This window comes from Trichechus manatus, unplaced genomic scaffold, assembly GCF_000243295.1.
Source record: "Trichechus manatus latirostris isolate Lorelei unplaced genomic scaffold, TriManLat1.0 scaffold00054, whole genome shotgun sequence".
NCBI classification, from domain to species: domain Eukaryota; kingdom Metazoa; phylum Chordata; class Mammalia; order Sirenia; family Trichechidae; genus Trichechus; species Trichechus manatus.
This window is the reverse complement of record NW_004443990.1, coordinates 16754781-16826302: the sequence shown is the minus strand read 5'-3', so window position 1 is coordinate 16826302 and position 71522 is coordinate 16754781. Positions and strand designations below refer to the sequence as shown.

The following is a 71522-nucleotide window of genomic DNA, read 5'->3' as shown; positions in this document are numbered from 1 at the left end:
CAGTTTGTGGTTTTAACAGTCTGTGTCTCCTACCAAAGAGTCCTTGGGTGGCCAACAGTTAACATGCTTGGCTACTAACCAAAAGGCTGGTGGTTTGAGTCCACCCAGAGACACTTCAAAGGAAAGGTCTGGTGATCTGCTTCTGAAAAATCAACCATTGAAAATGCTATGGAAATGGAACAACCAGAACAGAAATACTGAGAAAGTTCACGGGTTGTGAAGAATGTAACCAATGTCACTGAACAGTTTGTGTAGAAATTATTGAATGGAAACCTAAACTTCTGTGTAAACCTTCACCAAAAACACAATAAAATGTTATTTTAAAAAAAGAAAATCTTATGGAGCACAATGCTACACTGACACGCATGGGGTTACCATGAGTTAGAGTCAAGCCAATGGCAACTGGTTTTGGTTTAGTCACCTACCAAAGGGTACGGTCCTGCCTGAGCTGTCAAGGTATCCTCAGAGCCTGGCTCATAGTGGGTATTGAAGAAGTATTTATTGACTTCCATCTTTGTGCCCCCAATGACTAATACATACAATATATTCCAGAATCCGGCTGGCTAAATGTTTCTTGAATGAACAAATGTATGAATGCCAAGTGGTTATAGAGCTAGCATAAGGCCAGACTTAAGGACAGTCTCCCTATCTTATACAGGTTTATTCCCCACAGGGCTTCACAGTGAAGCGGGTACTTCATTGGTAGGACCAGCCCAACTCAACTGTGGAGAATCACTTTCCACAAATATTCGCTGAACTCTTACAATATGCCAGGCTCTGCTGTAAGTGCTAGGGATACATCAGGGGACAAAACACAAAACCCCCTGCCCTCAGGGAGTCCACATGCAATGGAGAACTAGACCAACAGAGTCTTGTGTGTCACACACACTGATTCTTCTCCTTCCCACCTTCCCCTCACCCACCCGGACCCCCAGGCTTTAGCACTGTAAGGTGCTAGGAATGTCCAGCTTCCTTCCAAGAGAACTGCATTCTTCAGGAAGGGTAACAAAGAAGTGACTCATGAAAAACTACAAGAGTGAAATAGTGGCATTTCAGGCATCAGTGACAGGTTTGGGGGAGGTGGTACTTTTGCTTCCTGATCCTCAAATCTCACCCTGCATCCCCGGCCGGCATCTTCCGCCTTTGAGTGGAACTGGCCCTCCTGTTTTACTTAACATGAGTTAAGTACAGTCACCATTCATTACTGGAGGATGCAGAAATATCCTAATGGCCATCCCCGCCCCGGGCACCTTGCCAGCATTGGGCCTTTGTGGCGTCACTGTCCCGCGTTTCTTTCTCTGCTGTGTCACTTGCATCTCTGGCTGCCTGGCTTCAGCCAAGGAGGCTGTTAGCTGTTGGACATGTTCTTTCGAGAGCATTTGGAGAGGGGGTTGCCCTCCTCCAGGATGACTCTCTGCTGGAATGTGGGCGTTGTTCTTAGGCAGCAATTCCTGTTTTCCTGGGTGGCGTGACTATCTCGCTTGGCACAGGAGGTGCTGCCAAAAGGCCCTGAGAAGCTCACTCACAGAATGAGGGGGCATGTGTTGGCCTTAGAAACCCCGCCTATGTTATTTTTGTACAGTTAGGTGCCCAGTGCATAGAACAGTCTCAATAAAGATTCAATAATCTGAAAAAAAGTGATATAAAATGCATGAGAAGAACCATCTATTTACAGAATCAAATGGTGAATTTTTGTAAAATGATAAATCCTTTTTCGAACATTTACTCCTCATTACCTCTCTTTCAAAATATATAAGCTACATCATATTTGAATCCACATCAGAACCAGCATGGTAAAAATTAATGCATGAAACAGCAATGATCACTTTGCTACGTCTGTTCATTATATGGAAAGCATGGGATTTATTTAGCAAACATGGGATTCCTTCCCTATTCCCCTGGAAAACAACAACACCCCAAACAAACAACACTTTTAAGAAATTAACAAGCAAACAAGGGAAAACTGCAAGGTATAAATTTTTTTTTTTTTTTTTTAATAGCAAATGATCTTCTCCTAACTGGGCATTCATGATGTGGATTTGTTAAAGAAACTCGCGAATTGCATCTTTCCTGGATGAACTTTTCCTGTGGCCTCGGTAAAGGTGAGGGGCTGATGAAAGCAACCATTTACATAACCCTCGTTCATGCCCACAGCACTAGAGAGTCAGTATAATCCTTTACCAGAACGCCGTCCAGTTTCGCAATCACAGAGAATTCAAAGGGTGATGTTGTCAAAGAAAAACCCTATACGCTGTGCAGTTCAGTTAATAAGTAATATCCTCTTCATTCCTTTTCCGTTTCTGTCAGTAAAATTGAGCTCAGCAGGCCTGCTTTTTTCCTTATAATGCCAACTGATGAGTTGGCCTCCAAGATGCAAGCTGGCATCATTAACACAAACAGTCTAAGAAGGATGGCCTCTCTTCTCTGCAGCTGAGGAGAGAGAGGGGCCATTTGCATCAAAAAGCCAGATCAAAGCATCAGATTTGGTAAGGGGCTGGGTTGAAAACTTTCATAAGAATATAAATCTTGTTCTCCTGGGCAACGCACAGACTTGTGTGTCTATTCATCACTGTCCCCAACTGGTCTTGGTCAGAATAATTCTGTCCCGAGACATATTCCTTCAACCAAAGAGAAAAAAACCCTCCAGAGATACCTGTAATTCTGACTGGTTTTCTCGTTTGATAATGGGTTGTCTTGAAAACAGCAGTGTTGCTGACATCTCTGCAATGCTAACCTATTTTGTAGGCTTTCTTTACCAAATCACAGGACGGTCATTGGCACTTTCCTCTTCTCCCACTTGCATGATGGAGCTGATGAAGGCCTATGACTCCACTGGCTTTAGAAAGATAGTCTGAAAGACTCAGTTATTTAAATTAACAGGGCTAAGCATTTTTACCGTATTGAATCGCCTTTTGGGTCCACTTGAAATCCACCTTGGATGAGGATCCTGAAGTTCTGCTCTCTTCCTGCTCTCTCCCTCTTCTCCCCTAGAAGCCTTCCCAGTCCCACTTGAACTTCTCCACTGGCTCCGTCAGAGTCTTCAGTGTAAAACAAGACAAACAAATCTTTATCATCAAGTTCCTGGCTCTGTGTTTTATCAAAGATTCCTCCTCATCTGGAGTGAATGGGGGGGGTGAAAAGAGGGGGGTATAGGGATGAGAAAAACCATAATCATTAGTCACCGAAAATCACTAATAAAAAAGCAACATCTCAATTAAAACTGTTAAGTGTTCATCAAGTTCAGTCTTGCCCTGTAGAGTCAATTTTTCAATTTCAGTTCCCCTGTAGGGTCTAATTTGGGTTCTGATTAGTCAGACATAAATTGTAGAGCTGGCTTATTCTTGGGAGCCAGGGTTCAGGACTTCTAAGAAGCCACAGCACCATCTTGCATCTATAATCTACCCCCGCCAGAAACAAATACACATTCTTATAAGTGAAATCTGATTGATTCTGAGAACTCTTTTGGCTGGTTCCAGTTTGTCGAAGTGTAGTTAAGTACTGTGCCCTCAGCCCCCATATCACTCCTCCCATGAGGCCACTTCTTCTCCACCCCAATCCTGACAAATCAAAATCCCACCATCCATTGGCCTAATACATTCAACACATCCTTATAATGGACCACCACGCAACCATTAAAAGTGATCTTACGGAAGAATATTTAATGACACAGAGGCAAGTTGATGATATATTTAAGTGAAAACAGTAAGTTGCAAAATAACAGGTGCTGTACAGTACAAATCCCATTTTGAAAAGGTATATATATATATATATATATACATGTATGTGTATTCATAGAAAAAAAGACTGAGCAGATAGGGTTATTTCTAAGTGGTTTTTATTTTCCTTTTGGTGATTTTCAATATTTCACAACATTTCTACAGTAAGTACTTTGTAACTGAACGAACGTAGAAAAGAAAGCATCCCACCCATCTTTCAAAGACCAGTTCAAATGCATGCCCTGCCATAAACCCTCTCCTTATTTCACACTTCCCCTCTTCCATCCTTGTGCTCCTACCCCTTTGGTGTTATTCTGCCTCATTTAAAATAACTTTTGATCACCATTCTCCCCTGCTATGTTGTTAAAGACTCTTGAAGAGGTGTTCAGGTCGCATTTGTCTTTTTCTACCCCACCGTTGCTTGCCCAGAAGGCTGGGAGGGCTCAATGGTGGCTACTGAGCAAAAAAGAGCAACTTTCCTGGGATGCCAGTAGGGGTCAGACCACCTAGTTGTTAGCTGATGGTGGTGGTGGTAATGTGTGCGTATAGGGTGTGATTGTTCCAAGAAGACGCCACCTCTTAGCTGTGTGATCTTGGGTGCAGTCATGCTTCACACCCCAACCTTAGAAGTTTACAAAGCATTTTCATATCTAGTTTCTCATTTGGTTGTCATAACAAATCCACCAAGATTGCATATTATTTCCCCTGGTTCACAGAGGAGGTAACCATCCTCAGAGAAGCTGGGATAACAAAACATTTAGTCATAAACACTTATAATGATAATAGCTAGACAGTACCAAGTGCCTAGCACGAAACACTTCCCATGCCTTGTCCTGATTAATCCTCACAATGTGTCTATGAGAGAGGAATTATTATTAGACCTGCTTTACAGATAAGGAAATTGAGGGTCAGAGAGGTTGCCTGAAATCACACAGCTAGAAAATGGTGTAGCTGGGGCTTAAACCCAGGTTTATATATCCACAGCCCACACTTAGAATCAATATGTCATATTGCCCTCTCCCTACATAAATAAGTAACCAAAACTAATTGCTGTTGATTCCAACTCATGGCAACCCCATGTGTGTCAGAGAAGAATTGTGCTGCATAGGGTTTTCAATGGCTGATTTTTTGGACGTAGATTGCCAGGCCTTTCTTCCAAGGCACCTCTGGATAGACTCAAACCTCCAACCTTTTGGTTAGCAGTGAGCACATTAACTATTTGCACCACCCAGGGACTCTTAAATAAGTATATAAAAACAAAAAACCAAACCTGTTGTCATCGAGCTGATTCTGACTTACAGAGACCCTATAGGACAGAGTAGAACTGCTGCATAGGGTTTCCAAGGAGCAGTTGGTAGATTTGAACTGCTGACCTTTTGGTTAGCAGCCGTAGCTCTTAACCACTGCACCACCAGGGCTCCACGTAAGTATATACCAAACCAAAGAACCTGTCACCGTCGAGTCAATTCCAACTCATAGCGACCCTATGAGACAGAGTAGAACTGCTTCATAGGGTTTCCAAGGAACTCCTGGTGGATTTGAACTGCTGACCTTTTTTTGGTTAGCAGCCAAACTCTTAACCACTATGCCACCAGGGTTTCCAGATAAGTATACAGAGGGTGCCAAATAAGGGGACAGACAGGGATTGTTACAAAATTCAGAGGATGGGTTGGTCTGGAAAGGATTCTTACATAAGGTGAGATTTGAGCTAAGCCTTTTTGGACATGGTTGAGTGAGAAGTTAGAGTGGGGCCAGCCTGCCTCACTTAATGCTTTTTACAAGCTAGGAGTCTTACAAGTCGAATTTAACCACCCAATTCAACTCCCTATACCCCTCTTGAGCCCCCAGTTTGTGCCAGCCACTGGGCAGGGAGGTACATGAATAGAGATTAAGAGGAAGTCCCTGTCCATCAGGTGTTCAGTCTCCTGGGGAAGGCAAACTGGTGCATATTAACAGTGACCCAGAAAAAGATGAATCAGCTGCATTACTATTGCTTTAAGCTTCTGTCCCGGGCATTGAGGGGAAAACTTTGGTCCCAATCCCACCGCAAATTTTTTATAAGACTTTAGGCAAGTCACAGTCCCTCTCTGGAAATGGAGTCACTGAATATGTGTTGCAGAATGACTCCTGTGGGCTGACTTCAATCATTTATACCCAATTTTCACTCTCCCAGGCCCATCTCATGGTCCCACATAGTCGATAACTCTAACCCTGGCAATTGAACTAAAGAAAAGCATCTATTGATTGGAGAATGGGATAGAAATAGCACCAATTGCCAGCTTACTCCCATGCCCCAAGGTAAAAGACTCTCTTAGGTCATCACAGCACTTCCCCATGGGACTGATGATGCTTTCAAAGTCGATGGTGCAAAAGGACCAGCCATGCTGGGCCCTAGGAAAGCTGGAGGAAGAGGCTTGGATCTACAGCAGTAGTGTAGCTATAACATCCATGGTAGCACTCCATCTGAAGTCAGGGTTACAACTTGTGTAGGTCTCCCCTAACTTCTGACCTTCTTTCTGGGCCCCTTCCCACTGAACCAGGCCCCTCAGAAGACGTAGCTTACTTCTCATTGGCTTATTTCCTTCTAAGACTCAAGAGACAAGAGAAATCTTAAGGAGTTGGCTTGGCAACATTTTCCTGAGTACACAAGTTCAATCAATGTGAACATTTCCCTAACTAGGTCCAGCTGACCAAGTCAAAGTCACTTTAGATTCTTGAGCACATTTAGCACCTTAGGTATGCTTTTGGTTTCTTTTTCTTTGTATTCCTTTCTTCTTCTTCTTCTTTTTAACAAAGGCAGAAAAGCTATCTGCAGAGAAAAATTCTCCCATGTGGGTTGAACCCTTCACCTTCTTCATCCCAGCTTCTAAGATTAAATACCCAAGCACAATTTTAAGATACATCTGCTAAAATAGGATAATCCCTTCTCTGTAAGGGAAGGAAGAAAGGGGTCTCCTCCTTCCATGGATCCCCCATCCTATAATCCTGGGGCTGCTGAAGCGGTGCTGAGCCTTTCATGGCCGCTCTCAAAGTTGGTGTTCTACAACTCACCCAGCGTTTCAAGGGGTTGGGGTTCTGTAAGAAAACCTCATCTTCCTGAGCTACTTCAGAAGCTGAAAAAATGTGGTGAGAGAAAGATTTCCCAGTAACTGTGCCCACAAGGTTTTGAGGTCTTCATAAGCTGAAACCTGTGCCAGGTGACTCTCCTGCCTGAAGGATAAACAGGACAAGCTATGAGTGCTGTTATTCATTCAGTATAACAAGAAAAGTTCATCAAATCACCTTCCTTCACTTATCTGACAAACGTTTATTATGTATCTGTCTAGCACTGTATTAGGTGCTGAGGATACGAGAATAAAAAAACAAAGTCCCTTTCTCCAGGAACTCAAGGTCTAGTGGGGGTGCAATGAGGTCTTCATTCTTCTGTCCCACCCCACCCTGTACCCCCTATCCTAGCTCTGTAACCCTAATATCAGGAGGTGAGACAAGCTGGGTTGACTCAACCTGGAAAACCCACTGGTTGGGCTGTTGGCTGCCATTTTAACTAACAACCCAATGGAATCTGAAAAGTTTGGAATATGACGTAATCTTGGTGGTCTGGGGTTGGGATGAGGGGATGGAATTATGCTCTAGGCTCCTAATAGTGGACAAGCTCACAAAAAGAAGATAAAATGGTCACAGAACTGGAAACACTTCCTGCTCCCCTGGAGAAAGGAAAATGATATAAGTAGAGAATGATGTAGGTGGCCAAGATTTACGCCAAGGGAAGACAAGTGGGAAAAAGTACGAACCTGGCACCAGGCTCTTTACAAGCGCCCTGAGGCCCGGGTCCAGAGGTTGGGGAACTCTTAGCAACTATTCTGTTCTGCTTGGGGAGGTATAGAAGGTGAGTGATGATGTTGCTTAAATGAACTAAATTCATGTAAACCCCACCCCAACCCCACCAATAATTTGGCACAAGAGGCTGAGTCTGGTCAAGCCTGTTCAGGCATGCAGCTCAAAGGCCACCCATACCCTGTGCAGACCAGTAGTCAACAGAACCTCAAGTTCAAGTCCCAGCACTGCTCCTAGCTTCCTGTGGCCCCTTAGAAAGCTCACTGATTCTCTTTAAGCTTCAGCTTCTTTGTGTGTAAACTGAGGGACATTATCAGTACTCATCCATGAGGTTGTTGTGAGGCAAATGAGTAAAGCACTTGAATACTACCCCACAAGAGACTGAGGTTCAATACTTGATAAATGTTATTATCAGCTACATGGAATCTTTCTCAACTCTCCCGGCTAAAATCAGCCTCTGACCCACCTTAAACTCGTGTCACAGCCTGAGTTTTCCTTTTATTTTCTGCCCTTGAAAGGAAGATCCCTGTCTGATTCGAATCCACAGCATCTAGTCAGAATTCAAATGATAAGCAAGAATTTAAATTATTCTTGTGAGACAGGGAGGATAAAAAAAGAGCTTAGAAACAATGAAGTTAATTGGCAGAAATATGCAACTACTTCCAGCTACTAAAACAAAAGCAAAAACAGATTGAGTTGATGGAGCTTGGAATCTAATTCATTAGTTTGAACAAGGAGGAAATTAAAGACTGACTTTTGGTACTACTCAAAGCGTGGTCCGTGGACATCACCTGAGAGCTTGTGAGAAACGCAGAATCTCAGACCCTATCCCAGACCTACGGAATGAGAATGTGAAGTTTAACAAGTTGCCCAGGTGATTCCTATGTGTGATAAAATTTGAGAAGCGCTGGTTATACCAGTGGTTCTCAAGCTTGGATGCATATTGGAATCATCTGGAAAGCTTTTTAAACTCCTGATGCCAATGCTGCATCCCAGGACAATTAGAATCTCTTTAATTTTTATAGCTCACCAGGTGATTCCAATATACAGCTAGGGCTGAGAACCACTGGTCTAGACCACGCCTATAATTTATAGGTCAAGAAATTACAGCCTAAATGGGTAAACTGACCTGCCCAAAGTAAAACATCAAGTAAGTGATAGTGCTTGAATCTTGAACCCAAGTCCTCCAACTCCAGGGTACTCTTCACTGCTGTAAACAGCAGAGTTTGGGAAGTGGGGGTGAGATGAGGGGGAGAACCAGGCTTCCCTTTCTGGCTTGGCTTCTTCACGGTTGGGTCCTTAGCATCAGGTCCCAAAGGAGTTGCTTTCTGGACATGGGTGACCTTCTGCCTTTGAACTTACTGATGGACTACATCCATGGAGGGCTCACTCTCCAAGACTGTAGGGTCCCAGAAGCCTTGTGGAACTCTGCCTTCTAACCCATGTCTGGTTTCTGGGCTAAGAACAGTCCCTACCCTCTACCCAGCCAAACTGGCCCTGCCATTCCCACACACCCCTGTCTTCCCAGGGACACAAAGTACTCAGGGACTGTCCCACCACCCAGGCCCCACACTTCTCAGAACTCAGGTGAGGTTTCTGAGCCCCCACAGCCTCAGCTCCTGGCTCCTCTCAGAACTGCCGGGACAGGCCCGTTTCAAGTCAGCGACCGCGACAATCTCGAAACCATCAGAGCTAAAGGCTCCCTTGTGACTTGTTTTTGCTCTCTTGTCAGGGTTTTGGGGGGGTGTGTGTCTCAAACCTCTGATTGTCTCTGCTTTGTGACTTTTTTCTGGTGTGTTTTTGAAGTGGCTTTTTGTTATTCTGCCTCAGCTCACTCACCTTCTCAGCCGCTGTGGAAAACATTCAGCCCTGTTTTCTCTGCTGAGCACTTGGAATCCATGTAAACAGCTTGCCCCGTGGCCAGGCATGGCTCAACAGGTGGGAAGGGCTTGAGCCTGTAGAGCCCTTGAAAATAAACATGGGCATGAAGCTTCCCATGCTTAAGGACAAGGATGGGTCAGACACAAGAAAGTAGAAGGAACTTTCTAGGCACACAATTATTCTATTTATGGCCCAGGCAGGTCTGTTCTACAGCCCTGGAGCAGGCAAGGATAGGAGCCTTCTCCTTCCATGGACCTCCTACCTGCTAAAAGGAGGCATCCACCTGCCAGGAGACTTTCTGGTCTCCTCTCCTGAAAATTGAGGTGGGTAGATCTAGACAGGGGTGGACTATCCAATAGGCAAGGTAAGCACGGTGCTTACCTTGCTTACCAGATCATCTATAGTGAGCAATTTCACATTTTTTCACCAGATCAAAGATCCTGCTTCTAGGTATGGCTGGCTTCTGTCTCTCTCCCAGTCTCGTAATACCTTCCTACAGAATCAAAGCTTCTTTTTAAATTTACAGTCCCTGAGAGGTACAGATTATCCAGTAAGCAAGGTAAGCACAGGCTTACTTGTGCTTACTTACTGACCTGTGAAATTGTTCACTACAGATCGGTAGGTACAAGTAAGCCCATGCTTATGTGGCAAACCATGTGAAATCGTTCATTGCAGATTAGTAAGTAAGCACAAGCAAGCCCATGCTTATGTGGTGAAACCCATGTGATCTAGACCTGTGCTGTCCAGTAAGTTATTACTAACCGCACGTGGCCATTGAGTGCTTAAAATTTGCAAGTGCAACCAAGGAACTGAATTTTTAAATTTATTTAATTTTACTTAATTTGAATTAAATTTTAATAGCTATGTACGGCTGCTGTGTTGGACAGTGCAGCTCAAAAGCAGTGGTTCTCGAACTTAGCTGCACGTTAGAATTACCTGCGGAGCTTTAAAGCACCCAGCAGTTCTGATTTAATTGGCAGAGGATGCAGGCTGAGCGTCGGAGCTTTAAAAGTTCCACAAATAATTCTAACCTGGCCCAGAGGAATTCTAACAGCTTTTCCAACTCTGACATCCTGCATTTTGATTTGGTTTCCATAGTTCTCAGAATTTAAGAACCAAAGAGTTTACCTTGGGAATCAACTCAAGACACCTAAAGATACATTTTTTCCAGACTCCAAATGTAATACATGATGATTGTAGAAAACTAAAAAAATTCAGAGAAGCAAAAAAAGTTTAAATCCCCCAAAATCTCAGCACCCAGAGATAAAGGGTTAACATTTAGGTGTATATCCTTCTAGAGATTTTCCCATGGATATGTCCTTGTTTTTTCTTTAAAACTGGGATCATGTCATGCTTCCTATTTTGTAACTGGCCTTTGTCACTTTATTTATTTAGTTAGTAAATATTCTACCATCAGTTTTTAATGGCTACGCGGTATTTTATCATATACTTAAACCACAATCTATCAAATTCCATGTTAATACTGGCCCCATGTTTGCTATTGTTTAAAAAAAAACACTGCTATGAATATAATAGTAGCAATATCTTTATGAAAAACCATTCACTAACCCATGAGGAGAGAAGAGAAGGGAAGGGAATGGAAGGGAAGAGAAAAGTTAAGTTACTAGGTCAAAAGGTATACAAAATTCTAAGGCTTTTCCTGAATGTTTACCAAATTACTCTCCAGAAAAGATGAACCAATTCACACTCCTACCTAAAAAGCATGAGACTACCTATTGTTACATATGCTGTCACTGGGGACTGAGCTTTTCAAATTTAACAAGATCAAACAACCAAACAAAAACCATTGTTCCAAAGTTTAGCACGCCTTTCATGAGCACTGATTAAGTGCCAGGTGCTGCCTTAGGTATTAGGTATAAAGGTGAATGGAACTCATCCCTGCCCTCTAAGAACTTACCCTCTGGCCAGGGAGAAAGATGGGGAAAGTGTATGCTTTCAGTAAAGGGAGAACAAAATAGGTACTAAAAAGAGGTACCAGAGTCCTGCTGGGGAGCAGAGAAAGAAAGCTGAGCTGGGAATGCTGGGAAGTCTGCTGTTGTTAGGTGCCATCGAGTCAACTCATATCGACCCTGTGTGACAAAGTAGAATAGAACTGCCCCATAGGGTTTTCTTGGCTGTAATCCTTACAGAACCAGATCACCAGGTCTTTCTCTCGTAATGATGCTGGTTGGGTTCCAACTGCCCACCTTCCAGTTAGCAGCCAAGCACTTACCATTTTTGTGCCACCAGATGTCCTGAGGGGGTGCTATTTGAGCTGGCTCTAGGAGGATAAGTACTGACACTGGTAATCTGTAGGAAGTGGTGATGTTTGGCAAACACCAAAATGTGCTGGAGGGGCAGGGGATTGGAAGGGTGCCACTTTCACCCTCAATGGCTCCTATGTTTATCAATCCTCTACAATCAGGAAGATCCTCCTTGGGTTTATCCAACAGCCTCTTATTGCTGCTTAAATCCCTTCCCTCTGGATATTGGTAGTGGGAATGAGAGGTAAATCGGTCGCCATTCTCGACAGTCTCTATCAGAGACTTCTTTTGTTATTTTTTAGTTGCCATAGAGTCAATTTGACTCATGGCGGCCCCATGTGTGTACAGTAGAGTTGCTCCATACGGTTTTCAAGGTTGTAACCTTTCAGAATTGGATAGCCAGGCCTGTCTTCCAAAGGGCCTCTGGGTGGATTCAGTCAGCAGTCAAGCAGTTAATTAACCATGTGCACCACGCAGAGACTTCTAGACCTAGGCAAATCCCAAGAGAAAACAAGCAAGCATGGTATGTTTTTATTGGTGAATTGATTACCTTTGGGGTTATTTGCTCCTTTTTAGAAAACCAAAATTGACTTGTCATTATATTTAAAAAAAAACAAAAGTACCAGAAGTCAAGGTTACAGGGCAAAGGCTGGGGTGACCAGGATTCCCCCAGTCTCCGGATCCCAAGCCCAGCTTGCACACCATTATTAGAATGGCCCCTGCCAATCCTGTATAAAGAAGGAGGCAGCCAGTTCAAGTCTTCGCTCTCCCACTTAGAACTTCATGGAATTCACTTCATCTTGATGAGTCTGTAAGACATGGATTGTAAGACTAGTGTAAAAATTAGGTTTGAGGCTTGGGAAAGCATTTTGTTAATCCTACTAGTATTACTACTAATAATAAACAGCCTGTGATTCCATCAATGTGGGCTCACTGTCAAGTTGGCCAGCCCCTTGCCCTCTCTTTTCACGAATTTCTGTGACCCACAAACGCACATAGCCTTTAAGCCATACCTGTGACGTACAGACATTTGAGGAATGAGGCAAGTCCCTGAAGATGGCCTTTCTTGAGAAGCTCACCGAAAAACAAATTAAGGAACTTGCCTAACTACATCTCGGAGCGAGAGGTGGGAAGGGCATGACAGCCACGGGACCTTTGAGTGTGCTGCCCCCTTTCCTTCCATTGACCCCTCCCCCCATTCTGCCCTATAACGTCAGGAACAGAATCAAATTCCCCTGCCTGCCCTGCCTTCACCTCCTCTTTCTCCTCACTGCTCCGGACACGTGATGTCCCTGGAGAGTCCCCCACATCATCACAGAACAAAAACAAAAACAACAAAGAAAAAATACCAAACCTTCCCCCTTGCCCAATGCCACCCCCGCCGCCCAGAAGTTCTTAGACTTGAGTGTCAAATACTAGAAATGAAATGGCCCCTTTTTTTTTCTCTCACTTCTGCTATTTACACAGAAGTGCCTGCCAGGGACCTCCGCAGCTAAACGCACCGTAGTTCAAGTTTATTTTTAGGTTTCTCAGCTGTTCTCCTTTGCCATAATGGGCTCGGGTGATTCAGTCAATAAGAAGAAGGAGAAGGGAGGGAGGGAATGAATTGTTGTGGAGAAGGAGCTCTGGGCCAGGTGCCTCACTGACACAGTCTCATTTCATCCTCAGCCAGTAACTCTTAAAAGAAATCATATTGTTGATCCTTTTTCCACAAATAGTGAAACTGAAGTTCTGGTAGTTAAGCAACTTGCTCAAAGTCAAGCAATTAATAATTAGCAGGACCTGGATTTGAAACTAGGACTGATTCAAAAGCCAGAGTTCTTTGTGCTGAGTCTCTCTCTCCCCTACAGCAAATTCACACATACCATCTTACCTATTTGTTTGTATTCTTCCTATCCCAACCACCTCCTGTACTTGGCCCTTTTCTGCTTTGGAATAAAAATAGGGGCAACCAGAAAAGGTTCTAAACATTGAAGTCCCCCCCAAAAAAAAAACAGTGGCTCATGCCTCATTCCCACCCATCTAAGTGACTGACTACTTGCTCCTGGGAATCCTGGTGTGGAGAAAGAGGGTGAGTCAGAACTCTAACGGTGACATAGGACACCGCTCAACTTGGAGCTATACACAGGTCTAGGTCAACTACTGAAGGCCCTTAAATGTCAATGAGGCCTATCTTCTTCATCTGTAAATTGGCAACGATATACCCACCTAACAGCATAGTGGAGAGGCCTAAATGAGATAATGTGAGAGAAATGACCCAGGTCAGATTCGGATGCATAGTAGACAACCAGTAAATAATTATTTCTTCCTCTCACATCTTCAGGAGAGGGGTACAGGGCTGCCACCAGGTAGCCTAGCCTGCAGGCAGCTTTGGTAACTATCTCTGAGGAGACTCAATTTTAGATGATGAGGGTGTTCTCTCAGGCCTGTCCAGAACATTTGCAGGGCCCAGGTAAGATACAAACGGAGGCCCACATACCACTTGGTCAAATATCTATGTTATAGTCCCTTCTGAACTAATGAACTCTGGATTCTTTCAAAGGGATCTGATCCTTTTGAATTTTGCACAGCCCTAGATATAATCCCTTTTGATAAAAGGGTCTTTGCTTCTGATTACAGGAGCATTGTGGAACGTCTATAAATATGTTTTTATAATTCCTTCTAAAGTTGGTGCGCACTCAGACAACGCCAGTCCAGGACAGCCGCTGCTGTCTGTATAGGGCCATATTGAAGTCTAGAAGAACCCTGAGGGGGGTGAGGGGAGTTGGAACAAGTGTCTGTTCCCTGGAGGCCAGTTCTGGTGCTCAGCCCTTTAGACTCATTGTAAGTTGCCACCGCTGACCCAAGACTAAAGCCTGTGACTTGTCAGTGTGCAGCACAAAGGCATTAAAAACTGATGCGAAACCTCAAAAAAAAAAAAAGATTGTTATAAATCAAGCTAAGAATGATTTGTGTTATAAGTCGGGTTAAATAGATTCCTTCAACCTTGGAAAATATTTTTTCATAATGATCTAAAAGGGCGTGTTCAAATTTCGGATTCTCAGAGAGCTTTCCCCCAGCCCTGAACCGGGGCCTGTGGCCTGGCCCCCTTCTCTTTCTACTCCCCAGCCTGAACGTCTAAGCACTGTCTATATAACGCCATATGAACAGCCACCTCTTGACCACCTCTTCAGCCTAGGGGTGCACACACCAACTGTGCAGTCTGCCCTGGGGAGGATTGTCCCAGGGAAGAGACCCACACAGGCCCTGAAAGTGGTTCGGAGTTATCTGGGCAGGGAATTCTGGGTCCTGGAGCCTAGTGTGAGATAAGAACTCACTGTGGGCACATCCCTTCATCTGACTGAGAGGGGTGCAGTCAGAAGAAGGCCAGAGAGGGGCTCTAAAGCATGGGACTCCTCCAGCCTGATGGGAGGGTGGCCCTGCATTTATTCCAGATGCTGTTTACCTCTCATTCTAATAGAGACTTCATGCGGTCAACAGGAGCTGCAAGAGTTACCTCACCCTTCTTCCTACATTAAACCCTAAAGCTTGCATTTGAAAGGAAATCGTCCTTTTGACTATTTCAATCTACTTGCAATTATCTCTGCCTTTCTTTCCCCCTTGGGACAGGGGGCAGAGGAGGGGACGATTCTGACATACGTACCTTGACATTTATACACAGAATCTCCTCAGCTCTATTTTTGTTCCTTGCTTAAAAAGTCTTGCTCTGAAAACTACAGACACAGAAACCAAATCAGTGGTTGCCAGGGGCTGGAAGTAGAGGAAGGGGTTGACTACAAAGGGACAGGAGGGGATTTTGGGGGTGATGAAACTGTTCTATATCTTGATTGTGGTGGTGACTGCATTACTGTATGCCTTCTCAAAACCCCTAGAATCGTACACTAAAATGGTAAACTTTATGTAAATTATACCTCAATTTAAAACATTATGTAATAAAAACTCTTTGCTTCAAACCACATTTTAAGAAAGGAGCAAGGGGAATGTGTTAGGCATCTAAATTTTAAATAACTTCCCTTGCTGTGGTGTTTAGGATGAGTCAGTATAGTGGGTATGTCACATTAGTGGCTGACCATCTTCTCATGAATAGCCTTTTTTTCTGCGGGAAATTCCCTTGTTATGCTCCTGCCTCCCCAAGTAGAAGCCAAGAACTCAAACTCCCAGCCTCCTTTGCAGCTGGGATGTGGGTATGTGACCTACTCTCCACCAATCAGAGGCGCTTGTGCTAGACTTTGATTCAGAAGCAGACCTTGGATGGACACCAGGGCTGTGTGGGACTTCCATTTTTGCTGGTGCAGGGTCAGCAGAGGCATTTGGCTTCGGGGCTTTACAGTGGTTGTAAAGTTGAGTTCCAGCTAATGTGGTGTAGGGAAAGAGGATGGACGGGGCGTTCCATTTCTGACTCACTGCTACTGACTTTGAGTCTCCTTCGGGCAAGTCCTTAACCTCTCTACTTTCTCATCTTTAAAATGGGTATCACGATGCTTATCTTGCATGGTTGTTGTGAGATTAAATAAGGTGATTCAGGGTCTGACACGCAGTAGGTACTGAATAAGTATTAGTTCCCTTCCTTCCTCAAACATTACGTGAGATTCTTTACTTGATGATCTGTTTGTTAGCTTGGGAGCTGCCTGAAGTCTGGGCTGTGGACCCTGGTCCAGCCCAGGAGTTTCCCCATAACAGGGACCCCATGAGCTTTACGCAGAAGCCAAAGTAGACACTCACCTTTGAGGAGCAGGGGCAGGAGCAGGTAAGTAAATATCAGGAGTCATCATGCATGTAGCTAGAGATCAGGCTCCATTAATTTTTCCTTCTCTGCCCAGCTCCTCCCTAGCAGTACCAAGGAGCGGCCACTATTTCATGAGCCCTAGAAGGAGTCTATTTGGGGTCAAATCAATAGAAATATGCTTCAATTTAACTTAGCACCCATTGGTTGCACACCAAGAATATGCCAGGGGCTATGTCAGGTATCTACAAAAAATAAATAAGCTGTCACTTAGTTGTAACTTGATGGAGGGAGAAAGATGCCTCCACACCAATGACACAAATTAGATTAAGAGACGCTATAATAGCAGAGTGAACAGCATGCTATAGGGGCCAGAAGGACGGAGTCAGGAAATCTTCCAGAATTGAAGGCTATTTGAGCTGGATTATGAGTGGTGAGTTAGAATTTGACAAGAGGAGAAGGAGTCAGGGGCATCTTAGCCTGAGAAAATGCATGTGGAAAAGCCCAGAAGAATGAAAGTACATAGTGCATTTAGGGAACCCAAGGTTGGCCCAGAATGGTTGTCGCACAAAGTGGGGAGTCAGGAGATTGAGGGAAGAGATGGCAAAAGGGCCAGGTTGAAAAGGGCTTTAACGGCCATGAAGGGGGCACTGGAGAAAGATGAAGCAGACATTGTCTCCTCAAACAAGTCTGCGGAAAGGAATGGGATGGTTTCAGGAGGCCATCTCCCCTTTTTCTTTCTGACCAATGTTCTACTAAACCAAAAAAATCAGTTGCCGTTGATTTGACTCCAACTCATGGTGACCCCATGTGTGTCACAGTAGAATTGTGCTCCATAGGGTTTTCAATGGCTGATTTTTTGGAAGTAGATTGCCAAGCCTTTCTTCCAAGGTACCTCTGGGTGGGCTCAAACCTCCAACCTTTTGGTTAGTAACTGAGAGTGTTAACCATTTAAACCACCCAAGGACTCCAAAGCTCTATCAGGATTTCCTATAATGTACATAACCTAAGCATCAAGGATGTCATACAGAAAGAAAGAGGTCATGAAAAAGACAGGAAAGAAAGAAAAGACCAAAATGGATGTCAGAAGAGACTCTGAAACTTGCTCTTGAAAGTGAAGTAGCTAAAACGAAAGGAAGGAATGATGAAGTAAAAGAGCTGAACAGAAGATTTCAAAGGGCGACTCGAGAAGACAAAGTAAAGTATTATAAGGAAATGTGCAAAGACCTGGAGTTAGAAAACCAAAAAGCAAGAACATGCTCAGCATTTCTCAAACTGAAAGAACTAAAGAAAAAAATCAAGCCTCGAGTTACAATATTGGGGGATTCTACTGACAAAATGCTGAACGATGCAAGAAGCATCAAAAGAAGATGGAAGGAATACACAGAGTCACTGTACCAAAAAGAACTGGTCAACGTTCAATCATATCAGGAGATAGCCTATGATCAAGAACCAATGGTACTGAAGGAAGAAGTCCGAGATGCACTGAAGACATTGGTGAAGAACAGGGCTCCAGGAATTGATGGAATACCAACTGAGATGTTTTAACAAACGGATACAGCGCTGGAAGTGCTCACTCGTCTATGCCAAGAAACCTGGAAGACAACTACCTGGCCAGCCGACTGGAAGAGATCCATATTTATGTCTATTCCAAAGAAAGATGATCCAATCGAATGCAGAAATTATCAAACAATATCATTAATATCACGCGCAAGTAAAATTTTGCTGAAGGTCATTCAAAAGCGGTTGCAGCAGTACATCGACAGAGAACTGCCAGAAATTCAAGCCAGATTCAGAAGGGGATGTGGAACCAGGGATATCATTGCTGATGTCAGATGGATCCTGGCTGAAAGCAGAGAATACCAGAAAGAGGCTTTGCCTGTGCTTTATTGACTATGCAAAGGCATTGTACTGTAGGGATCATAACAAATTACAGATAACATTGCAAAAAATGGGAATTCCAGAACACTTAATTGTGCTCAAGAGGAACCTGTAAACAGATCAATAGGCAGTCATTCAAACAGAGCAAGGGGAGTGTTTTAAAGTCAGAGTGGTTTACAGTCAGGAAAAGTGTGCGTCAGGACTGTATCCTTTCACCATATTTATTCAATCTGTATGCTGAGCAAATAATCCGAGAAGCTGGACTATATGAAGAAGAATGTGACATCAGGATTGGAGGAAGACTCATTAACAACCTGTGTTATGCAGATGACATAACCTTGCTTGCTGAAAGTGAAGAGGACTTGAAGCATTTACTGAAGAAGATCAAAGACCATAGCCTTCAGTATGGATTACACCTCAACATAAAGAAAACAAAAATCCTCACAACTGGACCAATAAGCAACATCATGATAAACAGAGAAAAGATTGAAGTTGTCAAGGATTTCATTTTACTTGGATCCACCATCAACACCCATGGTAGCAGCAGTCAAGAAATCAAACAATGTTCTGGAGTTTTAAAAGCTAGTGCGTGACCATCTAACATGCATCAGTTGGTCCCAACCCACCTGGACTAAAGGAGAATGAAGAACACCAAAGTCACAAGGAAAGTATTCGCCCAAGAGACAGAAAGGGCCACGTAAACCAAAGACTGCATCAGCCTGAGACCAGAAGAACTAGATGGTGCCCAGCTACCACCAATGACCACTCTGACAGGGAACACAGCAGAGAGTGCCTGATGGAGCAGGAGAAAAGTGGGATGCAGAACTCAAATTCTAGTAAAACGCTCAGACTTAATGGTCTGACTGAGACTGGAGGAACCCTAGAAATCATGGCCCTCAGACTCTGTCAGTCCAGAACTAAAACCATTCCTGAGGCCAACTCTTCCAACAAAGATTAGACTGGACTATGGGACATAAAATGATACTCACAAAAAGTGTGCTTCTTAGCATCAAGTAGATACATGAGACTAAATGGGCAACTCCTGTCCAGAGGTGAGACAAGAAGGCAGAGACGGTCAGGAGCTGGTTGAATGGACACGGGAAATCAGGGGTGGAAAGGAGTGTGCCGTCAGAGTATAGGGAGAGCAATTAAGGTCACATAACAATGTATGTATAAATTTTTGTATGAGAGACTAACTTGAATTGTAAACTTTCACTTAAAGTACAATAAAATAAAATAAAACAATGCATTGCATTGGGCAAATCTGCTGCAAAAGACCACTTTAAAGTGTTAAAAAGCAAAGATGTCACTTTAAGGACTAAGCATGATGTCCTTCTCCAGGGATTGGCACACCTGACCCAAGCCATGGTGTTTTCAATCGCCTCATATGCATACGAAAGCTAGACAATGAATAAGGAAGACTGAAGAAGAATTGATGTATTTGAATTATGGTGTTGGCAAAAAATATTGAATATACCATAGACTGACAAAAGAAGGAACAAATCTGTCTTGGAAGAAGTACAGCCGGAATGCTGCTTAGAAGCAAAGATGGCGAGACTTCATCTTAAGTATTTTGGACATGTTGTCAGGAGGGGCCAGTCCCTGGAGAAGGACATCATGCTTGGTAAGGTAGAAGGTCAGCAAAAAAGAGGAAGACCCTCAACAAGATGGATTGACAGTGGCTGCAACAATGGGCTCAAGCATAAAAACGATCATGAGGATGGCGTAGGACCCAGCAGTGTTTCATTCTATTGTACGCAGGATCTCTATGAGTCGGAAATGACTCGACAGCACCTAACAACAAGCATCTCTGAACCCTACAACCTCTGCAGGGGATGATCAAAGGTATCCCCAAGTATGAGACCAGAAAGGACATCCAAGATCATGGTGAGGATGAGGAAACAAAGAGAAAGGGCTCAACTTGGTTGGCCGAGCTAAGACTTGAACCCCACACTATTTCCACTACAACAGACGACCTTGAGCTAAATGAGCATAAATTCACTTGCGCTTTCTAATAACCAAGGTATACAAACTTCAGTGCAATGGATCACTTTTATATGGCCTTTCTCTTCACGGTCTTGTAACTTGCACCAAATGATTGCGACTATGCAAATAAGGTGCTTGTGGCCCACCAAGGGGATTGGACTGCTTGCTAATAATGCAAATAAGGTGCATGGCACGCTTGTGGGGGTGGGACCATGCAAATAAGATGTATGAAACCCTAACGAGGGGCTTAGTCAGTTTTGCCATCCTCCTAGGCTTAAAATGAGCCATCCTAGAGGCAGAAAGGAGGGACCTCACAACCACCAGAAAGAAGAGCCAGGAGTGGAGCACATCCTTTGAACCTGGGGTTCCTGCACTAAGAACCTCCTAGGCCCAACAGATAGAGAGAACTTTAATACCAGAGACAGTGCGAGACTGCAAGAAGCAGCGGCAGAGAAATGGCAGCAGCAGAACCAAGAGACCAGCGTGAGATGGTGTGGTGCACTTCCCAGCCCATGGTGCAAGGTAGCTACAGTGAATGTGCCAAACCACGGAGCAAGAGAGCTGAGAGCCTTCTGGCAGGAGGCTTCCTGGAGGAGTGAATTTCCTCTGGGCACTTATCAACAGAGCTAAAGAGCTTTGTAATACTTGCCCAAGTAGGGCAGAAGCCTGGCCTAGGGGCTGAGAGGCCAAGGGCCAGAGAGAGACCTTCCTGTGGCAGGCACAGCTGAGAAGAAGCTGTCCTGATCAAAGAACTGTATCCTGAGTTGTTCCTGATCCTGAATTGTAACCTGTTACTTCCCTAATAAACCCCATAATCGTGAGTATTGTCTGTGAGTTCTGTGTGGGCATTGCAATGAATCATCAAACCCTGCAGAGAAGTAGAGTGCCATGGGAGTGATGGCTGGTGTCAGAATTGGTAAAAAAGTTGGAGAGAGGATGTATGTCTGACCTCCACCTCATAGGAATCCGCCTTGGACTGATGTTGATGGTGATTCTCTCTCCTCTCCCTCCTGAAGTTAAAGGAGGTCAGACGCCCCCATGCCATCATTTTTACACAAACTCAGCTGTGAAACATGCAGGATCTGCCTAGTGACAGCTCAGTCTGGGGGTGTGGGGTGGGCATTCTGGATTTCTAATTCATGACTTGCCATGAGACCTACCTCATCATTTCCGCCCCCTGCTTGGAGCCCCTGCGTTGTGCAAATGGTTAAGTGCTCAACTACCCCTGAAAGGTTGGTGATTCGAACCCACCCAGCAGCACCTCAGAAGCAAGGCCTAGCAATCTGCCTCTGAAAGGTCACAGCCTTAAAAACCCTATGGAGCAGCTGTACTCTGCCACATATGGAATCGCCACGAGTTGGAATCAACCCAACAGCAACTAACAACAGCACACTTTCCCCACAGAGGCTATTTCAGTCCAGGCTTCTGATCACCCTTGCTACCTCACCAAGATAAAGGTCACCAGAAAAGTCAACATTAGGTCTCACTGAAGAACCAAAGGAGTCAGAGGGATTCTTGGCAACCCTTGGCCACACACAGAGGCTCTGGCTGGGAGCTGTTGCGGACGGCAGGACAGTGTGGCCAGCCCCACCCTCTCCAGTTGGCCGAAACTAGAGTGGCATGAGGTTCCACTGAGTAATTCTGAAAGAATAAACTGCTCCTCTGCTTTCCCTTTTCACCTTCCCTCAGGCCGCTGCCCTCACCTGCCCCCATCCTTCCCCTCAGGGAGCTTAGCAACCTGAAAAACACAGACTGGGCATAAAACCCCTCCCTCTCGATGCCCAACAATGAACCCATGCAGCAAAACAGGAAGCATCTTCCCGTCAAGGCAAAAACTCATTGTTCTCTCTGTGTGCGTGCCTGACGAGAGCGCAGGAAACCGCCACGGGGCCATGACAGCAGGTGTCGAGGTAACCTGGAGGCCTACTAGCCTATGCCCAGCCCGCCGGCCCTTTAAGGCCTCCTAAAGAGCTGTTTCCTTCCTCCCTGCCGCCTGACAACCCCCTCACCTCCCACCTGTTCATCCTTTCCTTCTAGGTGGTCCAAAACCAGATTAAGACTTTCCAAGGCCCTAAACCCGAAAAAGATTATAGTCTCTCTCCAAATATAACTGCTAATACTGAACAGAAAACACAAAACATAAGTGTATGCTGAAATTTAGAGAGCTTTCTTTCTAAATTTGCCAATTTAAAATTTTTGGAAATTCTTCAAAGTTGAACCTTCTTCATATTTGGGGGGCCCCTCTCTGTCTGGGGCCCTGTTGTTGTTGTTTGGTGCTGTTGAATCGATTTCCGACTCATAGCAATCGCATGTGACAGAGTAGAACTTCCCGATAAGGCTTTATTTGCTGTAATCTTTATAGTAGCAGATTGCCAGGTCTTTCTGCCATGGAGCCGCTGGGTGGGTTCAAACTGCCAACCTTTCATTAGCAGCTAAGCACTTAACTGTTGCACCACCAGGGCTCCTTGCTGGGGCCCTAAATCCATGACAAATCTGCCTATTGGGTTATCCAGCACTGGTGGAGGGCCACTCTCCTTGGCTTTATATGGGTCAGATTATTCCTCAGTGAGATGAAACCGGGGTGGAAGTAGAGTGAGTGAGAGGTGGAATTTTGGACTTTGCCTGTTGAATTTCAAGACTAGAGGGACTGGAAACCACTGACCACTCTGGGTAGAGCCAAAAAAATTGCTATTTGGTCCAGGGCTCCCTCTGCAAGAAAGGCAAGACAGAGTTTCTGCAAACTTGGTTCCCTCCAGGAATCTCTGGGTCTGGCGCCCTCTGGAGGGTCTCCAGGTCAGGGACCTTCTTTAGTGGTCTCAAGTTCCACCCTGTTCTTTTTATGATAGCAAGTGCTGAGTTTATGCTAAGCTAAGTTTGTTCTCTCCCCTCCAAGTAACCAAGTCTTCAGTGGGTGGTTGGACTGAATGACTGTGGAGATGTCTTCCAGGCCCTGCTCCCTGCTCATTCTCAGAAACGTTTGTCCCCAGTTAGGACTTCCCCAAATGACAGTGGCAACACATTCTCAGAGAATAGGGCGAGGTGTGGTAAACCTCTGTCTTTCCCAGGCAGAGAAGGAGCAGTTATGACCTGCTCAGCATCACCATGCCGAGCATCAGCAGACAGCCTGGCATGGGTCCGGGAGCCCCTTAGCTTGGAGTCAAAGATCAAGTCACTTCTTCTCTTTCAAGTTTCAGTTTCCTCAAACATAAAATGAAAGCCTACTAAATAGGGCAGCCCTGAGGGTAAAATGAGATAACATATAAGAATGTGCTTTGAAATATGGGAGCCCCATACAAACGTGGAGATTTATTATTTTCCATTAGTTGGCAAGCTCCTCAAGGCCAAGGACTATGTGTCACTGGGCCTTCCGGCTTTATCACCTGGCCCCATACCTTGCAGAGTAGGTACTCAGTGGATGGATGTTGGATGAATGGGTAGATGAATGAATGGATAGATGGATGGACAAACAGACAAAAAGTGTACTGGGGAACAGCCAATTCTGGGAAACACTTTGCACAGTGTTTCACATGTCACAGTAGCAGGGAGAAAGTCACTGCAAGAACATGGCAAAAGCAAAAGATATCTCATGTGCCAAAAACAACCAATCCATTAAGCAGGTAATAAAGGCCAGAACTCGGGCCTATGGGCCACATCAACTCTGCCAAGAAGGACACATTAAACACTGTGGCTCTTGTTGCCTCCTGAATCCTCAAGCTGAGGGACACAGAGAAAGTAAGCGAATTATATTTTTAAAATATTTTTTATATCTCAACACAGCAGGCACAATTTTGTCTTCAAGAAGCACAAAGTCTATTCTGGAAGAAAAAAGGATAGTTCACATGCCATTCCCCTCACCATATATGTCAATTTGGCTGTCCCCAAAGTTAAGTGTTATGGGACATCAGAGGAGAGAGGTCAGTGAAGATAGGGCCTGACTGGGCCTCAAAAAATGCATAGATTTTGGAAAGGGAACCCTCCTACACTGTAACTGTCATAGACTGTGGATTCTTAGTTAATAGCCACTAAACTGTGATTACTGGCCAAAGGCACACTGACAATCAGTGCTGAGAAATACTAGGGAATCCCCATCACCTCACTTAGAGACCAGCTAAAAAACTGAAACTGAAGGCCTTCCAGCCAGAGTGTGGAATGTCCACACAGCCAGAGTTGAAGGGGTTGGGTAGGACAGTGAGAAGAAGAATGATGTCTGGGGTGGACACTACTACTTAGCATCAAGCAGCAGCTGCTGTCGACGTCAGAGCCAGGACCACTCATTCTTGCCCCTCAACGACTTGGTTCATTTGCCATAAAGTTCTTTAGTCCTGCCCTGTTCATGGACTGTCTTGATCTGGGACCTTTTATAGGGGCCTGTACCATTTGGAGAATCAAGAAAATCCTTGAGAAGAATAACGTCAGACTGAGAAGGGAGCCTAAAGCTTGTGTGCTCCAATCCCATTACTTTGAAGATGGGCGTCTAAGAATCGGAGAAATGAAGTGATTTTCCCAAGGTCGTATTGTGAGTTATAGCAAAGGAAAGACTGAAATACAGGTCTTATGCCTCTAAGCTAATTTTTTTATTACAAGCTCTGGCACATAGAAAAGGGATCCAGGAAGAAGCTTCTGGAATAGGTCCAAACTGAAGTTGTCCTGCCTTTTCTTATCAACGCACTTACCCAAATATGACCTCTGAGAGTCCCTTCCACCCTGTTCAAAAGATTGATGATATTCCTAGAATCAACTGGGCTCCAAATGCCAAGGACAAGAGCAACCAAAACCTTGGGGTGAAGGGAAAAGTTCTGTGAGGACTTCTCATGCCTCCATTTGGGTAATTAGGCATAACAAAGAGTGGTTGAGAAATGGGCAGAGTGCCATGAGAAGGTTCTAGACTTCTGAGTCTCAGGATGCCAAAGTTTCTTCTAGGTCCAATCACCTCACTTTCCACAGGGAGCTGCTGAAGAGCTAGTTTCACTGCATTATACCCCAACTGAATGTTCTTCATAGCTCTGGGGGGAAGAAATTAGAAAATGCTTTCTAATGAGTGGAAATAAAAACACAACATACCAAAGCACCTAAGGCAGTGCTTAGAGAGAAGTTTATAGCTGTAAATACCTATATTGAAAAGAAGGAGGAGGAGGAGGAAGAGCAGCAAGAGAGGAGAAGGATGAGGAAAAGGAGGAAGAGGGGGAGGAGGAGGCGAAGAAGAAGAAGGAAAAGAAAAATCTCAAATCAATAACGTAACTACCCACCTTAAAAAACTAGAAAAAGAAGATCAGGCTAAACCCAAAGCAAGCAGAAGAAAGGAAATAATAAAGATCGTTGCTGTTGTTGTTGTTAGGTGCCATCAAGTCAGTTAAGATTCATAGCGACCCTATGTACATAACAAAACACTGCCTGGTCCTGGCCATCCTCACAATCCTTGCTATGGTTGAGCCCATTGTTGGCAGCCACTGTGTCAATCCATCTCATTGAAGGTCTTCCTCCTTTTTGCTGACCCTCTACTTTGCCAAGTATGATGTCTTTGTCCAGGGACTGGTCCCTCCTGATAACATGTCCAAAGTACTTACAACGAAGTCTCGCCATCCTCCCTTCTGAGGAGCCTTCTAGTTGTACTTCTTCCAAGACAAATTTGATCATTCTTGCAGTCCATGGCATATTCAATATTCTTTGCCAACACCATAATTCAAATGCATCAACTCTTCTTCGGTCTTCATTATTCATTGCCCAGCCTTTCACATGCATATGAAATGATTGAGAATAGTATGGCTTGGGGCAGGCAAACCTTAGTGACATCTTTTCTTTTTAACACTTTAAGAGGTCTTTTGCAGCAGATTTGCCCAATGCAATGCATTGTTTGATTTCTTGAGTGCTGTTTCCATAGGTGTTGATTGTGGATACAAGCAAAATGAAACCCTTGACAACTTCAGTATTTTCTCCATTTATTATGATGTTGCTTATTGGCCCAGTTGTGAGGATTTTTGTTTTCTTTATGTTGAGGTGTAATCCATACTGAAGGCTGTGGTCTTTGATCTTCATCAGTAAGTGCTTTGAGTCCTCTTCACTTTCAGTAAGCAAGATTGTGTCATCTGCATATTGCAGGTTGTTAATTAGTCTGCCTTCAGTGTGCCATGTTCTTCTTTATATAGTCAAGCTTCTCAGATTATTTGCTCAGCATATAGAGTGACTAAGTATGGTGAAAAGATACACCCCTTATGCACACCTTTCCTGGTTTTAAACCATGCAGTGTCCCCCTGTTCTGTTCAAATGACTGCCTCTTGCTCTATGTACAGTTTCCTCAGGAGCACAATTAAGTATTCTGGAATTTCCATTCTTTGCAATGTTATATATAATTTGTTATGATCCACACAGTCAAATATCTTTGCATAGTCAATAAAACACAGCTAAACTTCTTTCTGGTATGCTCTGCTTTCAGCCAAAATCCATGTAATATCAGCAATGACATCCCTGTTCCACATCCTCTTCTGAATTCGGCTTGAATTTCTGGCACTTGCCTGTTGATGCACTGCTGTAACCATTTTTTAATTATCTTTAGAGAATTTTTACTTTAGTGTGATAGTAATGATATTGCTCGATAATTTACACATTCTGTTGGGTCACCTTTCTTTGGAATGTGCACAAATATGGATCTCTTCCAGTTGGTTGGCCAGGTAGCTGTCTTCCAAATTTCTTGGCATAGACAAACGAGCGCTTTCAGCATTACATCCATTTGTTGAAACATCTCAATTGGCATTCTGTCAATTCCTGAAGCCTTTTTTTTTTTTTTTTTTTGCCAATGCCTTCAGTGCAGCTTCTTCCTTCAATACCATCGGTTCTTGATCACATGCTACCTCCTGAAAAGGTTGAACGTCGACCAATTCTTTTCGGTACAGCGACTCTGTGTATTCCTTCCACCTTCTTTTGATGCTTCCTGTCTCATTGAATATTTTCCCCATAGAATCCTTCAATATTGCAACTCGAGGCTTGAATTTTTTCCTCAGTTCTTTCAACTTGAGAAATGCTGAGCGTGTTCTTCCCTTTTGGTTTTCTAACTCCAGGTCTTCACACATTTCATTGTAATACTTTACTTTGTCTTCTCGAGCGGCCCTTTGAAATCTTCTGTTCAGCTCTTTTACTTTCTCATTTTTTCCTTTTGCTTTAGCTACTCAACATTCAAGAGCAAGTTTCAGAGTCTCTTCTGACATCTACTTTGGTCTTTTCTTTCTTTCCTGTCTTTTTAATGACCTCTTGCTTTCTTCATGTATGATGTCCACAATTCATCTTGTGTTCAGTCATTAGTGTTCAATGTATCAAATCTATTCTTGAGATGGTCTCTAAATTCAGGTGGGAGGTACTCAAGGTTGTGCTTTGGCTGTCATAGGCTTGTTTTAATTTTCTTCAGCTTCAAATTGAACTTGCATAGGAGCAACTGATGGTCTGTTCTGCAGTCGGCACCTGGCCTTGTTCTGACTGATGATATTGAGCTTCTCCATCGTCTCTTTCCACAGATGTAGTCCAATTGATTTCTGTGTATTCCATCTAGTGAGGTCCACATGTATAATCGCCGTTTACGTTGTTGAAAAAAGGTATTTCCAATGAATAGGTCGCTGGTCTTGCAAAATTTTGTCATGCAATCTCTGGCGTTTTTTTCTATCACCAAGGCCATATTTTCCAACTACTGATCCTTCTTCTTTGTTTCCAGCTTTCACTTTCCAATCACCAGTAATTATCAATGAATCTTGATTGCATGTTTGATCAATTTCAGACTGCAGAAGTTGGTAAAAATCTTCAATTTCTTCATCTTTGGCTTTAGTGGTTGGTGGTTAAATTTGAGTAACGGTCATATTAACTGGTCTTCCTTGCAGGTGTTTGGAAATTATCCTATCACTGACAGCATTGTACTTCAGGATAGATCTTGAAATGTTTTTTTTTGACAGTGAATGTGACATCGTTTCACTTCAATTTGTCATTATTGGCATATGAGACCATACTATTGTCTGATTCAAAATGGCCAATACCAGTCCATTTCAGCTCACTAATGCATTCCATTTCATCTTTGACAACTTCCAATTTTCCTAGATTCATACTTCATACATTCCACGTTTCAATTATTAATGGATGTTTGCAGCTGTATCTTCTCATTTTGAGTCATGCCATGTCAGCAAATGAAGGTCTCAAAAGTTTTACTCCATCCACGTCATTAAGATTGACTTTACTTTGAGGAGGAGGCTGTTCCCCAGTCATATTTTGAGTGCCTTCCAATCTGAAGGGCTCATCTTCCGGCACTATATCAGACAATGTTCTGCTGCTATTCATAAGGTTTTCACTGGCCAACTTTTTTAGAAGTAGATTGCCAGGTCCTTCTTCCCAGTCTGTCTTAGTCTGGAAGCTCTGCTGAAACTTGCCCACGATGGGTGACCCTGTGGTATTTGAAATACAGGTGGCATAGCTTCCAGCATCACAGCAACATGCAAGCCACCACAGTACGACAAACTGACAGACTAGAATGGAAATAAATGAAATAGAAAATCAATAGAGAAAATCAACAAAACCAAAAGTTGATTCTTTAAAAAGATCAACAAAATTGACAAACCTTTAATGAGACTTACCAAGAATAAAGAGAGAGAAGATTCAGATTGCTAAAATCAGTAATGACATAGAGGACATCACTATCAACCTTACAGAAATAAAAAGGGTTATAAAGGAATACTATGAAGAACTGTATGCCAACAAATTAGATAACCTTTATGAAATGAACACATTCCTAGGAAGACACAAACCATCTGACTCAAAAAGAAAGAAAAAATCTGAATAGACTTCTAACAAGTAAAGATGATTCAATAATCCAAAAAAAAAAAAAAAATCCCACAAAGAAAATCTCTAGAAAAAGGACTAGATATGAATTCACTGGTGAATTCTACCAAACACTTAAAGAAGAACTAATACTAATCCTTCATGACTCTTACCAAAAAATAAGAGGAGGTAATATTTCCCAACTCAGTCTATGAGGCCAGTATTACCCTGATACCAAACCAGACAGAGACAGCACGAGAAAAGAAAACTACAGACCAATAGTGCTTATAAATATAGATGCAAAAATCCACAACAAAATATTAGCCTACTGTCTTAGGCTGGGTTTTTTTAGAGGAGCAAAACCAGTGAAATATATATACATAGAGAGAGAGAGAGAAAGAAAGACATTTATTTCAAGGAAATGGCTCACACAGTTGTGGAGGCTGGCAAGTACCAAATCTATGGGTCAGGTGTCAGGCTGGAGGCTTCTCATGACTCACATCAGGCTGCAGGGGCTGATGAACCCAAAATCTGCAGCTCAGATGGCAGACTCATGTCCCAAGACCCAGAGGTCAGAAGACTAGTGGGCAGGATCAAGAAAGGGCAAGATTTTGCCACAACATCCATATATATTGGATGCAGGCCACACTCTCAAGGAAACTCTCCTTTCAACTGATTGGCTGCTCACATCAGATCACAAAATGGAGGATGATTACACAGTATCTGCTAAACCACTAAGAAACTTGGCCTAGCCAAGTTGACACATAACTTTAACCATCACACATACCAAACCCAACAATGTGTAAAAAAAGATTATACACCATGTCTAAGTGTGAGTTAGCCAAGGAATTTAAGGTTGGTTCAACATACAAAAATCAATCAATGTTATTCACTATATGAATAGAAGAAAGGACAAAAAAGCACACAACCATCGCAACGGACACAGAAAAAGCATTTGACAAAGTCCATAGGAATAGAAGGGAACATGATAATGGCCATCTACACAGATTCACAGCTAATGTCAAATACAGTGGTGAAAGACTAAATGCTTTCCCCCCTAAGATCAGGAAAAAACAAGTGACTTTTGCCACTTCTACTCAGCATTGGGAGCCCTGTGATAAAGTGGTTAAGAGCTCGGACTTCTAACAAAAAAGTCAGCAGTTCGAATCCACAAACCACTCCTTGGAAACCCTGTGGGGCAGTTCTACTCTGTCCTATAGGGTCACTATGAGTCGGAATCAACTTGACGGCACGCAACAACAACAACACAGCATTGTACTGGAGGCTCTGGCAAGGGCAATTAGGCAAGAAAAAGAAATAAAAGTCATCCAGATTGAAAAGGAAGACGTAAAACTATCTCTGTTCACAGATGACATGATCTTATATATAGAAAATCCTAAGAAATCCATTTTAAAAAAAAGAAAAGGAAACTAGTTCAGCAAGATTGTAAAATATAGATCAATATACAAAAACCAATTGTATTTCTATACCCTAGCAATGAACAAACGTGAAATTAAGAAACCTATTCCATTTACAATAACATAAAAAAAATAAATACCTAGGAATACATTTAACAAAAGAAGTGAAAGATTTGCACGTTGAAAACTACAAAACATCATTAAAAGACTTAATATTGTTAGGATGGCAATACTCCCCAAACTGATCTATATAGTCAATGCAATCCGTATCAGAATCCCAGCTGGTTTTATCGCAGAAATTGACAGACCAACCCTAAAATTCATATAGAAAGGCAAGGGACCTAGAATAGCCAAAACAATCTCGAAAATGATGAACGAAGTTGGAGGAGTCACACTTCCCTGTTTCAAAATTTACTACAAAGCTACAGTAATCTAGACAGTGTGGTACTGGCATAAGGATAGACATATAAATCAATGGAATATAACTGAGAATCCAAAAATAAACCCTTACATTATGGTCAATTGATTTTCAGCAAGAGTGACTAGACAATTCAGTGAGGTAAAATGGTCTTTTCAACAAATAATGTCCGGACAACTAGGTATCCACAAGAAAAAGAATTAAGTTGGACCCCTACCTCACACCATATACAAAAATTAACTCAAAATAGATAAGAGACCTAAACGTAAGAGCTAAAACTATAAAACTCTTAGCAGAAAACGCAGAAATAAATTTTCACAAGCTTGGACTAGGCAGTGGTTTCATGGATACAACACCAGAAGTACAAGTGACAAAAGAAAAAAAATAAAGTGGACTTCAAAATTAGAAACTTTTGTGTTTCAACGGATACCATCAAGAAAGTGAAAAGACAACCCACAAAATGGGATAAAATAACTACAAATCATACATCTGATAAGGGACTTCTATCCAGTATTTATATATAAAAAAACTTATATATAAAGTTTTTACAGGTCAACAATAAAAGACAAATAGCCCAATTTAAAAATAGGTAAAGGATTTAGAATTTAAAATTGTCATGGAATTTCTGGATCCATGGTGGCTGGATGTACCACTGAAAATATTGCCCTGAGATGTTTGAACCTTAAACCTTAAACCAAAAATATCCCCTAAAGTCTTCTCCAAACCAAACAATAGTTTAGCTTAACTAGTAAAGAATGTCTGCCTTGAGCACTATGCTCATTTAAAGAACTACCTATATGGGATCAAATTGACAACAGCAACTCTGAAAGGTTATATAGGAAGCTTAGGGGACTGTGAGTTTATGTTAACAGGGGCGGAACAACTCAGAAAAGGAAGGTGAGAATGGTTGCACAGCTTGAAGACTGCGATTAATGTCACTGAATTTCACACGTAGAAATTGTTGAACTGGTGTATGCTCTGCTGTGTATATTCTCAGCACCAACAAAAAATAAAAGAAATTTTTGGAAAAACTAAATAAAAATGGGTGAAGGATTTGAATAGACATTTCCCCAAAGAAATATAAGAAAGATCAATAAGCACATGACGACATGCTCAATGTCATTAGTCATTAGGGAAATGCAAATCAAAACCACAATGAAATACTACTTCACACACAGTAAGATGGCTAGAATTAAAAAAAAAAAAAAAGACGAACAATAACAAGACTTATCAAGGATGTGGAACCCTCACACACTGTTGATGGGAGTGTAGCATGGTGCAGTCACTTTGGAAAACAGTTTGACAGTTCCTCAAAATGTTGAACATAGAGTTACCGTATGACTCAGCAAATGAAAATACACGTCCACACAAAAACTTGTACGTGAATGTTATAGCAGCACTATTCATCATAGCTAAACAGTGAGAACAACACAGATGTCCATCAACTGATGGAAGGTAAACAAAATGTGGAATATATACAAAATGGAGTATTAGTCAGCCATAAAAAGAAATGAAGTTCTGATACATGCTAAGACAGGGATGAACCTTGAAAACATTATGCTCAGTGAAAGAAAGGAGCCCTGGCGATGTCATGGTTAAGGGCTTGGCTACTAACCGAAGAAAGGTCAGCGGTTCGAACCCACCAGCCGCTCCACGGGAGGAAGATGTGGCAATCTCCTTCCGTAAAGATTACGGCCTCAGAAACCCTATGTGGCAGTTCTATTCTGTCATATACTGTCACTAGGAGTCAGAATCGACTTGACGGCACACAACAAGTGAAAGAAGTCAGACACAAAAAGCCATGTATCGTAGGATTCCATTTATGTGAAAGGTCTAGAATAGGCAAATCTATAGAAACAGAAAGTAGATTAGTGACTGCCAGGGACTGGTGCCGGGGGGAGTATGGGCAGTCATTGCTAACGCGTACAGAGTTTTTTTTTTGGAGGGGTGTATGACAGTGTTCTAAAATTGATTGTGGTGATGGTTGTACAACTCCGCGAACATACTAAAACCTTTAAAGGGGTGAATTTTATGGTGTGTGAATTATATCTCAATAAAGCTGTTATACAAAAACAGAGAGAGGAGGAAAGAAACAGAAAGAAGGAAACATCCTGACACGTCTCTCCCCTCCTACCTGCCATCACCTGGCAGTGCCTCCCATTGGCCAAACATACCCAGAAGCCAGTGACGGCAATGTCATTTGGGAAACGTGGTCCCCTGGGACTCTGAATAGAGCCATCTCTGGCTTCCCAGCACCTGGCACACGTATTCATGCTATGCACATTTGTTGCGTCAAAAAATGCCTCCCACTCCCCTGCCTCAGCCTGGGCCACCTCATCTAGGTTCTGCCAGGCTGCACAGGGGGCTTTTTTAAATATAAATGGCCTGATGATTCACGGTCCTGTGACCAGGCTGAGTGGAGATATCATTCTGTCGCCTTTCTTATACCCCTTAGTCCCAGAAGGTGCTGGAGAGACCCTGGGTGACGCAGGGAGGAGTGAGGGAGGAGCAAGGGTGGGTGGAACAGGGCAGGGAGGAGCAGAGAGGCTCCTCTCACAACTTAAAAGGGGCTTGTACCACTTCCTCCGCAGACAAGGAGCCACCAGCGAGAACTCAGGGCCACCCCGCACAGATTTCCTGCGTGGTTTCAGCTGCCCAGAGAGTGTCATGGACCTGGGTGAGTAAGCCTCCCGGTGTGAGAAGGAGCAGTACCGGGGTCACCTTGATACCCAGGCTGGCCCTGTGGAATGGGGATGGGGTGGAAGGCCTGGGGGACCCACCCTGAGAAATCAAGGTCTGGTTTGGTAGGAATTGGTGGCCGCTCTCAGAGAATGCTGCCCTGTTCTCCCCAGGCAGGAGAGGGTGCACCTGCTCTTTCAGACACAGGGGCTGGGGGCAGCCATTGGTGCCAGGAAGGACACAGGGGCTGAGGTCGTGTCTTTCTAGAACAGTAGGGACTAGAGGAGGAGGCAAGGCTGAGGTTGGTGATGGGATTCTGATCTGGTCAGCACCTATTCTCGTCCCACGTTGGGGTGATGGGCGAGGTCCTCTGAGACGTTGGGACCAGTTTTATCAGGGTGAAATTCTCCTCAGAGGACTCAGAATCCTACAGTTTAAAATTATTTGCAAGTCACCAAGGACTTCTGGCTTCCAAATCAGCTGCTGACTCCATTCCGTCTCGCATTCCCACCTTTCTCTCTGCTACATGAGGATTAGAATCCCTATACTCCTGAGGTTATGAGGAGGAGCAAATTAAAGGTGACTGCATTTTGTGAATGATAGAACACGATGCAAAGGCAAGCTGTGGTTATTTTCTCTCTGCTGTACATGCCACCTGCTTTGTTGTTGCCTCTTGCAGGTTTAGAGATGGGCGGGCAACATGAAGGGGACCGCAAGGGTCATTCAGGTTAGAGAGACCATAGCCAGGGCCTCTCACGTAGCACCCTGTCTCTGAGAAATCTCGCTTACTCTACCCAGGTAGATGACTCCTTCACTTTAAAAAAGTCCTTCCTCTGGTCTAACAGAGCTCCTGTTGTTCTGCTTTGATTAGAGAGAATGCGTAGGAAGCAGAGAGGGGGCTCTGAGTGGTTCCTCCAGCTCCGGCCGCCCCATTTATAAATCTCGGCTGTGGAGTCAGACCTGGACTGGGGCTAAGAAGGCCATGTTCCTAGATGGCTCATTCTCACCAGCAAGCAAAGCACCACGGTGGCCTCAAAGCCACAAGGGTTTGTCTTTAAAAAGTGAAGGTTCTCTGGTGCACCCTGTGCTGTCCTCACACCCCTCCCTACCACACCACAGCCTCCTTGCCTTCATCATCTTTGCCTTCTCCATCCGCCCTCAACCCCAGGTTGAGACCCAGCAAACAGCAGTTAAAGGGTTGAAGTGGCCACTCCCACCCACTCCCCAGCTACGAACTTCTGGAAGACAGGGTCTGATTCTCTCATCCCTGTGTCCTCAAGTGTTTGGGGCATGTGGGCAGAAAATGTTTGTGGAATGAATGAATGAATGCCATCAAGAATCCTGAATAAACTTTAGTTTTGGGAAATCTCTTCCAACTTTTTCTCCTCCCACCCAGGCTGCTCTGTAACCCCATTCCTCAGACAACCACCCCCACTGACCACAATCCCAGAATGCAGACATCATCCATTGGCGATCCTGCTCCAGCCTCTCTGTACTGACCACATGCAGAAACAGAGCAATGTCTCAGTGGTGCACTGGTAAACGTTTAAAAACTGGCTCCCTGGGAGGAAGGCTCTGATTTGTAGCGGTTGCCAATTTCCATAGTGTAAATTTTTCCCACCATAGCCAATCTCAAGCAATCAAAGTGCCTGAACACGGGGTTGAGAAGAGATGTGCACAACGGGCTCGCACAAGCCTGTGAGAGCCAGCTCCAGCACACAGTGTCCTCCCCCAAAACCTAGTTCTGGAGATGCTAGACCCCGGCTCTGATGCAAGGGAGGGAAGGCCTCTCTGGTCCAGGAGGAGGGGATGTTCTTGCTGCTTCACTCAACCCGAGAGAGCCCCAACGGCTGAGCCCAACTGGCAGCAAAGGAAGCCACTGAGCAGTTTTGCTCAGAACAGGCTCTGGGCCGTTGGGGCGGGTGGACCACGAAGATTCTGTTTTTTTCTCTTAGTCTGCCCAGCAGGGAGCAGGAGGTGGGCGAGAGGGCAGGGTTTCTATTACACAAAATGAAAACTCCAAGCCAGGGATGAGCTGGCCCTTTTCACTATTTGAATGAGCATCCTCGAGGTGCCCTCCTCACCTTCAAGAAAACGGGCTTAAGCTCTCAGTGAGAATTCACAAAAGCAGAAAAAAGAAAAACCCGTGAGAGACTCATCTCTCACAAGGTGGCCAGAGACGGCAGCTGAAGGGGGCTGAAGGAATTCAGGGCCAATCCCTCCTGGCCTTCCAGAAGCTTTGCAGGGGAGGTGGGGAACACTCACTGTTGAAAACTCCTTCCTCTTTGCTTGGCACTTTCTTTCATTCAACTATCATGTACTGAGGATTTCAGGGATGACCAGTCTGGTGGGGAAAGATACAAACATGTTAACAAGCCACTGCAACAGAGTGAAAAACAGTGCTGATGGAGGTAAGGGCAAAGCGCTTACGAAGCTCAGAATAGGCAGTAGTGAACATGAGTCAAGGAAGTATTTAAGCTGGGTTTTGAAGTGTGTGTAGGACTTGGCAGAGCAGACAAGGAGGAGCAAGAGGACCAGGATATGGAAGGTATGGCATACTCTTTTGTCAACAGAGGCCAACAAAGTAAAGGAGGGAACTGACATAAGATGTAGAAGTAGAGGGGAGCGGAGTGAGCCAGAGGATGCTGTCCCACCGAAAGGCATCCAAATCTTTTCTTTAAAAAAAAAAAAAAAAAACCCATGCAGCCAAGGCTGAATTCAGCCTTTGGGCTCCCAGATGGTCAGCTCTGGCAAAAGTGATAGAGGTAAGAAAGAAGTAAGTTGAAGGGGTGTGGAATAGCTGGCCAAGCCAGGAAAGAAGGTAGGAAGAGAGGTGGAGGGACAGGCAGGGCTGATCCTTAAGACTTTGTGTGGCATGACTAAGAAGTTTCGGGCTTTATCCTGAAAGCAATGGGGAGCCAGTGAAGTTTTTCTCTTTCAATTAGGTGAGTTAAATAAAGGATGAGATCTGTGTTTTGGAAGGAGCTCTGTGGCAGCAAAGGGGCAGCAAAGCCTTACATCAAGGCAGAGGCGGGGTCAGCTCTGGGAGATATTAGGGGACAGAAACAACAAAACTGGTGACCAATAGGATATGAGAGAGTGAAGATTCCCTTCATGCTCCACGGAGGACCCTATACACGGCAGTCTTATCAGAAATGCAGGGTGTCACAGTCTGATTCAAGTCTCAAATTCATCTCTCCAGAGCTGTGTTACCCCAGGCAAATGTCTTAACCTCTCTGGGCCTCTATTTTCTAGAACTTAAAATGAGAACCACGAGGGACAGCTCACAAGATGTTAAGAGGGGGAGCTAAACAATGACTAAGAGGCAGCATAGAAGAGTGGTTAGGAGTGTGATTTCTGGAGTTGGATGGCCTGAGCTCGAAACCCATCTGCACTGCTGGCCAGTTGTGAGACTCTGGGAAAGTTACTTAATCTTGCTGCACTTCAGTTTCCTTATTGGTAAGCAGAGATACTAGTAGTACCTACTTCAAAAGGCTTTTGTGAGGATCAAATGAGAGCATACTTGTAAGGGGTTTGGTGCATAATGAGAGCTCAATAAATGCGAAGTACATCCTTGGATAAATCAGTTGATATTATAGTGGGGGCAGTGGTGGTTCAGTGGTACAATTCTCGCCTTCCATGCAGAAGGCCCGGGTTCAATTTCCAGCCAGTGTACCTCATGTACAACCACCGTTTGTCTGTCAGTGGAAGCTTGCATGTTGTCATGATACTAAACAGGTTTCAGTGGAGCTTCCAGACTAAAACAGACTATGAAGAAAGGCCTGGCGATCCGCTTCTGAAAAATCAGTCAGCGAAAACCCTATGGATCACAATGGTCTGATCCCGTTGTGCATGGGATCAACATGCGTAGGGCTGACACGATGGCAGCCAACAAGAGGATTCAGCCAGCTCTCACTCACCCTTGGCTGTTGTCTGAATCTGAAAGGAGTTCACTCAGGCCTCTCACCTTCCCTCCAGACCCCTTACCGCCTCTGCTCCCCCGCCCACCCCCCAAAAAAGAAAGGTGTACTGGCAGGTGAGGAAGTTCAGAGAGGAAAGAGCTCAGGTGGTGCTTGGGCTGCCTGATGCGTCGCCACGATTCCTGGGGTGGCCTGGAGGATCTGGGAAACGTGGGGATGGAAGGTTAGGGCCCAGGGGAGCAGCGAGCCAGCAATCCCCTCCTCCCAGGCAGGCAGGAAGTTTCTCTTGCTGGGGACTCAGGTTGGAGTTCTAGGGAATTTTTATTATGGTCATTTCTGGAAACTCAAGAACTCAGAAAACACCCAACACCCAGGCCAACCACTCCTTTACCCCCAAGATTCCCAACTCAACTGGTCCTACCGAAGCTTCTACTCAAGACCGTCTAGTTGCTTTATGACTTTGTAACAGATAGGAGTGATCTGACTCATGGCCACTGACCAGGCCCCCTCTGCCACACACCAAAGTTCCCCGCAGTTCCCCTAAGTTTCCCTGTTTGGTTACGTTACTGAAAATGGCCTGTTGTGGTCCTACAAGACCCTGGCCCATCCATCACCTCCAGCACATCCAGAATGTGAAATCACCTACACTCATACACACACACACCCCAGCCCCACTACCCCACTCCACTCAGTGCAAAAGGAATGGATGGAACCCAAGAGAAGTCAGTGGAGTAAAACAGAAACACAGTTCCTGCTCCTCTTATTTTACTCATTGTAACTTATCAAAACTTTGAGGTTTCTCAGTTCTCGCTGACAGTCAGAGTAGGCTTTCTCTAGGGTAACCGAAAGCATTTACGTGTTTAAAGAAACCTCGAGTGCTCAATAGCAAGATGAGTCAGTCAGGGACGGGTGGTACATTGAAGAGAGCAGTTAAGGGGAGAAATTTGGCCTCTGGCTCAGGAGCTCAATGGATAATTCAACAAGGAAGAGGGAATGGGGGGAGAGGAGAGCTACAGTGCTACACAAGAATCCATTGCCCCCCAGAACTGTGAATACTTAGGCACAAGCTAGTGACAATGGGACGGTAATGCCTGTCCCCAGAAGTAGAAGGAGCAGCTAAGAAGGCAGGTTCAAGTAGACAGTGGAGGGTTTGATTGCTGTGCTAAGCACTGGACATCATCCTTAGGGCTGGATAACAACCAAACTAGCTGCCATTGAGTTGATTCTGACTCATGGCAACCCCGTGTGGGTCAGAGTAGAACCAGGCTCCGTAGGGTTTTCAGTGGCTGATTTTCCAGAAGTAGATCTCCAGGACTTTCTTCTGAGGTGCCTCTGGGTGTACTCAAACCTCTAACCTTTTAGTTAGCAGCAAAGTACATTAAGCATTTGCACCACCCAGGGTCTCCGCCTTCAAAAATTAGAAGTTAGGAAAAATTTAATCCCTCCTCAATCTCTCCCTCTTTCTCTTTCACCTTTTCAGTTAGCAGCCGAGCACATTAACCGTTTGCATCACCCAGGGACTCCTAGGGCTGTGTAAACCAATAAATAAATAAATAACCAAACCCATTGCCATCGAGTCAATTCTGACTCATAACGACCTTATAAGACAGAATAGAACTGCCTCATAGGGTTTCCAAGGAGCTGCTGGTAGATTCCAATTGCCAGCAGCTTTTGGTTAGTAGCCAAGCTCTTAACTACTGCGCCACCAGGGCTCCAAGGGTTGTGTAGAGCTCTAAAAATTTAAGAGAAGGGAGGTAGTGGGGGGGTTAGCATCAGAGCTATGCTTTAGGAAGACGTGTCTAGAAGTCGAACGCTGGACAACTTGTTTGAAGCAGGAGAAATACCTTCTCATTTATGTGATTTGGTGCCCTTTCTTGTTTTCCTAGGAACTCCCAAGCCCAGAATCCCCCAGCCTGAGGCATTCCCCTCGGAACACATTAGATGTCCCTGGGCTGACTACTAACCTAAAAGTTGGTGGTTCGAACTCTCCCAGAGGTGCCTTGAAAGAAAGGTCTGGTGATCTGCTTCCAAAAGGTTATAGCCTTGAAAACCCTGTGGAGCTTAGCTCTACTCTGACACACATGGGGTCGCTATGAGTCAGAATCGACTCAATGTAAACTGGTTGGTTGGTTAAAAAAACAAAAACCCAAACCTGTTGGCCCGGAGTCGATTCCTTCTCAGAGTGACCGTATAGGACAGGGATAACTGCCCCTCGGAGTTTCCAAGGCTGTGAATCTTTATGGAAGCTGACTGCCACATCTTTCTCCCATGAAGCAGCTGGTGGGCACTGACATTTTGGTTAGGAGCCAAGTGCTTAACCACTGTACTCCCGGGGCTCCTTGGTTGACTGGTTGAAACACATTAACTCAACTTAGGTGTCATACAGCTAGATTTCCAGCAGGTGGTGGTGTGGCCAAGGACACAAATCACTGGGAATATGCTGCTTCCTCTTGGGAAGCAGGAACGGTTGCTGAAGAGGGCCCTCAGCCTCTGGAAGATGCTTGAATCAGGGTCCCAGACTCTCCCTGGTCCCTACTAAGACTGGAGCTGTGATGAGCCTGCAAGTCTTGCCTGTGGGCTAGACCCCGGCCGAGAACTGAGGGCCAGGTATAGGAAGGGAGTATAGCCCTTGAGGTGCTCCAGACTGTTGGGTGAGATAAGACCTTTCTGTAAATTACCCTGTGGACTGTCTTCCTCCCTTAGCCCTCAGCAGGAAATAAATTCCAGGTTCTGCGGAAGGCTCATCCACAAAGCAGAACTGAGCTGTCAAGTGTCTGTCCGCAGCACATCCGGGCCTTGTGCTTAACCTCGGGTCTCAGTCTGCAGTTCAGACCCAAGGGGAGCCTCCTGGCTTCCAGAAGAGCCAAGCAGGGCCACTTCCCAAAGCTGACCATGCCCCCCATCCACCCATCTCCCAATGCCTTGGATTAGAAAACTAGTTAAAGGAGAGAGAACATATGCACGTGCCCCAATCAAGCAAATTTAAAAAGTAGAGTAACCTCAAAGAATAGCCTCCATTCTACCAGCAGGCCATACAGCAGTGTCTGAGGCCGTCTTGAAGCTCCCTCCTTTGGAAGGACAAACAGGGCATTCATTCATTCATTCATTCATCAGCACACAATTCCTGAGCACCTTGATTCTGGGCCTGAGCTAGATAAAATGGTCCCTGCCCCAATGGCAGGCTGAGGGGGTGGGACTTGCAAACCAACAGTCAGTGCTCAATGAATGTCAGTTGAATGAGTGGGTGCTGGGGAGCCTGTGAGCCCCTAAGGCACTCTCCCATCGTGGAGAGGCTAGCAAGTTAACTCACTCCTCCAGTCAGCCCTGTGAAATCACTCTACTTCCTCAGCTGGCCTCCCTCAGGAGACACTCAGGGCTTCAATCATGGCTACACATTCACTTGACCTCGGGAGAAATCCTCCCCGGGTCCATGGCGGCTGGCACCAAAACGAGGGCAAGCACACACTCCTCCCTAACACCATTACCTCAGGACCTGGGTAGTATGGAGTGGGAAGGGGGCACTCAGACCCAGGAGTCAGGGTCAGTTGGAGCTCAGCCTTGAGGGATGGTCTGGACCAAAGTGGACTTTCCAACTCTGGGAAAGGCCCAAATGAGCCAAGAAAGAAAGGAATGCCCTGAATTCTGATCTCTCTTCTTTCCGCGACCTCAGAGTGGATGAGAAAGGCAAGGAGGTGAGGGCAGGGATGCCGGGCAGCGGGCCAGGTGTTCAAAGGCACAATCTGGTTCTGCTGTTCTGTTTGAGCAGACACAGTGCCTGGAGCTTGTGATGAAAGTTCCCAACAGCGTCTCCCCCTCTCCTCCGCTTTCTGTAATAACAAAGAGTTGTCCCTGCCAAGCAATAACTTTCTCGCCTTGTCTCCTGCAGGGAAACCAATGAAAAGCATGCTGGTGGTGGCTCTCCTGGTCGTTTTCCAGGTGAGGTTTCCTGCCAGGGAAGGCTCTGTTCCCCTCCTCTACAATCCCCTCCCCAGGCCCCCAGCCCCCACCCCAGCCAGGAGCTGAGCATTTGTCGGAAGGAAACAGGAGACCCAGACACAAACCCACCGGCCCTTCATTAGGCTGATGGCCGCCCCTCTCCATCTGCTGAGTGACCCTGGAGAGCCACGGATGTTCTCTGGACTTCCTTTACTCCGTTTAAATCAACGCATTGCCATCAAGTCGACTCCGACTCATAGCGACCCTATAGGACAGAGTAGAACTGCCCTATAGGATTTCCAAGGAGTGGCTGGTGGATTCAAACTGCCGACCTTTTGGTTAGCATATGAGCTCTTAACCACTGTGCCACCAGGGCTCCATTGAAATTAAAACAAGGGGGAAATAAGTTACCACTACCTTCCCCACCCACCTCCAACATATGCCACCCAGGAGACAGAAATGCGGGCTGGGCTCCGTCTGAGTTCAGAGAAAGAAGAGCTGCAAAAAGTAAGCCACATCACTTCTCTGAGCCTCCCTTTCTTCATTACCGGGTTTTACACATACGTGCGCACACCCACACGTGTGAAACTTCACATGTGAACTGAGAAAAGAACCCTTGGTTCGGTGGCCTGGTTCCTATCCTATCACCCCAAAGTAGTCTCCCCACCCCCCACCCCCCAACCTCCAGCTAAAGGCTCCCCTTGAAGACCCATCGGAGCCTCATTGTTGGGGTGGGGGGAAGGATGGGGCCCAGGACACTGGGAGTGGGGAGGGGATTAGTGCACACACTTTATAGGGGCCTGGTGCAAAAGCTACAAATCCCCGCCCCCCATTTACAACATTCTGCTTCTCAATCTCAGCAGTAGAGACAAAATCTGCCCCCACCAAGTGCCAGGGTTAGAAGAAACTGTAACTTGTGGAGTCCTCTCCCCCATTTGTTGGGGGTGGAAGCACACTTGGAGGGGGATGGGCAGCTGAGCCCGAGCTGGTAGTGCAGTGCTTCAGAACTCGGCTCTTCCCCAGCTCTGGAGGCCAGAGGGGCAGCTTTCCCGGAGCTCCAGCCAGAGGCAGGCCCCAAATTGGGCACAGTTCCTGAAACCCCATCCCAGAGGCCCCCCTCCCCCGGAGCTTGGGCCACAGCCCACACCCTGGCCCCCTTCCCCATCACCACTCCCTCCCGCCCCTCTCTCCCCCTGGCTCCAGGAGTCCAGAGGGGGGCTGCATTGTGGTCGCTGGAGGCTGAAAGGTTGGGGAGGGGCTGAGGGACAGCTGTTGCTCGTTCTTCTCTTTCACTTGATTTGGGGGGGGGGTGCTGAGATGGGACAGGATGTGGTGGGGCTGTGGGCTGCAGAGACATCAAGGCTGTTGGCCGGTGGGGGCTGAGTGGAGCAGCTCTGTGGGCGAGGAGGGAAGAGGAGAAGAAAGGCAGGACTGGGTGATGGGAAGCTCCCTTCATAGAGGTTGACAGCAGTGCCCTCCAGGAAGGCCCAGAACCCGGGACCTACAGCCTTGGGCCTTTCCATGGGTGGATCAAACAAGGGCAGCCAGCCTCTTCCAGGGCTCCCAGGCTGTGACCTTGCCAGACGAAGGGGTGCCACTGACTTTTCTCCTCAAGCTCGCAGTGCCCAAAGAAAAGATTCCTGGACATCATTCCCACCTCAGCCTGTCCAGAGTGGGACTGTGATGAATCCAGGGACACAGAAAGACAGAGACAGGCTGCAAGGAAATCGGGAGACTGGGCTGACTCCTAGCTGCGTGACCTTGGGCAAGCCACGTCACTTCTCTGAGCCTCCCCTTCCTCATCTCTAAGGCCCCTCCAGCTCCCCAGCTGTCTGGAAAGCCATCTTGGAGGAGCTGCTGGGAGCCCAGTGCACTGAGGGGTCTCCAGGACCATGGAGGGGAGGAGCGTTCCAGGCACACCATCCCCCCACGTATCCCTGGGGCCCTGTGCTTTCTTCCCTCCCCTGTAGTGCGGCTCAGACTGGTCTGAAAGAGAGCCTTTGGCTGGAGGTTGCCGGGATGGAAGACGACTTTGGAGTGACAGGATAGGAACCAGGTCACCAAACCAAGGATTCTCAGCTCACATGTGAAGTCTAACACTTGTGGGTGTGCACACATAATGTGCAAAACCTGGCCACCTCCCAGTCTTTGCTTTTGCTGCTCTTCTCTAGCCCATGGGAGAGAGCCTCTGTGAAGTGTGCGCCCATCACTCAGTCCTGCCTTCTTTCCTCCTCCCCCCACCCCCTCTCCACTCGTGAGGCATATGAGCTTCCTATGTGGGGTCTTCCACCCCAGCTCCCTGCCCTGCACGTGCCATTGTCATTGTTGTCATCTCTGTGCACCCCGAGGCGAGGCGCGACAGGCACATGTGCCCTGTCATTGATAAAAATCACAGCAGGCCGCCTAAACCTTCCCCCAGCCCTGCAGACAGGCTAAAAAAAGCCGTGAGCAGCTGAGCCCTGCTGATTGGGATCTGCCGGAAGAGACTGGGAGGAAGAGCGGGTGGGAGCACGGAGGGAGAGTGGGAGATGACAGCTGCCAAGGTGGGGAAGTCAGAGAGGACTCAGTCACAGCTGAGGAGGCCTCAGCCCCCAGCAGCCCCAGCACCCATTCATTCAATAGTGATGGAGGCTGAGGCACTTCACATGCGCTGCTTGAGCTTCTGCTGTGTGCTAGGTTCCATCCCACTGGCAGCAGGGGTCCAGAAAAATCTTCAAGTCGCTCACCACCCATGATTACAGCAGCTTGCCCCAAACCCAGGACTTCAGTGGCCTCTTGTTGTTAGCTGCAGTCGACTTGGCCCCCAACTCATGGCAACCCCACATACAGTGGAAAGAAGCACTATCCCATCCTGAGCCACCCCCACAATCGGTTGTGTATCAGACCCTTGTGATCCATAGGGTTTTCACTGACTAATTTTCAGAAGTAGATTGCCAGGCCTTTCTTCTTATTCCATCTTAGTCTGGAAGCTCCACTGAAACCTGTTCAGCATCATAGCAACACGTAAGCCTCCACCGACAGATGGGTGTTGGCTGCAAATGAGGTGCATTGACTGGGAATCAAACCCAGGTCTCCTGCATGAAAGGAGAGAATTCTACCACTGTACCACCACTGCCCCTTCGGTGGCCTATTACTGGGAGCTTCTGGCCTTCCTCTCTTCTCACTCCAGGCTCTCCTCAACCCTGACCCCAAGGTAGATTTTCCCTCAAAAGTCAAGGTATTCTGTAGGCCCCCTAGAAAGCTCTTTCTACTATGTTCTAAAGGGGGCTCAAGTAGAAAGGCATACACTTCTACTCTCAAGTTTCCAGCAAGCAAAAAAAAAAAAAAAAGAGAGAGACTTCCAAGGAGATGAAATGGGGCCCGCCTCTTCCAAAGGGAAGATGAGGGTCTCACATTGACTCAGCCCCTCTGATGTGCCAGAGCCTGGATCAGGTATCTGTCTATGAGTTCAAGGAACTCTCAAAACAACCCCGCGAGGGAGGTATTATTCACCTCCATTTCACAGAAGACTGAGGCTCAAGGAAATGAAGTGAGTTCTACCAGCTCAAGGCTCTTCCAGCTCCAAAGCCCAGATATTTCCAGTCCACTATCAGCAAATGAAAGGCTGAGACTCTTGGAGCTGACAAAATCAGACCCTTGCTACTCATTAGAAATTCAGAATCTCGCTCCCTGCCCCCCTCGCCTATTGAATTGGGATATGCGTTTTAACAAAATACCCCATTCTTGATATGCATTGATTGTGTACTGAAGAATCACCTGGAGAGTTCAGAAGAACATAGATTCCTGGGCCTCACCCCCTGAGATTCTTACTCAGTTGAGGCCAGGAATCTGCATTTCTAACAAGTTCCCAGGTGATGCCAATGATGCTGATCTGTGAACCACACTTTGAAACCACTGCTCTAGGTAATCCCAGGCCCCAGGCCCCTGAGGTTTAGACCCACCTAGCTAAGCTGGCTACCATGGGGATGGCACTGGACTGGCAGTCTTTCATTCCATTGTGCATGGTGTCACCATGTGTCAGGGGGCCAACTCGATGGCAGCTAACAGCAACAACAACAGCTAAGTTGGATTGTTTTCTCCTGTTTCCTTCCTCCTAGGTGTGCCTGTGCCAAGATGAGGTCACAGACGATTACATCGGAGACAACACCACAGTGGACTACACCTTGTACGAGTCTGTGTGCTTCAAGAAGGATGTGCGGAACTTTAAGGCCTGGTTCCTTCCAATCATGTACTCAGTCATTTGCTTTGTGGGCCTGCTGGGCAATGGGCTGGTCATGTTGACTTACATCTATTTCAAGAGGCTCAAGACCATGACAGATACCTACTTGCTCAACCTGGCCATGGCGGATATCCTCTTCCTCCTGACCCTTCCCTTCTGGGCATACAGTGCAGCCAAGTCCTGGGACTTCGGTGTCCACTTTTGCAAGTTCATCTTTAGCGTGTACAAGATAAGCTTCTTCAGTGGCATGCTCCTACTTCTTTGCATCAGCATCGACCGCTATGTCGCCATCGTGCAGGCTGTCTCAGCCCACCGCCACCGTGCCCGTGTCCTGCTCATCAGCAAGCTCTCCTGTGTGGGCATCTGGATGCTGGCCGTGGTCCTCTCCATCCCAGAGGTGCTGTACAGCGGCATCCAGAAGAGCAGCAGCGAGCAGGCATTGCGATGTTCCCTCATTACCGAGCACGTGGAGGCCTTGATCACCATCCAGGTGGCCCAGATGGTAGTAGGCTTCCTGATCCCCCTCATGGCCATGAGCTTCTGCTACCTTGTCATCATCCGCACCCTGCTCCAGGCACGCAACTTTGAGCGCAATAAGGCCATCAAGGTGATCATCGCCGTGGTCGTAGTCTTCATAGTCTTCCAGCTGCCCTACAATGGGGTGGTCCTGGCCCAGACTGTGGCCAACTTCAATATCACCAGCAGCAGCTGTGAGCTCAGCAAGCAGCTCAATATCGCCTATGATGTCACCTACAGCCTGGCCTGTGTCCGCTGCTGCGTCAACCCTTTCTTGTACGCCTTCATCGGTGTCAAGTTCCGCAGTGACCTCTTCAAGCTCTTCAAGGACTTGGGATGCCTCAGCCAAGAGAGGCTTCGGCAGTGGTCTTCCTGTCGGCACGCCCGGCGTTCCTCGATGAGTGTGGATGTTGAGACCACCACCACCTTCTCCCCATAGGAGGAGCCACTGCCTGGACTAGAGGGACTTCTCCCAGGGCCCCTGTGGTGGGGACAGGGAGCAGATGCAATGACTCAGAACCCAAAAGCTGCTGACGGAAAGACAGTTCTTGCCATTAATGTTTATCTCAGAGAGAAAACCTGTGCCTCAGAAGCCAGCTTAACCCCAATCCTGGCTACCTCAACCAAGGTTGAGAAGGGACATGGCTGATAAGCTAACACCAGAACCGGGAATACTCTCAAACCAAGACTGTTGTCTCCCCAAACCAAAAACAAAAAGTGAAAGTCAAGAAATGATTCACAAGTGTCCACATGTGAAGGGGAAGGGGGTGACGAGAGATAGGGTAGTGGAGATGGGCTGGTGAGTCCTCAGAATGAATGTTCTTCTGACCTAGAAAGAAGTCCCCTCAGAGATTCCAAGGCCTGAGGCAAGGTCTTTCAGAAAACAAGGCTTTGTCTCCAAGACCAGAGATGGGGCAAAGACTTGCCTTATGGGGGAAAGACTCTGCCTTATGGGGGAAAGGGGAGGTCAGGGGTCAAACTAACTCTCTCTGAATCCCTCCTTCCATTTCTCCTTTTTCACTGTCACCAAAGCAAGAAATGGCGGCCTCCAAGCCTCCTAAAGACATACTGCCCCCTTGCCTACCCCTCTCCTCAGGCTGGCCACCCTCCCCAGCTCGCTACAGGGAAGGGTGTGGTGTTTCCTGCAGGCCAGTTGCTTCAGCCTGGCCAAAGCTATACCTCCCAGCCAGGGCTCTGGAATGGGAATGAGATGTGGTCACCCCTGCTGAGGTCTGGGCTCTGCTGGGATGGTGGAGAGAGCAGGGGGAAAGGTTAGGGGAAAGGGGTGGTTATAACGCAGGCTGTGGAAAGCCAATGAGCTTAGTCTTTATTCTTCGTCACGGGGACAGAAAAGCTTGCATCAGTTCTGCTTTCAATTCATTAAAAGAGCACATTTTACTCAAACACACAAGTTTTCCCTTGAGGAAAAAACAGCTTTAAAAGAGAGGAAAAAGAAAAAACTTTTGTAAAGGATAAACGAGTGTGTTCTTGTTTTGTAATCCCCCACGCCCCACCTGACCACCCCCACTTTCCTGCCCTCCTCCCTCCCCCGTCTTCATTTCTCAGATGCTCAGAGCCACGAGATCTTCTGAGATATACTCTCTGCCCATCCAGGGGCACAGGCCCAAGAGGCTGAAAGAGGTGGAAGGAGGGGGAAGACGAGGGTCCATCTTGCAAATATCCACCAAAGTTCACGGTAGGACCCAAGCCTGTATGATCAACAGTGGCCCATGCTGGTCTGAGCTGAGGTTTGAAAAGACCCAAGTTGTCCGATAACCTCTGTGGCTGGGAACGTGCCCAACCCTTGGCAACATCTGCACGCTAATCTACTTACCTGGGTCCCTGGGTGGTGCAAATTGTTAGTATGCCTGGCTGCTAACTGAAAGGCTGGGAGGTTCAAGTCCACCCAGAGGTACCTCCATAGAAAGGCCTGATGATCTACTTCCAAAAAATCAGCCACTGAAAACCCAGTGGAGCACAATTCTACTCTGACACACAATGAGTTACCTGAGTCGAAACTGGTTTGTTTGGTTTTTTTTCTGCTCACCTGTCCCAGTTCAGCCTGGAACTAGAGCCCCTGACCCTTTGTCAGCTCCCTTAACCTCCCAGAACTCGTGTCAGGAGGGAAGGCCTTTTCCTGGGATCAGAAGCCACAGCATGCTGGATTAAGAGGGTCTGGGAAAGGACTCATAAGATAAGCTGCACTCTTTGCTAGATGCTCAAAAGCCAGGACCACCCATGACCCCCTACTGTCATTGCAGCAGCAATGACCCTCCATGCTGTGGTACCCATTGTGGAGGGGTGGGGATAAAGGAGCAGCCCTCCCGGTCACCCAGACCAGGTATCCATGTCACTGGGTGCCCCAGGGCACATTCGCAGCCCTGACTTCTCCAAGCCAGGGAGAAGCCTCATCCAGTGACATGTGGGGAAGTGGCCTGGAGTGCTGTCACACGCTGCAGTAATTCTGGGCCTGGGGCGGGAGAGCAGACAGGGAAGGGCTGAGACACTCACACGAAAGGTAATTCCATCTGTTTTTCCAAAGTGAAAAAGAGCCCAGTTGAAAATGGAGCCTGCCTGGTAATGAAGCCCATTCTCTAATCTCGTAACCACATTACATTACCCTCCTCCTCAGATCCACTGGGCTGGAGAGGTTTTTAACTCAGCAGATTTGTGAGCCAGCCTCCAAGCCGGGAAGCAAGGCCCTGAGAGGAAAGATCTGGCGCGGACGCAGTCAGCGTGGCGCAGCCTTCACAGCAGTGGCATTAAATATTAAGAGGTGCAGTTACAGCTGTGTGCGTGCAGCGGGTGGCAGGAAGGGTGTTTCCAGTGGTGTGTGTGTGTGTGTGTGTGTGTGTGTGTGTATGGACCTGCCCATGTGCACGTGTGCATGTGGAGCTGCTGGTGTGTGCATCCTAATGAGGTTCCAGATGGGAAAACAATCCTCTGTTCCTGAAGGGGAAGAACGCAACAGAGAAGTCGGGGTAAAGGAAGCCAGGCCAGCCGCACAAACATGCCACCCCGGTTTCAGATACATTTTTCTAAAATAACTGGTCGTCTCCAAATATTTACAGAGACAACAAAACACCCAGCAATGTTAATTCCCCAAACTGCTGTATCTCAGAAGTTCTGACCTCAGCTGTGCAAGCCCCAGGGATGGCCTGACCCCAGCCTCCTTGTCCAACTCTTTCACACACCTACCCAGGGCTTTGGGGTGACCCCAGAAGAAAGACTTACTGGGGAGGCCCATCCAGGCCTTCTCTCTCTCTCTTTCTCTTCTGCTTCCCCTGGTTCACTGCCCCCATGGCCCTCCTCAACCTCCTGCAGCTTCACCCTTCATCCCATCACCAGCCCCCATCCCCCTCATCCTCTCTGGCTGCAACCCCAGGCCAAACCCAAAGTGTTCCCAGGCCACGAATCTGCCCTTTCAACTAGAAGCACCACACCTCTGGAATCACAGTCTCACAGAGCTGCAAAGGAACCTCAAAGATCTTCTGGTCCAACTGCAATCATTCTCTAGATGGGGAAACTGAGGCCCAGAGGGAGAAACTGATTTGCCTAAAGAGACATCGCAATATAGGGCTATTGAGTAAACTTGCTTTGGGAGCCCAAGGGTCTGGCAGGGTTGCGTGAGCGGGGCGGGGGAGAGCAGAAGCTCTGGAGCAGGCCAACTTTAAACCTCATGTCTACTGCTTCCCAGCTGTGTGACCTTCAGCTGTTGCTCAACTGCTCTGAGTCTCAGATTTCTCAACTGCAAAGTGGAGAGGAGTTGGGTAAACACTTAGCACAGTGCCTGGAATGTAGCTGTGGAGTGTGGAGCATGGACTCTGCAGCCAGACTGCCTGGTCTGAATCCCAGCCCCACTAGTTGGGCTGGTTACTTAACCTCTCCCTGCCTTAGTTTCTTAATCTGTATAATGGTGGTAATAAGAGTGCCGACCTCTTAGGGTTGTTGTGAGGATTAAATGAATTCATGTATGTCAAATGCTCACTATCCTTATGTAAATGTCATTGGTAATCATTTGGGAGACGTTCAATAAGTGTTGTTGTTCGTTGCCATACAGTCGGCTCCTACTCGTGGTGACCTCACGTGTAACAGAACAGAATATTGCCTGGTTCTGCTCCATCCTCACAACTGTTGGTATGTTTGAGCCTATTGTTGCGGCTACTGTGTCAATTCATCTCATGAAGCATTTCTCTCATTTTTGCTGACCCTCTACTTTACCAGACATGATGTCCTTTTCTAGCAATTGGTCTTTTCAATAACTAGTAGCTTAAAAAAAAAAAGTTGCTAACTACAAAGAAATCATATTCAGTTCTGTAGCTCCATCTCCATCCCCATACAATTTATAAATCTAGCTGGAAGGCAACTGTGGTGTGATGGATTGCTTTTGTGTGGCCTTTCTCGCCAAGGTCTTCTAACTCCCACCCAAGTGACTGAGTGGGACCATGCAAATAGGGTAACTGTGGCCTACCAAGGTGATCAGTCAGTTTTGCCATCCCGCTAGGCTTGAAATGAGCCATCCCAGAGGTGGGAAAGAGAGGATCCCACCACCACCAAAGAAGGAGAGCAGAGTGTGTCCTTTGGACCCAGGATCCCTGTGCTGAGAAGTTCCTGGAACCAGGAGACCAAGAGAGAGAGCTGTAACACTGAAGCAGTGGCAGAGAAGTGGCGGCAGGAGAGACCAGCAGGAGAGCTTCCCGGCCCACAGAGCAAGAAAGCTGAGTGCACTTGGGCCAAGGCTTACTGTTGGAGTGGGGTGCCTCTGGGCACTTACTGGTAGAACTAAGAGAACTTTATAACACTTTCCTGAGCAGGGCAGAAGCCCAGGGCCAAGGCTGCAAGCATGGCTGAGAAGAGGCTGTCCTGATGGAAGAACTGTATCCTGAGCATTCCTCAACCTGAATTGTGACCTGTTACTTCCCTAATAAACCCTATAATCAGAGTATTGTTTGTGAGTTCTGTGTGGCCATTGCAATGAATTATCAAACCCAGCACAGAACTAGAGAGTGCCATGAGAGAGACTATTGGTGTCAGAATTGGTAAATGTGGCAGAGAGAGGAGGCATGTCTGACCTCTGCCTCATAGGAATCAGCCTTGGGCTGTTGATCTTGATTCTCTTCCCCTTTGTGAGGTTGGAGGAGGTCAGATGCCACCCCCATACCATTATAACAGAAACTTTGAGATCAGTTAAGTCCTGTCCTTCCTACTAAATGTACAGGTGAGTCAACTGAGGCTAGGAGAGACGTATAACTCGACTAAGATCTCTCAGGAGCAATTGGCAACATAAGAACTTGAATCGTATCTTCCCAGGCTCCCACTCCAGAGCTCTTCCCAACAGACCTTGCTACATACACTTGAACACTCCTACACACCCGCACGCCCATACTCTGTGCTTATCTCAGGGCCATCAAGTTCTTTCCTGTCAGGCACTGTCCATCTTGTCCTCTGGCCATGTCCTGAAGGAGAACCTCTCCTCTCCCCCATAAACAGCTTCTGTCCTTGCCAGTTTGTCCGGGAGACTGTACTACAGAAGAAGTCTGGCAGCGGGGCTCAAAAGAAATCTGACAACTGATCTTTTTAAGAAAGGAAGATAGACCCCTTTCTCTGGGAGTTTCTCAGTTTCATTTCTGTGTTGAAGGTGAACAGATTGGAGGAAGAAGAAGCAGGCCTATGGGGGTGAGGACAGGGGTGGGGGTTTAGGGCAAATGAAATGGGGAAGGAGAGGGAGCAGAAGCAGGGGGAGGGGGTAGCAGGGGTGGGTTGTGGAAAATGGACAACTGGGGGACTTAGAGCAGGTAGATGCCCCCTTACACACACACACACACACACACACACACACACACAGCTTTCCCAGGCCTCCAGTCTCAGGTGGGGAGAAGGTCTTAGAGACAGGTAGGTCTTTGGGGAGATGAGAGTTAGAAATAGAGACGTTTTCCTGATCTGAGCCCCTAAAAAAGCCATAGCGGAAAAAAACAGTGAGAAGCCTCTCCCTCTCCTCAGAAAAGCAACCCTGTCAAGCTTAAGAAAAGTGACCCCCCCATCCCTTTCCTACGGGAGCAGATGTCTGAGAGGTCCCACTCCTCCCTGCAGCGAGTCCCCCTCCTCCGGGGCACCACAGCGAGGGGAAGCCTCGTTACCTCCCACCAGCCATTCTCTTTGTCTTGGGCACAAAAAGCTGCAGAGAGACACAGATGAGGGATCTGTCTGCAGAAAACGCCACTCAACCCCTTGCTCACCAGCCAGAGCCTCTCCAGACTAACGCATCTCGACTGATCATGTGAATAAGAATGTGGGGCCGCCAGTTCTCCCTTGGGCTCCTCTGAGTTTGCATGACCTAATTCTGACTTCTCTGCTATTGCCAGGTTCTCTCCCTCTACATTCACTCTGGAGATGGAGGTCACCTTACTTCTGTCCATTGTTCATTAACCCCAGGGAGTTCACTCACTGGATTGTTCTGCGTGTCATATCAGTAACCACTGCTGCAGTTTGGCCTCCAGCTTCCAATCTCTGGGTAAATAAACCCCTCCCTGCACCACCAGGCGGGATCAGGCCTTGCTGGGTTCTGGCTGGCTCCATTTCCTCCCAAAGCCATAGGTCCTGGAGTCGGAGATCGATGCCACTAGCAGGTGGGCAGGTGAGGAAACAGTTCTTGCCTCAAAGTCCTAAGAGCCTGCTTAGTACAAAATAGTTTATATTTGCTGTAAGTAAATATCTGACAATGTGAAGTTCAGCAGATGCTGTGGATGAAGTGCCTCCAAGCCCCAGTGTTTCACAATGTTTAAAAAGAAGGGCTGAAGATACAAGCACATTTCTCTCATATGGTTTATGCAAACTACACTGGAGTGACTGGAACAGGAACATAATCATGTGGAAAGGCTGAGTGGTGTTTTGGAGGGTGTTGTGTGTGGCCTGGCCAGAGGCCTGTGGTCTAGCTGGGAGCTAGGGAGTCACCTACAATGGAACCAGCTCTGCCTCCTGCCTGAAAGCTGTGATGTCCTCTTCCACGGCTGACTCCCGGGCCACCGCCATCTTGCTTGCATTAACACCTCTTATCTGCCACTGCCCTTCTCCACACACCCCCATTTCAGGGAAGCTCAGCTGCCTAGGGGTGCTCCTGGCAACCTTTGGACTTGGGAGTCTGGGAAGGAGGGGAAAGAACAATGGGAAAATCTGTGCCTGGGCCATTTGGGGAAGCATCTCTCTGCCTTCATCTCCCAGAGCAAGACACAGGCCTAGACCCTTCTGGAATTCTTAAGTCCTTTGCCAAAGGCAGAACTTGGACCACTTGCCCCTCTCCCCCGCCCCCTTCTCGGTTATCCCACCCACATTCATACCTGACCCCTGTCAGGGCCGTACTCTGGGGAGACAGTGGACTGCCAAGAGCTTGTGAGCTCTTGTCACTGGGAGAGTTAAACACAGACTGGATGACAGCAAGCGGGGGTGACATGGAAGGGGTTACAGGACACAGAGCTCAGGGTGGGAAGAGACCTTGCGGAGGTGGAGTGGGGCTGATCTAGGAGGGGACAGGGAGCTAGCATTTACTGAGTGTCTATAACGTATCAAGGGCTCTGCTAGGTACACTGAGTCCCACTTTTTATTGTTAGGGCAACAGGTGAGAAAATAGAGGTTTAGAGAGCTCATGTAACCTACCTGAGGTGACACAGCTAGCAATAATAATGACAATTTCATTAGGATTTTATAACAGACTACACACGGTACTAAGCACCTTATCTCATTTAGTCCTTACAACAACGCTATTAGAGTACCAGCTTACAGATGAGGAAACTGAGGCTCAGAGAGGTTAGTAAGTGGTAAAGCTATTAAATGATTTCATACAGTTCTAGCTAGCCTCCAAAGTCTATGCTCTTGCCACCTCACTACACCGCTTCTGATTGAATAGCCATTTATTCATTCCCAAATGTATATGGAGCCCCAACTTCATACCAGCATTGTGCTAGGTACAGGCAGCCCTTCTCAAAACCTACTAGAAGCAGAGTTCTGATCTGAGAGGAGGAAGAGTAGATAACAAAGACATGGCTTCCACCCACCAGGGGGGTGTGACCTCCACAGCCAGGCAGCAACCAGGTCTTCGCTGCTCCCCCAGAGCTCCTAGTCTCCCCATCTCCGCTCCTGCTTCTCATCCAGGTGCCCTGGCTCTACCACAGTGGGCCACACAGGTCTCCATCTCCTTCGCTGTAAAGTGAGGGATTACACCAAATGATCTCGCCCGTCCCTTCCAGCTCTGATGTGCTGCAGGTGCCTTGTCTAGGTGGGGTCTGGGTGCCCAGCGCTCAGCCGAGCAGGGCTCTGGGCAGTTGATGCCTGGAAAAGGTGCAGCGTGAGTGGGTGAGGGGCTGAGGAAGCTGCTCCACCCCCAGCTGTGGTTTCTGGTGGAGCCACCGTGGCAGCAGGTGGAGGGAAGTATTTGTCACCCTACCAACAAAGGCAGTAAAACAAAGGCCTCCTAGGGCATTATGGGAACAGGCGGCAAAGGCGCCAAAAATAAAACACACCTTTCCTTTGACAGCCTCCAGCAGCTGCTGAGGAGTCTGGGAGTCCAGGGTGGGGGTGGGAGGCATGAGGAAAGGGCTCAGATTTCAGATCTGTGCATGCACACACACATACCCACATGCACACACACTCACAGGAGTTGTCCAGCCACACAAGCAGCCCACGCAAATAGATGTTTAATGTTCACACAATAAACACCACTGCACCCGTCTCACACACACAAACACACGCACCCTAGTCACACAACCAGCACACACACATATATTTACAAGGAGAATACTCACTCATATACAGGGCCATCTTCAAATGGGCATGAGACCTGGGCAGCCACACTGAGCCTTGCACTTAGATGGGCCCCGTGCTTGGTTTAATGCTCTGCATTCCCCATCTTGAAGTTTTAATAATTTTTGAACAAAGGGCCCGATATTTTCATTTTGCACTGGGAGCTGCAGATTGTGTCCAGCTGGTATACCTTTGTAAGTACGCACATTCACAAAATTCTTAAGATGCACACAAACATTTATATACAAGAGTACGTACACTGCACACGTGCACAGTACAGATACATGCACCCACACACACAGCATCCACACATACACCGATAGTCCCCTCGTGTACGCGTACTGTAGCACGCATATCATTACCCAGAAGGGATGTGAACACTCACAAGTGACCCTCACACACACAAGCAGCTCACATGCAGCTCATTGACACAGTTCTGATTGGCTTCAAATTGGAGGGCAGCAGAACAAAGCACTGGGGAGACGGGCATGGTAGGAAAACAGATTTATTTCTTCTTCCCCCAAACTTCCCCAACAGCTACAGCCAGTTTCTCTCGTTGGCCTTGGGCCCACCCACCGGGAGAGCTTGAAAAGTGGAGGAATTAATGGAAAGGATGCAGAGAATGGGCTGGAGAGGAAGGGAGGCAGCAAGAAAGAGCTAGAAAGGCAGGAACTGAGTCTCCAGGTGAGTTAGCCCAAGCAGTGGTCACATAAGGATTTTAAAAAGCGTTGTTACCTAAAGAAGTAAGAATAATGCCCCTGTCCTCCCCCACATTCACCACCCACCCCCACCCCCTACAGAGACAATCGAAGGATCTGGATTTGATCCTTTAGGAGTCCTGGTGGTGCAGTGGTTAAGAGCTCGGCTGCTAACCAAAAAGGTCAGCAGTTCGAATCCACCAGCCACTCCTTGGAAATCCTATGGGGCAGTTCTATTCTGTCCTGTAAGGTCGCTATAAGTCAGAATCTACTCGACAGCAACAGGTTTGGTTTTGGTTTTTTCTGCTTCTTACTTCCTATGTCGTCTTGGGCAAGACACTTAGCTTTCCAGCCTTGGCTTCCTCCCTGCGGAATGGGGACAACCATATGCACATTGCAGGGTCGTCAGGTTCACACGAATCCTGCCTCCCCTCCTGGATTCTCCCCAGCACTCAACCTCTCGTCTCCTTGTCAGGCCTTGCAATCAGATTCTTGGTTCAGAAACTCCAGACTCTTCACTGATGGCAGATGTTCAGAACACGTTTATTTCTCACCTTCTCCTCCCCTCATTTCCCAGCCAAATGCAAACGTGAGGTAGACATAGTTCGTTACCCACCATCCCTTCAGGGACCTTTAGCATCCCACGGCCCATTTGAATCCCACCTCCTAGCACTCTCTGCCATATCCCCATCAGGCCAAGCAAGACTCCAAGGCCTGGAACTTTTTCTTCCTCCTAGATCCTCAATCTTTCTTCTTCCAATTGCCCTTGAGTCAATTCCTACTCTTGAAGGCCCCATGTGTGTCACTTGAACTGTGCTCCATAGGGTTTTCAATGGCTGATTTTTCAGAAGTACATCACCAGGCCTTTCTTCCAAGGCACCTCTGGGTTTCTGGTGGGACCACATGGCAGCAGGTGGAGGGAAGTGTTTGTCTCCTTTCCAACACAGGCAGTAAAACAAAAGATTTGGGTGGACTCAAACCTTTAACTTTTTGGTTAGCAGTCAAGCAGTTAACTGTTTGTACCACCCAGGGACTGTTGTTGTTGTTAGGTGCCGTCAAGTTGGTTCTGACTCATAGCGACCCTGTGTACCACAGAACAAAACACTGCCCAGACCTGCGCCATGTTCACGGTCATTGCTATGCTTGAGCCCATTGTTGCAGCCACTGTGTCAATCCATCTCGTTGAGGGTCTTCCTCTTTTTCGCTGACCCTGTACTTTACCGAGCATGATGTCTTTCTCCAGGGACTGATCCCTCCTGACAATACCCAGCGCTAGCCTCCCCTATTTAAAACTATTCCAGGCTCTGTCCCTCCCTGAGGACCCAACAATCTGTTAGGTGATACCAGATGCTAAACAGTTAATGGAATAAACGAATCAGCTCTAAAGGGTGGACTACCATGCCCTGTTCTAATTACAATGCCCACATCTCCTATAGATGCACAGAGCACAGAGGAAAGGCCACCTGAGTAGCCTCTGACAAGAAACTTGATTTAATTAGAATTCCTATGAGGGCATAGGTCATCCAGAATTCCTCCACCTCACTCTCGGTCAGTTTGCTGGGAAGGAAACTGAGGCAAGAAGGGTGAAAGGACTTGGACCAGGCAGAGCTGGGGCCTGTGATCTTTCTGATATGCAGTCTCAATGAGACCAGATATAGAACAGTCCATCCGCCACTTGACCCCATCTCACCAGCCCACAGCTGGTTCCCATTCCCCAGGGGATGGAAAGCAGCCAGGCTGGTGGGAGGCCACCCAGGGCGAGAGATCTGGTCACCAGGTGCCCCTTGGCAGGGAGGAGGGGGCAAAGACAGAGATCTGGCATCTGGGTTCCCACACTGGCTTTACCACTTACCATCTGTGTGACCTTGGGCAGTTGCTTTAGCCTACCCCAGCTGCACTTTCCGCATCAGAAAATCACCATGATATTGTTACAGCAATTTTCCTAGAGCTGTTAGGAGAATTACATTAAATGAGATAGTGGGTGTAGGAGCTCTTGGTAACTGTAACCCCATGGCCATCGAGTCGATTCTGACTCACAGCAACCCTACAGGACAGAGTAGAACTGCTCTGTATGGTTTCCAAGGAGCGGCTGGTGGATTCGAACCACTGACCTTTTGGTTAGCAGCCGAGCTCTTAACCACAGTGCCACCAGGGCCCCTGGTAACAGTAAAGTCATGTAAAAATAATAACTCTTTTCACTGGCTTGTTTGATGATAACTAACTGGGAAACTAACTTAGAATAAGGGCCTCACCTTGGTGGTGACTAGACCAGAAGGCCTCCAGTCCTGTACACTCGTCCTTGGAGAGGGTAAAAATAGACACCTTTCCATAGCAATAACTCAAACAATCTTCTCTTGTGTGGGTACCTCACTTGACAGTTTCTCTTTCCCCGGGAGGTGTAGGAATTAGCTCTTCTTTACACATGAGGACAGAAGTCACTTGCTTTGGTTACATAGTGAGGGGAGTGGCAGTGCTGAACCCGTGTGTTCTGGTATCATTTGGTCCTGTGCCTCTTTCTGACCACAGCTCCTTCCAGAAAGGGAGGATTCATGTCCCAAACAAAGCAGGTACAGAACAACTCCTGATTGACAGGCCTAGCTAAGTGTCTGGTACATAATAGGTCAAAAAAAGCCTGTGGAAAAAAAAAGTATGAACGGTGAATTTGGGGTCTTCCCACACCCTTGACTCATAGGTTTAAAACCTACCCAAAAACCCCTGCATTGTAGAAACATGCCCGGGAGGACAGGCCCATGTGTGGGAAGAGCTGTCAGTCATGGCAAAAGGTAAGGGTGCGCTTTCAGAAACACTGTCCTAGGAGAGTCCCAGGCAGTAAGCAGATGTCTCTGAGCTCTCGTGTCCACCCCACCCCAGCCCCAGAGCACAGGGTCCCAGGCTCTGACGTGGGCACCTCTGCAAATAGATGCCATCTCCATGGGAACTGAAACCCCAGTTTGTTTCTCCCTCTGAGACACTGTAATTTCCAGCACGCTCCGTGTAACGTCAGCCTCATAACCTCGTGGACCCGTGCGAGTCCAGCACAGAGCAGCGGAGCTGACCTGGAGAGGTCATGGTTAAGTCCCTCCTCCCAGAATCCTCCCAGAAGGACCTTCAGAGGCCAAGGCCACCAGCCCCCTTCCTCCCCTCTGCGAGGGGTGCCTGAAGGGGGAGGAGTCTGAGATGAGTCCTTGAACCTCCCTGAGGGAGGTGGGGGGAGGGGAGGAGCTCATTTCCAGTAAGAAGTGGGAGGGAAAGAAAAGGTCTCAGTCTGGCAGCCCAGGCCCCAAGGAGGGAGGGCGGATGGGCAGACAAGGAGTAACAGATGATTTCTGGATGCAGGGGGAAGGGTGTTCTCAGCTCTCAGCAGTTGGATGATTAGTCTGTATTGTCCAGGCCTATGTGAGGAAACAGGAGCCTTGGTAGCGCAGCGGTTAAGTGCTCGCCTGCTAATAGAAAAGTCGGCGGTCGGAACCCACCAGCGGCTCCTTGGGAGAATGATATGGCACTCTGCTTCCATACAGATTACAGCCTTGGAAACCCTATAGGGCAGTTCTCCTTTGTCCTCTAGGGTCACTGTGAGTCCGAATCGACTCCACAGCAGTGAATATGTGAGGAAACAGACAGGGAGGCAATAGTAGTGCAGAAAAGAACTTAGAGATGGGAGGAGGGTACAATTTGTGGACACGGCAAGAATGAACTTGAAAGATGGGATGAGAAGAAGATGGAGGGGCTGCCCTTACCAGAGGATGCCTCCCCATCCCCCATCCCCCATCCAATTCATGCTTAGGACCTGGGATGGGAGGAAGACCCTTCCCCAGGAGAGCCTTGAAATGACCACAACACTGGCCGACACCTCAACGGCACTGTCTTAGTCATCTAGTGCTGCTATAACAGAAATACCACAAGTGGATGGCTTTAACAAAGAGAAATTTATTTCTTCACAGTAAAGTAGGCTAAAAGTCCACATTCAGGGCATCAGCTCCAGGGGAAGTCTCTCTCTCAGCCTTCTCATCAATCTTCCCTCGGACTAGGAGCTTCTCCACATGGGGACCCCAGGTTCAAGGGACTCGCTCTGTTCCTGGCACTGCTTTCTTGGTGGTAAGGGGTCCCCCCTCTCTGTTGGCTTCCCTTTCCTTTTTATCACTTGAGAGATAAAAGTTGGTGCAGGCCACACCCCAGGGAAACTCCCTTTCCATTGGATCAGGGATGTGACCTGAGTAAGGGTGTTAAAATCCCACTGTAATCCTCTTTAACATAAAATTACAATCACAAAATGGAGGACAACCACACAATACTGGGAATCATGGCCTAACCAAGTTGACATATTTTGGGAGGACACAATTCAATCCATGGCAGGCACCTTGTGAGTGACCCTGAGCCAAAGGACTTGCCACCCACCAAGGGCAAATAGGGAAAGCGTGGCCCACCTGCCCTTGGGTACCCAAGGAGTCTGAGACCAGGGTTGGAGTTTGGATGCCTTTGAACTAGCTCCTTGACCCGTCTCTCTCCCCTAGCACCCTCGTCAGCAACATAGGCTGAAACAATAACACCCGCTCTTGCCTCTTCCAGGGGTGTTGTGGGTGAGGTGAGGACACTGGTGTGAAAGTGCTCTGCGCTGTGAGCCTTTGTTGTTGTTATTTTTATTACCTGTGGGGAGAGTCCCACCCGGACTTAACCACACAAGGAGTTCAACCCCAGAGTTCCGTGACACTTCCCACCCGCTCCTGCGGAGCTCTGAGCCCCAAGGCAAGGTAATCTTCAGTCTCCTGCGTCCACCAGGGGAGGCTTCAGACCCAGGGAGGTGCCAAGGCAGCGAGGAAAGGGAGAGGAATGCTGAAAGGGAAACAGGATGTGGTCAGCAACGTCCTCTCCCTAGATAGACAGCCATTTCCGCTGCATGCTGGGGACCTCGCAGTCTGGGGGGCCATGTGGCCGGGCCTAGTGGCCCTAGACACTCCAGCCCTCAGGTGTCAGCCCACCACTTGTTCAAAGCAGTTACAGCTGGGGCCGAGGCCACCTCCCCACTGCACCTTTCGGTTACCAGCAACAGTCAAACCGCTGACCTGATTCTCTGCAGAGAGGAAAAGATAATAGGGCACCTCAGCGAGGCCGGCTGGCGGTGGCACACACACACACACACACACACACACACACACACACACACACACACACACACACGCAGGCACAAGCACAATGGAAACTTTCTCTGTCTCCGACACAGGAACCCAGCCCTGAGTGGGAGAGGCCAAAGCTTTTCTGTCAGGAGCTTCCTCAGGGTACAAAGCGCAATGTTTACCTGCAGTGGAGGCTGAGTTCCCAGTAGGTACCCTGCCGCGTGGGCACAGCAGGTTTAACCCACCTCCCACGCCCAGTAACAGTGCCTATAATGTGATCTAAGTTTCTGAGAGGTGCCCACTTTCCCCCTGGGGCAAGAAGCCATACCTCACACCCCTGAAGCTCCCTACAGCCCCTGGCACTGTGCTGGGCATAGAGAAAGGATTTAATAAAACCCTCAACCTCCAAGAGCTTAAGAGGTCATTGGTGGAAATGTTTGCCAAATAAACAAATGTCTCCATCCTTCCATTTTCTATAACCCCAGGGCCTCAAAAACATCCTGGGGAAATTCTGCCATTTGTTCGAGATAAGGTCTCCTCACAGTAAGTTCTCGAAGACTGGTAACTGTTCTTATTAATCACCATCAAAGGGAAGCCGCCTTCCTCTGCCCATGTGAGACAGCACCCAGCTGAGCAGCTGAGTGGACGAGGTCCACACCCCTGGCCACCCACCCAACATGTGGCCTTAGAGATGCACAGAGTGTCAGAGCAGGAAGGGATACCAGGCGTCACAGGCCAACCCCTTGGGAAACACCTGAGGCCTAGAAAGGAAAGAGTCTTCTTGCTCAGAGACGTCCACCCTCACAATTCAAGCTGTGGTCTCTGGACCAGCAGCATCAGCATCACCTGGGAGTTTTGAGAAATGCAGACTCTCAGGCCCCAGACCTATGGAACAGAATCTGAATTTTAACCAGACTCCCAGTTGATTCTGGGAGGAGCTAGTCAGCCATGCCCAAGAGAGGCTACAGCCAGCCAGCCACAGCCACCACTGCCTTCCTTCCCCAGCCAAAAGGGTCAGATGAGATTGATGTGGTCATAGCCTCAGAGGGTCCTGTCTGCCTGCAATGAAGATGGGCAGGATGCAGCAGTCCCCTACCCTGTGCGTGGAGAAACTCCCTGCTCTATCCTGCCTCCCAGCTCCACATTCCAGACTTTGTTCTTCTGGAAGCAAGGAGCAGTGAGGGGCAATGGTGTGTAGTGGTGGGCAGTGGTATGTAGTGGTGGGCAGTGGGGAGCAGTGGTGGGCAGTGGGGAGCAGTGGTGGGCAGAAGGGGGCAGTGAGGCATAGCAGAGGGTGGCGAGGGGAATAGCAGGTGGAGTGAGGGCAGTGGGCCGCATGCATGGTCTCATCTAACCTAAACCTTAAAGGCCATCTGGCTCACCCACTCTCCAGGAGCTGATGGTCACAAAGGTGACTCTATGCTCCAGTTCTGCCTGGCTTATGCCCCCTAGTTGGCCCTGCTCCTGACCCCCTCGGTTGGCTCCTCCACCCCCGACCACAGCCCAAACTGGGCCTCCTATCCCAGCAGCAATCAGCATTCCAGCTGAGCCCCAGACACTTCCGGGAGGTGAGTTGTGTTGTTAGCAGGCAGTTTCGCTGAACTTGAAAACCATTAACAGCTATCAACACGCCTAGGGTGTGAATATCATTGATTCTCGTTATCTTATGAACATCTTAGTGTGAATTCGCTTATGGGCTCTTTTTCGGTAGGCGGGCAGAGAGTGCCATGGGACATCCAGACTCTAAGTTTTGATAGGAGACTAGTCCTTAGGAAGGGAAAGCACCAAAAAAACCAAATCAAACCCATTGCTGTCGAGTGGATTCAGACTCATAGCGACCCTACAGGACAGAGTAGAGCTGCCCCACAGGGTTTCCAAGGAGCACCCGGTGGAAAGTACAGGGAAAGTACAGGCCTAGCTTATTTCCACAGAGTCCCTGGGTGGCACAAACAGTTAAGTGCTCAAATACTAGCTGAGAGGTTGGCAGTTCGAACCCACCTCGGAAGACAGGCCTGGTGATCTGCTTCCGAAAGGTCACAGCCTTTAAAAAGCCCTGTAGTTTTACTCTGCACACGTGGGGCTGCCATAAGTCGGAATGAACTCAATGGCAACTAACAACAACACAGCTTGTTTCCACTTCTGCTTCCCCACTCGAGCTCCCCGTCCGGCTTGGCTTGGCCTTGTGGGTCCTATAGCAAGGGGTTCTGGAGGTGGCCAGTGCTTTAACAGACCCCATGCTAGAACTCTGCGCCCAGGGGGTCACAGCACCAGTTTCCCGGAAGCATCTGGTACAGTGAGCTCCTTCCGGTCTGATTGGGCAATATGTGATGTAACAACGGCCAGAATGGCGCAAACTCCAGGGCCCCAGCTATTATGCCAGGTGGGCGGAAGGGCAGATGAAGGAGCCAACTAGGCCTGGGGGAAAGGGCAGGGCTTCCAGCCAGGAGCTTCTTCCCCCAAACAGTTCAGTCACAGGATGAAAAGTAACAGGGCCAGCCTCTCAAGGCGGAGCAGACAGCAGCACCAAATTTCTGAGCCTCTCCCCTTCCTCCCAAATGTCAATCCCTGATATTTGGGAAACCCATACTTACTGAACACCAACCCTAAGTAAGCCAGGGCAGTTATCACATTTGTCAAGAGTGGTAGGCGCTGTTATCCCCATGTCACATTGAGGCATTCAAGGCCCAGAGAGGTTCACCAGTGCACCCAAAGTCACACAGCAGCAGGTGCTGAAGCTGAGAGGCAAGCCCAGCTCTCTCTGGCTCTCCCTCCATTCTGGCCTGATACTTCAGTCCTTTAAAAGTGAACTTAACTTTAAAAAAAAAGAAGTAAACTTGATTCTTGAGACCGAAAGCAGAGTTCCCTGCTCCCAAGTCCTCTGACCCCTGGAATATGGTCAATGCCAACCTGGGCCTACACTCTGTATCACCCTGAAGGCTGTAGATTGTTCTACAGGGCGAGGGCAGCTGAGCATGTATGTGTGTGCAAGATACAGAGCTCATCGGTGCCCCTCATGTGTGTCCTTTAAAATACATATCCTGTAGTCCAGTAAGATAGCTATTGTAAAAAACGGCTAACGGAGACTTTCGAGTCACATGGTGTATACCTTGGTTCATCTTCAAAATCAGAGACTGGTCTTTGAAACTTACGGTTTTTAATGACTGCTGGCTTTATAGGAGGAATATAATGTATGCACTATTGTTTTAAAACAATGCTTGTGTGTGTGTCTTTATATGATTGAGCCCATTCATCATGTCTTAAACTTGTTTGGAAATAACGTACCCATGTAGACTAGCAAAATAGTATGTAGAGGTGATGTCCAAGGCAAGACCCCCATTGCCTGCTCAGCAAAATACTAACCTCCTGCTCAAGCCCTCCTCCATCTAACCCCAACCTCTACCCAGCCTCAGCGCCCCCATGACTTCCCTTCACTCCTGTGTTTCAGCTGAACTGGTCCCGTCTATTCTCCCCACAACGAGGCATACATTTCCCCTCCTCTCCACCTTTGCACCTGGTCTTTCTTCCGCAGAAACACCCTCTGGGCCATCTTCATGACCCCTTACAAATGTCACCTCTTCCAAGTATCATTTTAACGTGAACTCCCCTTTCTTTACCTCCCTGTGGTTCTTGTGCCTCTTTTGTGGTACTTCCCAGGGTTGGTTGGTTGTTGTTGTTAGGTGCCAAGTCGATTTTGACTCATAGTGACCCCATGTGACGGAGTAGAACTGCCCCATAGGGTTTTCTAGGCTGTAATCTTTATTGAAGTAGGTAGCCAGCTCTTTTTCCCGAGGAGCCGCTGGGTGGGTTCTAACTACCAAACTTTTGGTTAGCAGCAGAGTGCTTAACTGTTGCATCACCAGGGCTCCTTCCAGGGTTGGTAGTTCTCTAAAAAATATCCCATTCCTCCATCCCCCCACCACTCCATTGTAAGTGCCTTGAGAGCAGGAGCCCCGTCTTGTCCCTGTCTGTTTCTCCCCGGGTGCCTGGCACGGTGCTGAGCTCATGGTCGGTGCCCAGAAGGCTTGTGTGGAATTGAATTGACAGAGTCTCTCTCTGGAGATAGGTCTTGCACCCAGAGGGGTGGGGTGACTCAAAATGAGACTTGGGTGCAGGGTGTTCTTAAGCAAGACTCTACCTCCCCAAGGCTGGCTAGAGGTACCAGCTTTGTCACCAGGAATCGTGAAAAATCTGGGAACAGGGAGCAGAGCCAAGGAATGTCCCTCCCACAGCATCTGGAGCCACTTCCTTCCTGGAAGGAGAACAAAGCAGAGAAGGGAGATAAAGCCCTACCTGTTGGAGGGCTGTGGCTGGCTGGGCCCCGAGTGGGCGGGCAGACCTCCGGGAAAGAAGGACGCAGGTGCTGCAGGTGACATCCGGGGCTCAGAGGAGCTGGGAGGCCACAGACAGTAGGAGGGAGATAGGATGGGTCAGGGACCCCTTCGCTTCCCTCTTCCTCCTTCTCCTCTCTCCTGCCTGAACCCTGGACTTTCTCCTCTCACCCCACTCCTTTCTCTTCCTCCTTCCTCACCGCCTCCTCCCCCAGCTCTCTCTCCTTCTTATCCCCATCAACCACCCACTGCCCTGGACTCCACTGCAGAAAGACTCTGAAATCCCACTCCCTTATCCTGACATCTCAGGCTCTTCCTCGTGGGCTGCCAACACACCTCTCCACCTCTTCCAGCCTCGGACTCTTACCTTTCCCTGGGTTTTCCTGCCTCTTGACTCTGTTCTTCCATGTGATTGCTCAGCCCACATCAAACTTCCTGCTCCTGCTTTCTCCATCTCATGCTGTGGCAATCCTGCTGCTCCTTTAAAATGTCCCCATATTTCACCTTCTCCGCGCAGCATGGCCTCATCGCTCAGTCAAAATACATCTCACCCCTTTTGAAGACCTCGTTGTGCTTTCAACTTTTATCCAGTGCTTATTAATCTGCCTTGGATGGAAATAACAACAATAATACTCAAAGATCCCTGCTTCCACTTCCATAGTGTATAGAATTGGCAATGGGAAGTGGCTGCCAAGCCAGGGACTCTGCTTCCCAGCCCCTGTGGCATGTAGAAGGGGCCACTGGACTAGTTCTCACAATGGAACGTGAGCAGGAGCGTCCCTTCTGGGCCAAAGCAGTCAAGAAGCTGGCGTGCCTTCTCCACTCTCTCTTCTCCATCCACTGGCTCGATACCAATGACCAAAATGAACTGACTCCACAGCACCTAACAACACCAGGAATTATAGAAAGTACTTTTACATTCATTATTTCAATTAATCCTGACCTACTGTTTAATCCCCATTAAATAAACGAGAAAACTGAGGCTTAGAGAGGTAAGTAGCTTGGCCACAGTTACCCAGTAAGCTGCATTCTAACTAGAGTGAGAGCGCATAGCCGTGAGATCAGCACATGTCTGACATCCATCTCAGATTATCGTCACAGGGACTGTCAGAGTGGGGCTTTAGTCAAATCTTCCCCCTGCAGTGATGTGTAATTTCTTTTTAGCTCTGGTTTTCTGAGAGTCTGCTAGGTCCTACACAGGGTCAGGGGCACTTCACATATATCAACTCTAATCCTCACAGAAACTCTGCCAGGTGGACATTTGCTTTGCTGATCTGGAAACAGGCTCTGGGAAGCGAAGTGGCCTGGTGGAGGTCATCACGGTTGCCAAGTGGCCAAGCATGGAAGGAACTGGATCTGCGTGAACTCTCACCTCCCCTCTGCCCCACACCCAACCCCTCCCATGTTGGCTCACTTCTGACCCAGGAGGCAGCTAGGGTTTCCAGCAGTGTGTGTGTATGTGTGTATGTGTGTGTGTGTGTACATGCACGCACGCGTGCACGCTCACTCTCTACATAAACATTCCATCACTCAGTCTGGTTTTCATTCTTCAGGGAAGGAGATGGAGCTTGACAAAAGAGTGGAAGAATAGAATTCCTCAGGCTGAGGGAATAAGAGATCAGAAAACATCAAAGCAGATGGAAATTGTAGGTATCATAGCCAAACCACCAGTTGCCGCTGAGTCGATTCCAACTCATGGCTACCCCATGTGTGTCAGAGTAGAACTGTGCTTCATAGGGTTTTCAATGGCTGTGACCTATCGGAAGTAGATCACCAGGACTTTCTTCTGAGGAGCCCCTGGGTAGATTCAAACCACCAACTTTTCAGTTAGTAGCCGAGTGCTTAACTGTTGGCATCACCCAAGGACTCCGTCATAGCCAAACCCCTGGCTTAACCCAAGAGGAATCTCAGGCCCAAAGAAAGGGATTGGCTCAGGGAGTTAGAAACCTGTGCTTCTAAAACCCCATGAGTGCTCTTTGTACCAACCCCTCTGCTGCGCGGCTGAGGTGGGGGTTAGAGCATCCACCGGTTTCATGGCTCAGCTCAGGTATCACCTCCAGGAAGGCTGCCTTCCCTCCTCTCAACATCTCTACCACTTGTGTGTATTGCAATGGTTTACTCACTTGCTTATCTCCCCTGCCTGACTGTGAGAGGCCGCAAACGGTTTCTGGCTTGGTCACTGTTGCCTCCCCAGCCCTCAGGAGACCTGGTAAGTAGTAGGCACTCAATAAATACCTGTGGAACTGAATGTCCAAATGAGTGAACTGATAAACAGAGTGAGTATGTATGTTATTATACATGATACTGGCCTCACACTGACACAGTGCCTTCATTTCTCAATTCATATCATTTCAATTGAACCCGGTAAGACCCTGTGACAGGAAGAGTGGCATCAAGTGTACACACACAAGCATACACACATACACGTGTGCACACATACATACATGCACACCAGCACACACAGATCCCATCTGTGTATATCTGTATGTGTATATTGACCAGATAGACCCAACCCCTTCCTAGCCAGCGAAGAGGATGCCATGGCGTGCTACCTTCTGTTTTATTTGCAGAAACGGATACCTCTTCTACCCTCACCCACCCCCGACACACACACACACACACACACACACACACACACACACACACATATCACCCCCATAATGCAGGGCTGGCTTTCCCCTTTATCTGGGGAAAGCAAAAGAGAGCCAGCTGTCCACAAGGGGGCATCCAAAGACCACCGGACTCTATGTCTCAAAGCCAAGATTTCTTCTTTGGCCTCAGAGAGACAAGAAGCTCCCCAGGAAAGACTGGAGGGCCTCGGTGGAACTCCCAGAGAAGAAGATGGTCAGCCACTGGAAAAACAGGGCTGAGAGGTGGAAACTGAGCCCAGTGTCACTAAATAATAGAATGGTCATGAGGATCACTCTTAATATTTTTTTTTAATTTTTTTTATTGTTGTAATTAAATGAAGTTTACATTTCACTTTTAATATTTTTTGAATGTTTACCATGTGCTAGTCCTTGGTGTAGAGATCCCTGGGTGGCACAACTGGTTAAGCGCTTAACTACTAACTGAAAGTTTGGTGGTTTGAACCCACCCAGAGCACCTCAGAAGAAAGGCCTGACAATCTGTTTCCCAAAGGTCACAGTCATGAAAACCCTAGCTAGCACAGCTCTACTCTGCAACACACGGTCGCCATGAGTCAAAATCAATTCCGCGACAATGGCATAACTGGTTAGTCCCTAGTCTAATCATGTAACATGTAATAACTTATTTAGTCTTCATCTCACCTCTGCGAGGTTCAGTACTACTACAGTCCCTGTTTTACAGATAAAGAAACTAATGTCTCAGAAAGATTAAGTGACTTGTACAGGGTCATTCAGTGGTGAAACCAGAATTCGAACCCAGGACCATGCTGTTAACAGCTCACTCTGCTCCCTTGGCATTAGACCTTCAAACCTCCTACTCCTCAGCCCTGGGCTCTCTGTAGTGGACACCACTTCCCTAGTCTCTAAGCCCTTTCTGGTGGTTTCTGAAAGGCCTGGAAGCTGATATCCAAGGGCCGAATAACTTGTCAAAGTTGCCCTGAAGGTGGCCTCTCATGGGTGATGATGAGTTACCAGTCATATAGCTTGTTTGGAAAGCAATAAGGCAATTCCTAGCAGAAGCCGTAAGGCTGTTTGTTATGGATTGAACTATGTCCTCCAAAAATACGTGTTGTAAATCCTAACCACTATGCCTGGGTTATAATCCCTTTTGGGAATGGGTTGTCTTTGTTTTGTTAATGAAGCAGGACTGGTGTGAGATGTATCTTGAGTCAATCTCTTTTGAGATAGAAAAGAGATTAAACAAGTGAGCAGATCAGAGATGGAGTAAGATAGATGCCAAGACACGTGGGGAACGCCAAGGAACCAGGAAACAAGCTGAAAAGACAAGGACCTTCCTCCAGAGCCAACAGAGAGAGAAAGCATTTCCTTAGAGCCAGCACCCTGGATTCGAACTTCTAGCCTCCTAAACTATGAGAAAATAAATTTCTGTTTGTTAAAGCCACCCATTTGTGGTATTTCTGTTACAGCAGCACTAGATAACTAAGACACTGTTCCTCCCCCTTTGACGCAATAATCTCATTCCTGGGTACTTATTCCAAGGAAATAATTCAAAGGGAAGCCAAGTGTTGTCTGTATAAACGTGTACACTGAAGTCTTTTTTCTAAAGGTCAAAAACTGGGAACTACGATAGGGAAGTGGTTTCGTAAATTGGGACATCAACACAATGGAAAATCAGGCTGTCGGCAGCCACAGCTGCAGGACTGATGCTGCCGTGGAAAATGCTTCTGTTCTATGACGTAGCACCCTCACACTCACACTTAACTAGCTCATTCAGCTCATCATGCCTATCAGAGAGCAAGAAAGAGAAAGCTGTCCTTTCGTGTTCAAAATAGACTCTTTGCCTCCATCGCCCGCCAAAGAAATGAAAGAGAAGCTGAAATGCAACAACAACAAAACTAAATAATTGTTGGCTTTTGAGATGCTAAGACCCCAGGTCCTGAAGGTTTACAGGATTTCCTGAGAGTGATTTTGATTATTGGTGATTTTCATCTTGTACACTGTACTGGTTAGGAAGTGATACAATTCTTCATATTAAATTCTGTTAAAATAACTGTTGTATATGCAGTTGCTTTGAGTCAGAACCAACTCGACTGCACCTAACAATAACAAAATAACTGAGGTGGTTTCTGTTTTCTGACCAGACCATGACTGATACACACACAGACAACAGACCCTGACAGATGATATCTCTCTCATAATGATAAGTGATCAAAGAAGACTTCAAAATTAGTGTGCTCACCAAGATTTCAATGTACGCAAATAAATATGTTAAGATGGTAACAAGTGTACCTGGCCTTTCCCAAATTATACTCTGTAATAGTTATCTGTTGCTGCATAACAAATTACCCCAAAACTTAGTGTTTTAAGACAACGACATTTATTATCTCACAGTTTCGGTAGGTTATGACTCTAGGTTCAGCTTAGCTGAGTCCTACAGGCTGCAATTAGCTGGGCTATGTACAGTCACTTCAAGGTTGGATGGGAAGGATCCACTTCTAAACTCACTCACATGGTCATTGGCACAATTCAATTCCTCACAGGCCTTGTGGACTGAAGATCTCAATTTTTTACTGGTTGTTAGCCAGAGGCCACCCTCAGTTCCTTGCCACATGGGCTTCTCCGTAGAGCAGCTCACAACATGGCAGCTGGCTTCATCAGAGCAAATAAGAGAGAAGAGTCATAGAAGAGTCACACTCACTAGTACAAGCAACATGGAAGTCAGTCTTTTATAACTTGATCTCAAAAGCAACATCCTATCACTTTTGTCATGTTTTATTCATTAGAAGCAAACCACTAGGCCCAGCCCACACCAAGGAGAGGACATGTGGTATGGCATGCCTTCCACATACTTTAACATTTATAGCATCTTCTCAATAACAAAACCTACTTTCAAAAGTTACTTTTCCATTATGGAAATTATCTAAATCTGTCGGTTAACTCTCATGCCCGTTTCTCACAAGCCACATCTCCTTGCCCCTCCACCCCTGCTGGGTGAGTGAGTGGCTCCTTGCCACGTTTTGGGAGGGGGGTTGTGTGAGGATAGGGTCAATGTGGGGCCTTCCAGAAGCTAGTGTCAGAAGAGGGAGACAACCCAGGTCTTGACCTTTGAAAAAGGCTCAGTTGGTCTGAGGGCAACAGTCCCAGCCCCAGAACATTCTCATAGCTCTTAGACTGAATTCTTAACCAGCCCAGAAAGGCCTGGTCAGATGCAGCTTCACCTAGTTTCTCCAGGCTCAACTCATCCCTCTCATCTCTTAGCTCTCTCTGGCCACATTACATTGGCCTTTTCTCTGGCCTCAGATGAGCCAGGCTCTTTCCCTCTTCACAGCATTTGTTTGTGTTCTTTCCCATCCTGAATCCCCCACCCTGCCCCAGACCCTCACTTGCCTAATTCCTACTGAGTCTTAAGACCTTAACTTGGACATCACTTCTTTGCAGAAGCCTTCCCTGAGCCTCCAGACTAGGCCTGGCCCCCAAGTTACAGTGACCTCCACATCCCTGGAGATTTCTGATTACAACTAGGAATAGCATTTTCAACAAGCCCCCAGCTGGTTTTTAAAATCAGGCAAGTTAGGGAAACACTGCCAACCCTGTCACCCACTCTCATAGCATTCTTACTTCTCCTGTCCCACTTGTTGCACTTGATTAATTCTATACTGTGGGCCCCTAAAGCCCAGATCTACAGCTGCCTTGTTCACTTTGAGTGCCCCAAGCCTCATAAGGGTGAGTAGGGAGGGAAGGGCAGGCTGGAGGGAAATGAACATGAACAGCCCGTGCCAAGGTTGAGTGGAGAGGACACACATGT

General features: G+C 47.1%; 1 protein-coding gene across 4 annotated transcripts; it reads left to right on the top strand.

The window, feature by feature from the left end:
- The first annotated feature begins 33413 nt into the window (after positions 1-33413).
- On the top strand, positions 33414-47613 carry CCR7 (C-C motif chemokine receptor 7). 4 transcript variants are annotated; one of them, XM_023732832.1, is made up of 4 exons: positions 33498-33585; positions 36843-37046; positions 41394-41443; positions 45541-47009. In XM_023732832.1, the coding sequence occupies exons 2-4, from the start codon at positions 36902-36904 to the stop codon at positions 46615-46617; spliced, it is 1272 nt and encodes a 423-aa protein (XP_023588600.1). In that variant the 5' UTR covers positions 33498-33585; positions 36843-36901; the 3' UTR covers positions 46618-47009. The 4 variants fall into 4 exon arrangements, with proteins under 4 accessions (XP_023588602.1, XP_004378135.1, XP_023588600.1 ...); XM_004378078.2 differs by lacking the exon at positions 36843-37046 and having other exon boundaries at positions 33475-33585; positions 45541-47613; XM_023732834.1 differs by lacking the exons at positions 36843-37046; positions 41394-41443 and having other exon boundaries at positions 33414-33585; positions 45541-47613.
- Positions 47614-71522: the final 23909 nt, after the last annotated feature.

Excerpts from the sequence above, each read along its gene's own strand:
- CCR7 (XM_023732832.1), top strand. The coding sequence starts at position 36,902 with ATGACTAAGAGGCAGCATAGAAGAGTGGTTAGGAGTGTGATTTCTGGA. Across the intron at positions 37,047-41,393 it reads GCACTTCAGTTTCCTTATTG|GGAAACCAATGAAAAGCATG; the intron begins GTAAGCAGAGAT and ends TGTCTCCTGCAG. Across the intron at positions 41,444-45,540 it reads CTCTCCTGGTCGTTTTCCAG|GTGTGCCTGTGCCAAGATGA; the intron begins GTGAGGTTTCCT and ends CCTTCCTCCTAG.